Source organism: Pipistrellus kuhlii, unplaced genomic scaffold (genome assembly GCF_014108245.1).
Source record: "Pipistrellus kuhlii isolate mPipKuh1 unplaced genomic scaffold, mPipKuh1.p scaffold_m20_p_9, whole genome shotgun sequence".
NCBI lineage: Eukaryota > Metazoa > Chordata > Mammalia > Chiroptera > Vespertilionidae > Pipistrellus > Pipistrellus kuhlii.
Genome location: NW_023425595.1, coordinates 13,148,003 through 13,219,936, shown reverse-complemented (window position 1 = coordinate 13,219,936; position 71,934 = coordinate 13,148,003). Strand labels below are relative to the sequence as shown.

The following is a 71,934-nucleotide window of genomic DNA, read 5'->3' as shown; positions in this document are numbered from 1 at the left end:
GAAGCTCCGCGGGCCGGGCGTGAAGGATGGGGGCAGGCCTTTCTCAAAAACATCAACAACAGTTAACATCAGCAATGAGTTGATCCTTCTCTTCACTCTGATTTCAGCCTAGTATTGCCACCAAAAGAGATTTCTCTGTGTACACATCTGCGCACACAGGCACGGGGGAAATTTCTCTTAGTGGTTTAATCTTAGTACTTTGCCCCTCAGAGAGGAATTTCCTGGGCAAAGTACTGTTTGGTACAAGGGAACGTTTTATGATGGATGAGGCCCCAGGGGCAATTTATTTCCTTTAAATATTATCATTATGAACACAGCAACTTCGTAAGAGAAAAATGGAATTCAAGGAACATTAACCTCTAAATATTTAGAGCATTTGAATTCCTGTCTGGTCCTTATTGTCAGGATAACTTCGGACGTTGTGACTACAAGGTCAGACAATGCAATGAGAAATGTCCAGAATCCAGATGGGTGTTGTTTTAATATCTGTTGGACTCCAAGACTGAAAAAACACTAAAAAGAATTTTCTGGAGTTTAAAGGTCTTTAAAATTAGACCATAGACATTTAAATATCTTAAGAGTCAAAGAAATGCAAAGTTCAGTCAAGTGAAGTAGCAGATGGGGAGGTGTGCAGACATTGGCGAGTAGAGAGAAGGGTTAGGAGCTGTGGCTAGAATGCAGGGGAACCTGAGATACGGGACCAGTGGGTCCTCAGTGCAGTTTTGAAGTCAGCATCCAGACTCAAACCTGCCAAAGGTAATCCCAAAAATGTTCAGGACAATGAAATTGTTCCCTCAGAGGTCAAAAGCTTCCTTACTTCTATAACCCAGAAATTTTTTATATGTAAATATGAAAATGGCAAGAGGATCAAACAAAGATATTATTTTTGTGTGTTAAGACATCTGTACAGCCAAAACTGGCTTGCCTCGGTAGATAGAGTGTCAGCCTGAGGACTAAAAGGTCCCAGGTTCGATTCGGGTCAAGGGCATGTACCTTGGTTGTGGGCACATCCCCAGTAGGGGAGTTCAGGAGGCAACTGATTGATGTTTCTTTCTCATTGATTTTTCTAACTCTCTATTTCTCTCTTTCCTCTCTGTAAAAAAAAAAATCAATAAAATATATTAAAAAGAAGACATCTGTACATATTTGATATTTTAAGTGTAGAGTTAAGATAATTTGGTTTATTAGAATTGACAGGTCAGTTTTGCAATTGTATTTTATAATGGAATGATTGATGTATATGTGTTGTCAATTTTTTCCCTTGTAGCTGTTCTAGCAAATGTGAAGCAATATCCCATTATTATTTTAAATTGCAAGTGTTTGTGTGAGTGAGTGTGTGTGTGTGTGTGTGAAGAAATTCTTCCAAAAGTTTTTTAGAAATTTGATCAGGAAAATAATTTTCAGTTAAGGTACTTGTATTTATTAAGATTTTCCTCCCTTTATCAAATAGGAAACTATTAATAGTTTCTACATATTATAGCTTCCATTCCCAGAATAAACCTTACATTGTCATAGTGGACAATTCTCTTCATATGTGTTGTTTTATTCTAATTGACACAATTTGATACTCAGTGCTTGCATCTTTTCCCACGTGAGGTTAATTTAAATGATTTGGTGGTGAGGAAGCAGGGTAAAGGTAGTGCTGTGTTTTTGTTAGATTTAAGGATCAAGAACAAAAGGGATTATTTATGGTACGATAGAAAGAGCATTGACTTTATAGGAAAACAGACTGCTCCAAATATCAGTCTACCACTCACCAGCCTAAGACCAGGCAAGTGACTCCTACTCTCTGAACTTTAGCATCTCCCACAGCACCTAGCAATCGATGAATAGATGGCAGACGCCTGCCTGGTCATTCCTGGTGGCAAGACCAATGATTTGGGATAAAATTTGCCTTGAAAGTGACAGTGGGTATATAGTCAGTACAATATCCTCTGGCACATATACTTTCTGGATATTCATCTTTACGCACGGTATTAAGTCTCCTACAACCAGGTGTCTTATAACAACAGAAATTTATTGTCTCCCAGTTCTGGAGGCCAGAAGTCTGAGAAGTCCTCGCTGGGGGCTCTGAGGAAGAATCTGTCCATGCCCTCCCTAGCTTCTGGCAGTTGCCAGAAACCCTTGATGAGCCTTGGTTTGTGACACTCCAGTCTCTGCCTCTGTCTTCACATGGCAATCTCTCCTGTGTCTCTGTCTCGTCTCCTCTTCCTATAAGGACAGCAGTCGTGTGGGATTCAGAACACACCCTGCTCGAGTATGACCTCATCTTAACCAACCACATTTTTAATTACTCTACTCCCAAGTAAAATCGCATTCTTAGGTCCTGCGAAGGACATGACTTTTGGGGAGAAACTATCCAAGACAGTACACACACCTATATTAGCTCATCTTTGGAAACTCAATGTCAGCTTATAAAACATGCATTTCATTCATTGCCTATCCTTTGCAGACAGTCTGAAGTATTCGGAAGACCTGGATTCCAGGTCTAGAGCTGGGTGACAATGAGCAATCTATCCACCTCATCTGAAAAATAAAGTCCAGGCAGCTGGCCTCTCAGGTCCCTTTCAATGTATCTAGTCACAAGATTTGGGGACCCATTTTTCTTTCATGAGAGAAATGAGGGAATGAACCACCAGGGAACAATGCCAGAGGTTGGGAAGCACCCCAGCATCACTGTAAATCTTAGTGGATGGGGGACAAGTCATTATAGTCATATTTCGGAGCAGTCTAGGATGCAGTTACCCAGAAAGCCTCTCTAAAGCTGTCACCTCCTAATTATCACCATGCAAAGACTCTGGCCTGTGGGACTGTTTCTATCTGTGGCTTTTGCAGGATACTCGGGCTGTTCTTCTGAGCCAGTTTCTTGTTAAACAATGGAACTTATTATCACATAAGTTAAAGACCTCAGTACACTTACTGGAAAATGTAAATTAATACTCCCTAGCAGCATCAGAAGAACCAACTCCATCTACTGAAAGTTCCCAGACATTGTGCTGAGAACCCTCCATAGCTTCTTTCACTTAATCCCTCAAACATCTCTTTCAAGTCACGTGCCAGTTAATTTATTGACAATCACCTCCAAATTCATCCTTCAGTACCTGCTTTGCAATGATTGACTGAACTGGAGCATTCTCCTTGACTTTGAGCATTAAGCTTTGTCAGTAGAGGGCGATGGAGAGACACTACAGGAGGAAGAAGTTTTCCTGTTCTGTTGCTGTTTTGCGTTTGCTTGCTCCTGCTGCTCCACACTTCCACCTGTGCATGGTGGGGACATCCAGTGGTTTCTACCCCGCTCAGAATTTCCAGTCCTTCAGCAATCCTGCAGCCTTGCCAGGGGCCCAGCAACCACCTCATTGTGGCCTTCCTGATGCATGCACTCCAGCCCCCCCATCAGGCTCCATCACTTCCCTGTGCACCTGTCCACCAGCCCTGGCTTGCCTGTGCCCCGGAGGATAGTTTTCCAGGGCTCCAACATCAATCCCACGAATACTAAGCCAAGTGTTACCCTGCCAGGGAATGGACTCCCAGCACCCTACCTTTCTTTGCCAGTCCACTTTGGCTCACCTGAACCTGGGAGGATTATTTCCTCACCCTAGCCACTATGGATCAGCTCTGGGACAAACAACCCAGCAACCTTCTCTGCCTCCCAGGGAGCTGCAATCACACCTTCTCCAACCTAATTGGAATCCCAGCCTAAGGGAAGGCCTTCCCATCCCACGTTTGTCCTTCCTTGGGTACTTTCCCTCAGGCCTTAGGTACCTGTTAGAATTCTCTTCACACCTTTATAGTTATTCATCTATCAGAGTTTTGTACTTTACATTAAACCACCCTGTTCAGATCACTGTGTGGTTTTTGTCACCTGATTGGACCCAGACTAACACAGGCAAGTACTATTATTATTTCCTTTTTAGACATGAAGGGATGAGATTTAGAGGGGCTAAATGACGTTAAGTGAGCTCATATTTAACATGAGAAGTGTGGCAGAGCTGGACACAAATCCAGGACTTTGATTTTCACTGCTCTGCTACACTAATTAAAAGTTAAAATAAAGATACCACATCAGACAGAGTAGTGGTATCCCCTCACCCCTCCTTTCCCTTGATTATATGTCGTGGGTGGTTCAGATTAAAACAAGGGCAAAAAAATGCAAAACTAAGGCCAGCTCCTAGAGGAAGATTTTCCAACAGTCAAGAATGCCAATAGTCATCTTGAGCTAATGGCCAAGATAAACATGCGAAAAAAGAAAAATGGGGGGAAATCTACTTAAAAATATTTTTTACACACTTTACATATGGTCAATATTCTGCTCCAAATACACTTATTTGGAGGCTGCTATTTTATTTTTGCCAATTTTCCCAGCGTTGTCTTATCTGCTAAAATGTCTCATTATGCCGAAGAGAGATGAAATCCCAATTTGGGGTCTCGCCTGGATTTGTATTGGCCCAAAGCAGCCAGATTCCTGGATGATGTATGTCCCATCAGCTCTCAGGGACCGTGGTCTCCACTGGGGTTGTGCTTGGAGGCAACATGGAACCGCTTTCCTATTCCTGGAAACCAAGCCCCAGGCTCCTCTTACAGTTTCTCCCTTGAGGACATAGCAATGTGAGTCCTAATTAGTCTCAACATAACAAACTCCAATATGAATGATTTTCTTTGAGGGTGGTTCTGATCATGCAGCTTTAGTGGGAGAAAAAAATAAGTCCAGTACAAAGAGTAACTAACCATGTCCCGCTGGTTAGATCTGGTGAACTCTGGATGCTGAGTTAGGATACCTGGACTAGCTCTGCCACTGATCCTGGGGCCCTTTGTACACAGAGGACTGGAGTCTAAGCTCTCTTCCCGCTCTGTGGTCCTGTGACGTTCAGAATCCACTCCACTATGTTTAGTCATAACAAGTTAAATCACACCTCCCATCACTGAATGCTTACGACGTGCCAGGAAAATTGCTAAGCACTTTTAATGCATGATCTCACTTGATTCTCACTACAAACCTGTGAGGTGAGCACTATTAGTATCCATATTTTATAGGTTCAGAAATATTAGAACATAGTGATGATAGAGCCACAGTTGTGAGTTCTCTCCCCAGACAGGACACTGACATTCCCCTAACCTGACAAATATGCAAATGGGGTCCAGCAGAAGAAAGTAGGTAGGTCCATCATTGATATTTTTTAAGTGAGCAAGATAGCATCACCCTCCACACACTATATGAGGATAAGGCAGGCCAGGGCTGGGAGTAGTCAGGGAGGTGGTTAGAGCCCAACGGGATGGAAAAGGACATTTAATAGCAAAGCCAGGCACTTTATATGCATGGTCTTTTTAAATCCTTACTGCAACCCTATGAGGTGAGCTTGCTATTCCCAGTATAGAGATGAAGAAAACGAGGTTCAGAAAGGTTAAGGCACTTGTATTACACTTATCACCATTGCTCAGCAGCAAAGCTGTAACCTGAATGGCTTCGTTTGCTTCTGCCACACTGCATTGGGACAATTTTTTTTGTGGCCAGAGCAACCATACCCACATTTATCAAAGCCAAGCCTGTGTTAGCTGACAATGAAATAAACTGGTCAATTCAGTAGAAAAAATATTCATTAAAAAAATTAGTCCTTTCTTGATGTTGACTAAACTGAGACCTTCTGGATCTGAGGCCCAGTCCCTGCCCTGCAAGTTTCTTCCCAGACAGTGTTGTCCCACCCATAAGGGAGGAATCAAGGCCAATGGACTGACCTCAGTGCCAACTGACTTGTATGGGTTCCCAAGAGGCTGTAGAATAAGCACGGAAGGTGAGCCAAGAATATGGTTTGATAATGCTTTAAGTCATGCCTAACATGTAGTATTTGCTCAATAAATCTTTTTCAACTGATTAACTAATATATATATATTTTATATTTTGTGATGCAGGAAGAAGGCCTGCACAAACCAAGCCATCTTCAAAGTAGAAGAAAATTTTTTTTATTATTTCTCTTTGGACCCCATATCTGAAAACCAGATGCTTAAGAAGAACCGCATAGCTGGGCCTCCCTGGCAGAGAGAATAACTGACTCTGAGCTCAAGGAGACATGTTGCTCTCTCAGGATATAACTGTGTATTGCCACCCAGAGTATCCCCCAATGGTGTGCTGATGAACTGGCCTATGGAAAACAAGCTAACAAATAGTTCTGCTTTGTAGTGCTTGCCAATTTCCATGTATAAACACTCTCAACTCAAGATACTAATGCTTTATCCACTAGCTTGCAAAATTCCTAAATAGTTAACCATAGGCTCACAAGCCAGCTCTACACACCACTGGATAGGCAGCTCAGAGGGTACCCCTCCTGAGAAAACAAGAGTCTTTTTGGACAATGGCCCAGTGTCCTCCTTCCCCACTGTGGCTCCAGGCATTCCAAGATATTCCCTGTCCTTTTCTTTCTGGTAGTTCCTTAAGACTAGAATGTTCTTCCCTTCCTCTTCCTTCTGAGATGTTCCTATACATCCTTTAAGACCAGGCTAAAAATTCACTGACTATCAAACCTTCTCTAGCCTCTTGAGGCAAAGCTCACTCTTAGTCCTTTGCCCTTCCTGTATTATCTGCTTAAGTTTCTGCTTTTCCTACTAAACTGGGAAGCCCTTGGGGAGGGGCCACACTTGCTGAACGAATGAAGTTACAAACTTATCTCTGATTTCAAGTTCGGCAGTGAATGGCATCACTCCTTAACCTAGTTTAATGTTCATGTCTCCAAGTATCATGCTAAATGAACTAAATCAGACAAAGACAAGTTATCACATGATCTCACTCATATATGGAATCTAACTAATAAAGTAAACTGATGAACAGAGTGGATCCAAGACATGAAAGCATGGAACAGAGTGTGGAATCTAGGAGGCAATCAACCAAAGACCTTGTATACATATATGCATAACCCATGGATCCAGACAGTGTGGTGGTGAGAACCTGAGGCGGAGAGGGGAGAAGGAGGGAATTGGAGGAAGTCAATGGGGGAGGGGAGACATATATAATACTTTCAACAATAAAGATTTTATAATTAAATAAAATGTTCATGTCTCCAGAATGTCCATAAAAGCAGTTCTAATGGTAGTAGTTGAGAAACAGTGACTAGGAATGAATGTCTCATGCCACTGTGGGAAGAAACTGACCACTGACAGGAACAGAGCCCCTGGTGTCAATCTTGGCTCTGAGGAGATGTTCTGGGAGGACCCAGACCACTATAGTTGCCCTTAAACTTTTGGGCGATCACAAAAAGAGGTTGGGTGGGTTTTTAAGACTCAAATTTGATTCTTCTCTTAAGTTCCCCAAAGCTATGAGCCTTCCACAGGGATGGACAGCAGGTAGGAAGAGTGTTCCCCAAGATGTCCCCTCAGGACCTGCCAGGAGAACCCAAGCATCAGGGGGAAGGGCTAGAATGACTCTCTCCGACTGGGAATTTCTAACCTGTAAGAGGTAAAGAGAGGGAGTGAGTGAAACCGTAGAGAGTGAAAGAGGAAGGATGGAGAACAAGAATGACTAGAGAGAGTAGCAATGTTCTCTACTATAAACAGGTGGTATAGGCTAACAATAGCAATGACAAAATTAAGAAAATAAAAACACTGCTCTAAGACAGATCAGCTAGCACAGAGCTCAATCAGCACTAAGTTGGGCTGAAGAGAATCATCCACATAAACACTCCGGCCACTTCAATACTTCCTTCCGTGTATATTATGATGACCCTGATTGGTTGACACGGCACCATCCCCATGACCCCAGGCACCAGGAGGGGTGTCTGACTCACAGCAGGGAGGTTTGCAGGGTTGACGCTGACGAGGAGCTTTTTCAGAAAGACAAGCTATCCTTGACTGGATGCAGATGGCCCAGTGAAAAATGAAATCTGCCAGCAGAGGCTGCCTTTATCAGCTGTAGAGGTTCAGCAGGGACAAGACTTCCCCATCCCTGGCTGCCTGAATGAGCCTCCGGTTTCAGCACCATATCACAGACTGTCCTAATGAATTCTTCTGACGGGTTGGAGCCTCCACATATCTGTTTCTCGGAGAGTGTCCTGGCAGTCTGGGGCATGGTACCGAACTCGCCTGGTGTTTGTGTTCCGCCCCACAGAGTCGGCTAGGAATGCTTGCTTACAGCAGGAAGGGCTGCCAGACTTACCCTGCCACGTGACATCACTCTGGGCCCCTCACTGACTTTCAGTTGGGGGTTGGAGGCCAGGATGGCCAAGAGGCCACCTAGGGCACACCAAGCCATCCATCCAGAGGGTGTCCACAATGTCAAGGACAAAATGATAAGGACAAGGCACTGCTGCTTATTAACTTGAAATTATGGGCCAAGCACCACACCAAGTGCTTTGACTCACTTAACACATAAGATTGTCCTGTAAACTCACCTTATAGATGAGCAAACTAAGGGTTAAGTCAACCTTCCAGAGTTGTGGGGCTGGTAAGTGGCAGATCCTGGGAATGACACCGAGTTTCATGGATCCACAGATCCTGTAATCCCAAAAGGGCAAATGTGGAGGAACAGAAGCAAACGGACATTAAATAACTGGAGATTTGGCAGTAAATGGTCAGATAGATGTATAAACTGTCCAATTTCATCCAAGTGCAGTAGCACCATGGAGATGACCATAATTGGGGAGATTAATTTACCACCGTGGTTTAAAAAAAAACCAACAACAACACAAACACATACTATTCTCAGAACTCTTTTTGGTGACTCGAGTCACCAATCTACTCATGTGCACACCTAACCAAGAAATGAAGCCAGCAACTTAAGAGGCAAGGTATTTTCAAGGTCCTAATTTGGCCTGCAAACTGGGATCCATACACCTCTTGAAAAATTGATATTGTTCCACCTGCCAATCAACTCCGGGTGGAAAAGAGGTGCCTATGGCAAGTCCTCTGAGTGCTTTCTGAGAAGCCACTTGTTTCAACCAGCCCACGCTCTACATTTATCTCAGCCCCATTCCCCGGACCATCCTTCAATCCTCCCCTGCTCCCATTTGGGAAGTTGAAACCAGCAGGAGGCATTTTGATGGCTGCAGAGAGGATCTTTATGGGAAGGATGCCACAGCACATCTGGAGCATTGGCCTGACATCAGGTGGGTCCCAGCCAGTGCCACCCGACAGCAGCCTCCTCTCTGAAAAGGTGGGGAAGTGCCCTGTATGCCCAGTCCCTTCAACCTCTTGATTTGGCAGGTCGGACGAGGAAGACAGACAATTGTGTGACAAGAGAAGTTTGGCGCCTACTGACTGTGGCTCCTTCTGGCTTCACCTGGTGCAGCCCAGTTCTTCTGTAAGGTAGGACCATGGTTTGCTGATGCAGGTGGTCAGGACCAGTGGAAGCCAGGTCCCAGGGACAGTCCTTTTCGAATGGCTCTGAATTTGGGACTCTGGCTGCCATTGGCTGGGTGTGGGGGCTAAGCACCTGCGGCACCCCCTTTGTGTTAGGACAACCCTGAGCCCCTTGGACATGAATAGTGTCGTGCTCTGAGCAGAAGCTCTGAGGCTCAGAAGGTGTTTTATGTCTCTCAGGTATGAATGGCGAAGCCTGTTCTCTTAGCCTCTGTATCACACTGCTGAGATGCCCCTGCCTCTAGGAGGACACATCTAGCCCACAGTCTCTTTCCACAATCCTCATCCTTTGCCCTGGGCCTTCCTAGGCTTCTCCTGTCAAAGGTAAACAGGGAGACAGGCCAGCAGTTGGACCAGCAGACAGAACCACATGTGTCTTGCCTCTAGTTTGAATATTTCTAGAACTTATGGGTGGAGAGGGTCTTTCAAAATTCACTTCTCCTCAGAGGCTTCTCCCGAGACCTAGGAATTCCTGTCTAAAGACCATGGTAACCTGCCTCCATGTTGAAGTATCAGGAATCTTCCCCAAAACATGCTTTGTCTTGCCCACCTGGTGAATTCAAAGGTATTTTTATCAGGAGGAGTCTACCAGCAGAGGTAAACTCTGCCCCACTCAATCTGGTGCTGGGCAAAGGCAAATGCTGACCAGGCAGCCCTCTGGACTTCCTCCCCTAGGGAGACTCCATAGACCTCACTAGGGAGTGCCAAGCCCTCCATCCCTGTAGAGAGGGGCTTGCTTGGGTGGGGCCTGGAAGGAAGGCTGTGCTTGCAATGAGTGATAAAGGCTGCCTACACCTACCTGGGTCGTTATACTTTGAGACTTCAGAAAAATTGTGCCAGGAGATGTCTGTGATAGGTTCTCTGGATTTGTTTTTTTTGGATGGTAAGGATCTAGAAGCATCTTGAAGAAAAAAAAAAGAAGGGATATAGCCACAAGATCCCCCCACCCCACCCGCTACCATCACTGAAAACCAGCAGCTTCCTCCTCAGCCCCCTCTCTCTGACACAGAGCTCCTCGGGAAAGCAGGATGCTGCCTTTAAAAAATACTCATTGACCTTGAACTTTTAAATGTGTTTCTCAATTTTCCCTTTTTATCACTGTCCGGCTAACATTATGCTATGTCATTTCTTAAGTTCCGGTATTTAATATAAAATATTGAATGAAAACATGTTTTACAAACAAGCTACACAACTGGATAATGGGAGGGGGGAACATTTTGCCAACCATGTCTATCCTTTCTCTGGGCACTTGACAAACATCCCTGGCATCCAAACATGCAAGTGGGCAATAAGGCATTCCCTCAGCATTCCTGCTCCTCTGGTTCACAGGGCCAACGTGCCCTGAGACTATGGGCATAAATGCCCTACAATGAGGGCTTTGAGTCAGCATTGGGTTAGAATCTCAACTCTGGCATACATGAGCGGTATGAGCCTCTTCATCTGTAAAATGGGATCTTTCTCAAGAAGAGAATTCATGTAAAATGGCATTGGCCTGCACCTATAGGTCAAATAAATGCACATTCTTTTCATTTTCATGCTAGCACTTGAGCATCTCCTATTCGGGACAGCCCTGCGTGTGTGTTCACAGAGCTGGTGTGGGTTCACATGGGGGTCAGGCCCTATCAGACAGAAGCCCCCTCTTCCTGTCAGACCTCCCTGACATCCGCACTCCATTCCTCATCTGCCTCGTGTTTCTTCCCAAAGTAGTCTCCCTTTTTCCATCCCTCCTTCCTCTCTCTCCTGGAGTCCAACTGCCTCCTCAGTGGCCCTCGGAATCCCTGCCATGTCAGGCAATCCTTCTCGCTCAGTGTCAACATCACCAATGCTCCTGGGATGCTGTGAGGGGGAGAAGCCACTTGTTTCAACCAACGCACCCTCTACATTTATCTCAGCCCCATTCCCTGGTCCATCCTTCAATCCTCCCCTGCTCCATAAAAACATCTCATTATCTCCTAAACTCACATTTGATAATGTGTGCTGCCTTAGCTGCTTCCATCTGAGATCTTCCTGTCTGAGGCTTCCACTAATAGCTGGCTGATCTTCAGATTGTGCTGAAAGGCACTGACTTTGCAGAGTCTCAAACCTCGGGAGTGTGTCCCATCCCCTCACCAGTCTCTGAACTCCGTTTTTTGGAGGGCATGACTGTGGATGGCTGTCTGCTGCCTGATCCAGCCTTCTCAGAGACCACCTTTCCTTGGCTCTTTCTTTCCTTCCCAAGGCCAGTCTTAAAAACTAGCAGGATCAAGATTTTGCTTGAAAAAAATCGAGAAAAGCCCAGAGCTCGCCACTGAAGCAACTACTTTCTCCTTAGTGTAAGGAATCGGACCAGATGCGGTCGTTGTCATCCTGAGCATTTCAATGGACTTATTAGTTCTTGCACAGAGTTTCAATCACTTGATAAATAGACTAGAAGCAAAGACTTGCCTGCAAAGAGTCAAGACCTTCATGTTTTCTTAGGGATTGGTTTCCCTTACTGGGGTTCTTATACATTTACCTGTGAGAAATTCCTACATTTACCTGTGAGAAAAGCCACTTTGCCTGCTGGTAGGCTTGAAGAAAAGTGCCCCTGGTTAATAACCACTCACTGTTCTATATATACACACACCTGTTAGCCCAAGATCAGAGGTGCAAACACCCAGCAGGGAGAACATGGCTCTATAAGTCATTGCCTTTGCCCTTCAGCACCCAAGAGAGCTAAGCAAGATGTGGGAATTCCTGCTGCCAGCTCACAGGGACTAAATAGTCCCCAAAGCCGTAACATTTCAGTGTGCGGGTGTCAGAGAGGTAGAGGCCTATTATTGAGATGTGGACTGAATGAGGCACAAAGACTAAATATGCAGGTGTGACCATGCTCCACACCTTATGGTACCTGGGGAGGTCTCCCTTGCTTGTGACAAGTCACTGACGGAGGATGGGGCAGACTGTGTTTGAAAATAAACCTCATGGGTGGATTCGCCTGGGCTAACTCGTGCAGTTCTGACTGCATTCAGCATGAATGTTTTGACCCACAGCCCCATGAACCATCAAGGCAGGACCCCAGGCTATCTGCGCTGACCATTCTGAAAAGGCTCAGTGCAGCTCAGGAATGTCAAGTACAAATCCCATCAGTCACCTTTCAGCATGTATTTATGAGCCCACCTTTCAGGTCCTTGCTACGTAAAGTATGGGCCATAGGCCAACAGGGTGGGAATCTCCTGGGAGCTGGTTAGAAAAGCACAATCTCAGGCTGGGCCCCGGAAGTTCTGAATCTGAGTCTGCACTTTAACCAATTCCTCAGGGAATGTCTATGACTATTAAGGTTGAGAAGCCCTGATGTTAGTAACTCGGGAAAGGGAAAAGGTCTGCTCCTTCCCTCTGGGAGCTCACACTCTGGTTGGGAAGATATGACTCATAGATATGGAACAATGGAGCACATCAAATCATCAAGCACGCTTCAGAAGGAAACTTGAGGGCAGAACACCAGGACCAAGTCCTGCCTCAGCCTCTTACTATCACTGAACCTCAGCTGTTTCGGCTGTAAAGTGGGAATAATACTTGTTCTATCCAGCTTACAGATTGTCCCAGATGGGAAAACAATACGGCCATGTGTGCAAACCAACATTACATGCTAGAACTCTGAGGGCTACAGAAATTCAGAGATGAGGACTAGGGACAGCTAGAATTGTCTGAAAATATCCTTGAAGGACAGAAAAGGGAGGCTGGAGATAGCCTCTTAAAAATATCCAATCATACCCTGAAACTGCCATTATAGTAAAGATGGGAAAATGTGCATTTTGACAACTGCGCCAAATATATAGTCTCTAGCCCAGGCTAAATATAGAGCTTCTACTGACCAACTTTCATCCTGACAGCCTGCTAATGATCGATCAACAACATGGGTCTCAGAAACACACACTCAATACCACCAGGTGTTTTACTGAAACCAGGAAGCAGGTGGAGGCAGTCTCTCTCTGTGCGGAGGCTGGCAAGAGCCCTATTGCTACATACCTTGATTCTGGCTTGGGGTATATCGAAATGGAGTTGCTTGTTTACCTTGCAGAGCAGACCTGTGAAGATGTCTGGACACTGCAAGGCAATGCCTGGGGGAGTGGGAGGTAAAGAAAATCAGCAGGTGGATAATCGGTTTCCTAGGTAATATTTCTTATGCCTTTGCTGTGTACTAGATGTCTTCATACCTCCCCGCGCCCATTTAATCCTCACTCTGACCCTATGAAGCAGGGGACTCTTTTATCCCTACATTACAGATGAGGAAATGGGGAATTTAGGATTAGAACCCAGGTTGGTCTGCTTTCCAAAGCCCATGACCTTAACTGCAAGCTAAACTGCTAGGGGAGTGTGAGAAATGCTGGTCTTCCTGGTGCTGCTGAAACAGTATGACTCTGCTTTTGTTGTGAAACCTGGCTCCCTTGGACTGGCTGACGTTTGCTTGTCCTGAGCTTCTCCAGAGAAATGCTGTCTTCTGGCAGGAAAAGATAAAAAGGGCTGATACAGATGAGTCACCGTACTCGCTATAATTAACAGTGATGCAAGAGCCAGATGCAAACTAAGAGGGGCCTCAGGACCTGCCTTTTAAGCGGCCATAACTTTGAGCGCACTTCAACGCAGAAAACAAGTCTCCGTGGCTCAGCCAAGGGCTGCTCAATATATATTTAAAAGGGAGAAATGAAACCCCCCCACCCCCCGGAATGCGGAATGCGTGCAAACTCCGAGATAATGGAGCTGAGAAGGCGACACCAAATTAATCTCCTTATTTACAACTGGAAAACCATACACCAGAACCGGAAGGACAGTTTATAGTTTATAGATAATGTAGATCTTGGCTTTCACACTTGGCCGCCCTGGAAAGTCTAAGCGGTTTTCAACCTGCTGAGCTGATTTACGGCAACTGTAGCGGTAAATTCACTTGAACTAGGTGTTCAGCTGATGCCCTCCTGATGGAAGTGTGTGATTGTGAACTTTTAAAAAAGGACTCATAATCGTTAATATCTCTCTATTCTCTTTTGCCGACCTGGAAAAAGCGATGGCCTGATTAAAATGACCCCTAAAGCACAATCCCCACCACGCTGTCCACAAGCCCATTCAGCCAGCTCCCACGCAGTCCCTTTAAGATGCGATCAGAAGAGGGGCCTCTCTGGCTGCCTCTCTGAGGGATAACAGCCTCCCGCGTTTCCACAGGAGGAAATCAATAGTGGTCGGGGACCTGGGTCATCAATGTCGGCAGTTATCTTCTTGCCTATTTAAAAGAGGCTTAAAGATTTGAGCTCCAGAGGGCTGATAGAATCTTGCCACTTTCCTTTTGAAGAGACTTTAATTGAGAGCGAAGTGGGAAAAAAAATGCAGGTTACATGTTTAGTGTTATCCATACGTTGTAAGATCAACACCAAGACAGTGATGCATCTAACGTTTATACATTTCCTAACTTCAGTTGTCAAAGAGCAAATCATGATCAGATAGATATATTTACACGATAATTTCAAGCAACAGTAAATAATAAACTCCCTCCCTTAAAAATCCAGAAGAAAAAAAAAATCACACACACACACCCAATTACCTTTTAAACAATGGATTTCCTCACCCTAGTTAAGTATCATTTTTTGCACATATACTTGTAGACCCAAAGTTACTTAAGTTACTTAAGAACAGTCTTATCAGTGAGATCCCGGATCAACCCCATTTCTTTTGGAGTTGCTTTAATTTTTACAACTTGAAGCCAAATAACCGGTGTGGCCTGTACACTTGAAGGACTCTAAGGGCACCCCACAAGATAAAAATGAATTCCACTTCCTTTGTGGAGGATATATGTACATCTCTGAAGACGTGTATGATTACAATTCAAAAAGTAAAAAATGAACACAAAACCAAAATCTCAGATCTTCAAGCACGGTGTTTTCAGAGCACTGTGTTAATGTTAACAATGAATTAACTGAAAGTTAATATTCTTTCATATTTCTCTACAGAGTTGCTGGTTAGTTTTGATTCTCCAACCCTCCCCCCCCCCCCCCACCCCCACCAAGCTGCTTGAAACACACGGGCTTTAAAAATTGCCTGGCAGTGTGCAACCTGCCTAACCTCTGCACTGTCGGACGGGTCTCACCCCCAGGGCCCTGCTCTCTGATTTATTTCTTGCTATTGCTGTTAGTAAATGGAAACCATGACAAAGTTTACATTAGCAGACACATACGCATGCCCTGGCCTATAAATATTCTATGATGGAAAATGGTACAATGACTCCATTCCCAGTGAAAATGAGCGGAGAAGAAGAGGGCGGGGGAACCTTCTCAACAATGGCTCTTCTTACGCTGGGAAATCCAGACCATAGGGTGATGGACGTCGTCAGCCACCTCTCCGGGGCCTTGTGAGTCAACTATAAGTTGGCAGAGTGGAGGCCACCTTCTCTGGGGAAACCTGGCAGGATCCAGTAGTACACGCATCTTGTCTTGGAAGCTGGATGAAGGCGGCGAACTGCCATTTCCTTCTTAGAGAGGTGAGTAAGGAGGAATTTTAAAGTCAGGTTGGAAAGAAGTTCCCACACTGTCCTGCCTGGGACGCAGCCCTGTCTCCGGGCTGTTGGACCCCTCAAAGTGCCAGCTGGAGCTTGGTCATGTTTCTCTGGTGCATGTTGTGATGGCGGACTAATTCGTCTGACCGGGCGAACTTTTTCTGACAACTGGGCCACCGACAGCTGAAGGGCTTTTCACCTGTTGACACAATTGCCAGTCAGATACTTGCAGCGGAAAACATGGTGTATATTTAACTCTCAAAGGCTTGAGTTAATGCCACAAGGCACCCACTCCGGATTCCCTCTAGTTTTGACCCTAAGCTAACGCGCCAGGCTCACTTCATGGGCAGCTCTGAGCTAAAATACTGTAGCAAATTATAAAATATTAGAGGCCTGGTGTATGAAATTTGTGCACTTGGGGAAGGGTCCCTCAGCCTGGCCTTTGCCCTCTTGCAGTCCAGGAGCTCTCGGGGGATGTCCAGCTGCCTTGGAGGATGGAGAGGTTCCAGCCAGGATCACTGTGCTCACCAGCTGTGAGCCTGGCTTCTGGCTGAGTGGTGCTCCCCCTATGGGAGCACACTGACCACCAGGGAGCAGCTCCTGCATTGAGCATCTGCCCCCTGGTGATCAGTGCACGTCATAGAGACTGGTTGTTCTGCCATTCAGTAGATTTGCATATTAGCCTTTTATTATATAGAATTATTAACTCAGAAGACTTGGGAAATGAGAGACTATGATAGGAAATGCATGGGTAATCATATAAAATGAAGGTGGGAGGAACACTAATTTCAACCTCTTCTGTTAGACTGTTTTACGAACTGTGTAAGCAGGGCCTCAGGATCGGCACTCTGGATGTTACTGATTAATTGCCATCCAGCAGTAGAGCTGTGACTGCAGCTTTCCTATCTCTGTGTAGATAGAGATTCTGGACAGGCTGAGTATTTTTAAATAAGTCACTGATACTAGTGTGCTTCTATTCCCTTAAAGTGTTACTCAGAGCATAATTCTGTTACACAGAAAATTCTAGTTGAGGCATAGTTCTGAGATTGTTAACATGCCTGCCAAAAGATCAAGCCTTCTCCATCTAAGGCACCCTCAGAAGTTCTTTCCAAGCCTCATTCTGTACAGGTAAGATAATTAGCTTTCATCAAGTGCCTAATGTATGCCAAGCTTTGTGCTGGCAATCGCAACAATAAATGACTGTTACAAATGAATGACCAGAATGATTGGTCGACCAAGCACTATGACACACACTGACCACCAGGGGACAGACATTCAATGCAGGATCTGCCCCCTGGTGGTCAGTGTGCTCCCTGCAGCCTTCTCCCCACAGCTGGCCGGCCCAGATCACCCTGATCGGAACTTCTTGCTGCCCAGATCAGGACTGGGAAAGATGCCTCCATTGGCCCCAACTCCCAGCCAACTCAAGGGATCCCACCCTGCACGAATTCGTGCACTGGGCCTCTAGTATATATACTAGTATATATACAACTTGCCTCATGTACTCCTTAGAACAGCTCTGTAAGGGAAATGTTGTTATCCCCACTCTACAGATGACGGTGAACATCTAGGCAAGGCAGACCCTGGCAAAATTCCATTTCAGATCAGTCTAATTTCAAAACCCATGCACTTTGCTGTACCCCACCTCTTGGGCCTAGCCATAATGCAAAGTTTAAAGCTGTGACTTCAAACCAAGTACAAATGCCACAGACGTCAAACCCTTGCACCACCTAGGGGATCTTCTCACAATAACACTGGTCCCACTTGGCCTTCTCTGGGAACTACTGGTCAGGACAAGCAATGAGAAATGTCCCAGGGGAGGTGCTACACAGGGTCAGTGCTGGGGGCCCATCAAGTATAGCATTAAACAGTCTACTAGTAACCTAGGTCACGAGCACATATGCAGATACGCACAGGTTTGGAGGTTGGAGTACAAGGAATAGAAACTCTTTCCCACCGAATTATGAGCTCAGGACTAAGGCAAAGAAGCAACACCAAAGGCATCCGAGTAGGGCCAACGAGATGCCCATCCCACCAACTCTGGGCACAGGTGCCTTGACTCTGTCTGTAAATGCAGCCTGTTTGGGTTGAAAATCCGGGACTGCAGGAGGGGCTCATGACGTCATGCCTTCCTTTACCTCCCGCTCACTGTTCCTGTGCTCTTTTTTAATCTGGCTCCTGCTTCTGCTCCCCACCCCCAGCCATGCAGCCAAAGTCCTGTCCAACCCTTTCTCTTGCTGTCTTCATTCTCCTCAGTATATCAGTGGTATTCAACTTTGCTAACTTTCTATTTGATTCTCTTTCCTCCATGTGTGGTGAGATAAACCCCAATCCCCCAAACTTTTCTCCAACAAAGAAGGCATATGGAGGGCTGGGAGCAGGTAAAACTGGGTTTGCTACTTACTAGCTTTAGGACTTTACACAAGTCATTTATTCACTACGTGCCTCAGTCCCCTCATCTATAAAATGGGGTAAAACACGTTTGCCTTACTCTTCTTACAAGGATGATGTTAAGATAAGGTAGATAACCTAGACATCGGCCCTCCTTCTAAAGTTAACAAACACGGTGCCGTTTTCATTCTGAATCACACCAGTCTTAGGGAGAAGCAAAAGCCTTCAACAATCAGTGAATAAATGCTATAGTCCCCTTCTCTAGACTAGTACAAAGGAAATAATATCCACACGCTGATGTGAGTCTGGCAGAAACCATGGCAGCTCCCGGGGCACTGACTTTTAGCAGAAAAGGAATTCCAATCTCTGAAAATAGTGTCATGAAACATGAACTTTCAGAGAATAAATGTTTAGCTTGCTAGAATTTCTGTTGTTCTTCTGTGAGGTTGATTATCCTATCAAGCTGAGTGATAAGAAAAATACGATGAAACAAATTGGGAACAGAGGGACCTAAGTTATCTCTTCATTTTTTATTCTGGACACTCATGAAAAGTTCTTTTCACATATTTCTTCTATTCTGTATCAATCCCCAGCCCCTTCTTAAACAATGTTACTGTTTAAAGATAGCCATAGAATGTTCTTTCTCTCATCTGAGCCTAAACCTGTTTAGAACCGTTTTTACACTAGTCTTTTCCAATCTCTCTCATCATAAACAACTTCATTCAACAGTAGTTTAAAAAATAATGAAAAATAAATGTGAAGAAAAGTTTACGCACTTGTTTTACCTGTATGAGTCCTGGTGTGGGTCTTCAGGTGGTCGGACCGGGAGAACTTTCGCTGACAAGTTTTACACTGGAATGGTTTCACACCTAGACGGACAGAGAAGGTCTAACCGCAGCACTACCAACGTGGGGGCATGACGAGGCCCACAAGGCCTGCTTCCCAGAGGCCGGAGGAGCCGGGCATATCCAGCCATGCCTACAGCATCTGCCTCACCCTCAGATTTTCCCCAGGCCCAGCATGAACCACCCGATTCTGTGCATAACCCTGGGAGACCTGCTTCTGCTCTTGAGAACAATTATTCCTTAACCACAGATGTCCAGCTTTCTGACCAAGGTCTCAACTCTGTCCAAGACTGAAAAAGAGGATCATACACTACAGATGGGATTCCAGTCTCCACCACCCATGATCTTTACTGGTGCTCGGTAAAAATGAGATTCCATCAGCAAGTAGCTACTGGAATCTCATTGTTCTGTGGTCTCCATGATAAATATGGGGTGCTTCTTTCTTTTTTTCTCTCTTTCTCTCTCTTTCTTTCTTTCTTCCTTCTCTTCTTCTCTCTCTCTCTCTCTCTCTCTCTCTCTCTCTCTCTCTCTCTCTCTCTCTCTCTTTTTTTTTAAGAGAAGGAAAATCCCCAGTAATTAGAAAAATTTGGTAAATGAAACAATTGGCTGACCCTCTCACATCCACATTTAACAACAAAGAATCACAACGTCAACTGTAATGCAAGGGAACACACTGCCGGCAACGAGAAGTGAACCTACAAACCTGTGTGTCTCCTTTGGTGTCTTTTGAGCTGGTCTGAACGAGAAAACCTTCGCTCACAGTCCTTGAAGTCACACTGGTATGGTTTCTCACCTTGGGGGAAGACACAGACTCCATTTGAAAATGATACTGGAAGTGGGGATCTCATTGAAGGCAACCTCTCCGCTTGGGACTGAAGGGATCCCCAAGTGTCTCAGGCACCTTCGGTGGAGCATGTTAGTGTGGCCTTGCCAAACGCAGAGTGTGGTTGAAGGCCCACCTATCCGTGGGCTCACTGTCAGTGACTGCAGACTTGGGGGAAAGGGGAGGTGAATGAGGATGGTCCCTCATCTCCCAGAAAGAAGTGAACAGAATCCCAGGCTCTGGAGTCTGAGACCAGGGTCACATCCCACTCTGACACTTAAAGGGCTGGGTGAGGTGCCGTTTCCTTATTGTGAAATGGGGTCAATAATCTGACATCTTCCGAGGATTTATAAACTGACTAAACCAGACCATCTACATAAAGGGCTTAGCCCAGTACCTAGCAAAGAAGTTTGCTCCAAAATCACTGGCAGAGAATATTCAGACAAATAATAAACAAGAGAAATCTTGACTCCTAGACTGAGTTTGAGACAGAATCCTGGGGTGGCCGTGCCTTGGAGCAGGCTCCGAATTTTATGGCCTGAAAATCTGGTGTTCTCTGCTACTGATTTCTCATTCCTGAGTCAAGAATAAACAGTTCCATGGTTGTGAGACACTCATGTAAAACCAGGAGCTTAGGAAGATTGTGCTATTCCCTTTATCAGAGAGAAGTCAGTCGTGGGGTTACACAACCTCCCGTCTCAGAATGGAGAAGCCCCACCCTGTCCTCGCTCGAGAAAGTTCAGCCAAACCCTGGGAGCTGAGCCCCAAGAGTGCACTCAGCAACCTCGGGTCTTTCCACCTTCGTATGAGAATTCTGAATCACCCACATTCTGGGATGGAGCTCTGGAATGGAGAGCAAGTCGCGCGCCCTCACTCCCCCCCCCCCCTGCCCCCAGGGCTCTGTAGGGTCTTTCCGTTGCAGGGCAGTCCCTAGTTACCTTTCCAGCCCCATAACCTCCTCTCTCTCCCCTGAGTAATCTGTATCCCTGCTATACCAGAGTTCACCATTCCTGAAGTCTGCCTCACACAAATGCCTGTTCTGTGATCCTTCCTGGGAACACCACGTGCAGACTGAAAGCCCTTCCTTCGCTCCTTACAGAATTTATTACAGAACATCGAACGTGGTGGGCTGTGCCCAGGTCTGCCTTCTCCCACCAGCTGGAAATTCCTGCGGGCAGGAGCCTTTCCTTCACTTGCTACTTGTCCCCAGCCCAGTGGCTTAGCTTTACCTCCACAATTGGGGAGGACAATACCACTTTCTGGTCTCATTTCCTTTCCCTGCCTTTCTGCTTCTGCTCCTGTTTTTTCCTTTTTCTGCCCGACCTTAACCTTGATGGTCAGCCCACACCCATCCTCCTCCAAGAAACCTCCTTGACCCTAGCTCAAGTGGATACTCTTTGAACAACCTTTCCCACTCCTCCAGCCTCTGGTTTAGTACATTATCATGTGCTCTCTTAGTTCCTTTTCATCTGTATATGTCCTAGATCCAAACTAGACCTTACACCCTTTGAACTGGGGGCTTGTGACTTGGAATTAAAAGGCATGAGTTTGAGTTCTGCTTCCGCTGTATCCTACTCACCTGATAATTGTCATATGTGTGAGGATTAAATGAAATAATGCATGTAAAGAGCCTGACACACAGAAAGCATTTAAAATAGAATTACTTAATATTATACTCTGCACTGTTATTACAACTCTTTTAAGAAGGGGCCACACAATTGTTCCATATCAGCCTGCCCTAGCAGGTCTGATACTCTTGGCGATCTTGTCTACTGTCTTCCCTTCACACAGACACTGAACCCTCATTGTTTTCTAAGTATTTCTTTTCCGTTAAGAGTTTCTACAACTGTATACTAGTCTTGAATATGTTCCTTTGCACTATTCCAAGCAGAGTTTTACTTCATACCCCTTCTAACCTTAACATTTACTTTCCACATGATCCCATTTAATCCATTTAGGAAACTATGTAAAAACAGAACATGCCGCCGGTTTTCTCATCTTTAGCCTCAAAGCCAGTGGGGTGCACTGAGTGCAAAGTCAGGTTTATGCAGGAACTGCATCCTCCACATGCAATGACGTAGCAGCATCCAATGGTCTAGAGATCCCAAAGCAGATCCTTTTCTTCTCTAGCTTCCCCTAAGCAACCTCGACAGTAATATTAAATAATGATGCTTATCGTCACCACAAAGCTGTCTTTCAAATGTGTTAAGAATGCCCCGGTCAGTGGAGCTCAGATTGTTGGAGCATCATCCCATACACCAAAAGGTTGCAAGTTCGATTCCTGGTCAAGGCACATATCCAGGTTGTGATCCCTGGTCAGGATGCATGTGGGAAGTACCAGTCAATGTTTCTCACTCACATCGATGTTTCTCCTTCTCTCTCTCTCTCTCTCTCTCTCTCTATTTTAAAAAAAATTTTAAATGAAAAAATATGGTACCAGCTGCCCTGTGGAAAAGCCTGCCCTTCCCCCTTTCCTTATAGGGGAGACCCAACCTCACTCCAACTACAGGCCAAGGCAAATGTTTGTAAAACGGCTGTTCACATTTGAGGTGTCCAACAACCACACAAGGACTCTTTCCCAGAGGCGGACCTGTGGGGAAAAATCAAGTTTTCCTAGACACATCATCAAAAATCACCATCTTTTTTTTTTAAGACTGAAAACAAAAATTAAACCTACAATCCATTTTCCCATTCTCATCTGGTTGATTATTAACCCAAGCAGTTAAGTTTGTCTTTGAACCATCTCTTTCTAACCTTGGGATAACCTTGCCCATTAAGCTCTCAAAATTGTCTGATTACCAAACCCCTAGACTAGCTCCTCTCCCTTTAGAGTTGCTAATAGTATTCTAATAGTAACACTATCACTTATTCAGACCTGTTGGCATAGGGTAATGCACTTGGTGTCTCATGCCTGTAATTTCTTTAATCCAATTTAATGTTGAAATTTCATGTTTTTAACAATTATTTAAGGTAGGCATTATGATCTCCATTTTTCACATGAAGCAAATGAGGTTAAGAGAAGTTAAGTAACTTTCACCACTTGGTGATGAAGCCAGAATTCAAACACCAGACTCTTTAATTCTATGTGATTCTCTTTCCACCACTCTGCTCAGCCCTTCCTGAAGACAGCTTACTGACTTCTTCATTAAAGGATGGACAATAGGATGCAAAATGGCACTGCAGCCTTTTTCTGTCATCTGAGCCAGAACTTTCAAAGTAGTGCCTGCTGCCCATCCCAGCAATCACCTGGGTCCTTAGCGGTGTGAGACCCAGGAGCAGGAGCTCCGGAACCAGCCCTCCCCAGAGGTCACCGAACCAACGCTGGTCCGTGACACACTTACCAGTGTGCTTCCGGCTATGCATCTGTAAGTGGGACAGCTTAAAATATCTCTTATTGCAGCCGGGGTAAGCACACATGAAGGGGCGCTTCTCACTGGTCTCAGATGCTGACCGGACAAGAGTCGGGGCTACTCCAGGCACTCGCCGCACATCCTGCAAGCAGAGTGTAAGAGAATGCAGGCTTTAGCCACATGTGAGCATGCGTGCCAGGTCTGCAGGGAAATCGCGCATTGAAATCAAAGAAGAGATGGCAGGGCCGAGGCCTAAAATCGCTTCCCTTCACACACTAGATGCCCACAGTAGACATCACTAATGGATGACGGATCAGTGCTCTACAATGAGGTGCTCTAAGGTCATCAATACTGACCAGCCAGAACCAGTACTTGAAGTCTGTTTGGGGTTGCTGATCCAGAGTATCTGGGAAAGAAATGCTGGTGACTGGAAGAGCTTCTGGTCCAGCCTTTCTATCCGCTTCTCCACTAGATGTGGTGAGGTTTGGAAGCCAAAGTCCCAGATTGTATTCCATTCCCTCCCACATGGACGCCTGGCCACAAGACCAGGGCCCAATTTGCAATGGGTGGGAACGTCCTTATTAGAGAGGCATGCGGGATACAGATGAGTTCCAACTAACCAGACCTCCCATGTGTGAGTAAATGACAAGGAAGAGAGGATCCCCTGAGATCTGTGGGTGCTGTTTGTGAAAGGGAGCTGAAGCCAGTGGCTGCATGTGCAGTGCTTTCATGGCGACCCCAGAAAACACTGGGCCTGCCCTCTGTGCACCATACACATTCTCATAGGGCAGTATGTGGATCCCCTTTATCTTGTGAGTGTACGTGTACGGTCAGTCCCACCTGAGAAAGCCCTAGAAGAAAACAGTGAGGCAAGCTCCCCTTCATTCTCTCTGGAGACACCCTCCTCCCTCACACTGTTCACAGCCTTCTGTCTCCCTCGGAGGCAGTATACGGAGGTGGTTAAAAACAGGGTTTTTGGAGTCAGACAAGTCGTGTTGTAAGTCTCTGCTCAACCTCTTACCAGCTATGTGGTTTTGGACAAGCCATTCATCTCCTCCAGGCTTCAGTTTCCTTACCTATAAAATGTAGCTTATAATAGTACCTACCACATAGAGGTGTGCTGAAGGTTAAATGGAGGGGGAGGGGTCAATGTATAGACATGGAAGAAGCTTAAATGTGTATTACTAAGTGAAAGGAGCCACTCTGCAAAAACTAAGTACTATGTGATTCCAACTACATGACACTCTGGGAAAAGGCAAAACTATAGACAGTGAAAAGATCAGTGGTTATGGGGGCAGGAGAGAGGGGAGAGATGAGCAGGTAGAACATAGGGCATTTTTAGGCAGTGAAACTGCTCTGTGTGATATTACAATGGTGAGTGCACAGCATTATGCATTTAACAAAACCCGCAGAACCACCCAGCACAAAACGTGAACCCTAATGTGAACTATAGACTTTGGTTAACAATAACGTGTCACTATGAGCTCATCCATTGTAACAAATGCACCATACCAAAGCAAGATATTAATAATCATAGATACTATGTCAGGGGAGAAGCAGGGGAGAGGGAAGATATGGGAACTCTCTGTACTTTCTGCACAATTTTCCCTTGAAACTAAAACATGGTTGTAAAAAAATTAAGTCTATTTTTTTAAAAACTTAGCACAATGCCTGGCATATGCAAAGAGTCCAACCACAGGTGGTGCAGTTATTGATGTTGCTGTTATTTATTAGCAACACTTGGCAAGACAGAGTCTACCTTTGGTCACTTTACATTGCAGATCAAATCAAAGGCAGGCCACTCATTTAAGTCCTTTTAGCCCCAAATATAAGAGCTGCGCAGTCCACTGTGGAGAAGGCGAATTAAACCATGAAATGGGAAGCATCTTGGCCTGAGCCAGAGAGGCAACCCCTTTCACGCTGGCCTCTGGAGGGAAGGAAGCTGCCCTATCTGCCCTCTGGAAGAGGAGGGGTCCCTGCTGTCCCAGGAGCATACAATTAGGAAGAGACTTGCTAGGATCAAATGGCCATCAGCTAGGAAGGGAGAGGGTGGATGTTGAGAAGAGAAAAAGGCCATGACGTCCACTTCCACCCGGGGCCCCAAGTACTCACCTGAATGCCCCTGAAGACGCCGTGGGTATGTATTCTGTACTGGGCACCACAGAGGATGGGCGTAGTGTGGTTATCGCTCTCATACCCTGTGCCGTGGCTGCAGACACAAAGAAGAGAGAACAAGGCTCTGGTTGGTCCAGAGGCACCATTGGAAATGTGCATCTGCAGCAGAAGGAATGGTTTTTAAAGCTCACAGGACAGCAGCTGGTTTCTGCCTCCCTCCATCGGGACTACTTTGGAAGTAAGGTTTTGCGAAGGGCGGGGTTGCTCAATCCTGGTGTCACCACCACGCAGCCCTCCCTCACACTCAGATTCTCACAGAGGCTCTGCACCGTCTGGGGCTCTGCCTCTCTCAGACAAGCCGGGAACAGTCACCGTGGCAGGAGTTCATCCCCAGCACGCTGTTTACCCTCTAGATGGCAGGGCTGACAGCTGCAAATATCTCAGGAATGAGCAGATGCCTCAAGTTCACATCAAGTGCAATGGATGTTTGTTGGCACCTCATGACTCAGTTTTCACCAGATAGCGCCAAGAAAGTGATGACACAAGGAGAAGAGATGTCACATCCTCAGAAGTGGGGGTGACACAACTGTGGCCCTGCTCCACTTAACCTAGAAATCAGTTTTCCAGATCAACTTAACTTTTGGCAGCCGACCCATGCCAAAGGCAGACACCACATAATCTTCCTCCAGCAGTAGACTGCCTAGTCCCCTCGTCGGTGCTCAGGTTAACTGAGGGATGCGGAATGTTGAAAAGGAATCACTTGGAAGAGGTGAATGTTCTGCTCTAAATTTATTCTCTCCTCCAGGAAAAAAATGATATCTGTTCTACAGTTATTTTACTTTCCAGTGAGGCAGAGAGAGGGTTCTTATCCCCCTGGCGGCACACTGCGATCACATCTAGAATCATCACGGAGAGCTTTTATGAAATACCTCTGTGAAATGGTGTAGCGGCTTTGGAAAATGCCTGGAAGGTCTCCACTAGGTTAGACATAAAGTTCCCGTAGGGCCAGCAATTCCATGTCCAGGTATGTTCCCAGGAGGAATGAATCATATGTTTACACAAAAACCTCTGCACATTGTTTTTGAGCAGCATTTATTCATCCCGGCTAAAAAGTGTGAATCAACCCAGAAGTCCATCAGCTGACGAGCGAGTAAACAAAATTCAGTACCTTCATAAAATGGAATGCTATTTGGCAATAAAAAGGAAGAAAATACTGATCCCTGGTAATGCAGACAAACCTTGAAAACACTGTACTAAGTGAGAGAGGCCACTCCCAAAGGACCACCTATTGTGTGATTCCATTTATACGAAGTGTCCAGAAATAGGCAGAATTATGGTGACAGAAAGTGGATTTTGGTGGCTGGTTGCCTAGGGCTGGGGAAGCTGGAGAGAAATGGAGACTGACTGCTGAAAATGTCCTAAAACTGTGGTACTGATCCTACAAGTCCAAATTTACTAAAACTAATTGAGTTGTACACTCCAAGTGAGTGAGCTGGGTGATATATGAAACCTGTAAAGCTGCTTTTAAAAAATTACCTCTGCAGAATGGGGTCCATGCACCAGCATTTTTTTAAGCCTCCAAGTGTAATTAACTGGCTGTCAGGGCTGAGAGCCTCCACCCTCTGACTGTTACTCTGGAGATTCCAGGGGCCCTGGGGCAGCAGGAGGCAGGTGGTTTGGCTGATGAGCCCACTCCATCTGAAGGTATGGGGGAAGCCTGAGGCTGGCTCAACTCTCATTCACCCAGGGAAGAGAATTCCTGGAAGGCAAGAGTGTCTGCCAGGACGCCTGTCCACACACCCTGTGGCCACAGCAGCTGTGGGGTGTCACATGTAGTTCTGGCTCCAAACTTTTGAAGAAAAGATGGCCTGTCTCCTTTGCACAGAGCAATGATGGCAGTCTGGGGAGGTGGGTGGCAGGTTGCTCCCCATAACCTACTATATACACCTTGTTTCCACATCTTCCAGGTGATTTCTGAAGAGAAATGTCCCAAAGGGCTAACCTAGGGTCAAGCAAGTAAAAATTGCAAAGACATGCCAAATCCAGATAGTATCTGCCTTTCTGAACCTCAGAACGTGCCTGCCAAGAAAAAGAGACCATGTCTGCGTTCCTTACAATTGCTAGACAGTCGGGAAGTGAGAGTTGATGATGATGGTGATGGGGAAGCAGAAAGCAGACAGGATGAGAATGCTGCTGCCAAAACGTCTTGCCTACTTTCAAAAGCTGTCTTTACCTGCTTTCGCCTTCTGCCTGCAGCCAAAATGTGACTTACACCCTTTCCAGGGCTGAGGAATCTCTAGGGACAAATCAATAGGAATACGAATTATTTTAAGAGTTCTGCCATCAAAGGGGAAGAAGTAGGAATCTCCCGTCTTGGCAGCTGATCTCTGGATGTTTCTGGGATCCTGGAGGGTGGAGGACACGGGGAATAGACGTTACTTAGGATACTTGTCCCAGGAAATGAAGTGCTGTGTCATTTAAAGGGAATGACATGAATCTCACAGCCTGATGCAAGCCAACAAACAAAAGAAGCAACCAGCAACAAGAGTGTATCTGCCAAATATGCCTCTACATTCTTCTACCAGGTACACAAATCAGAAAAAGAGCTGAGCCCTGCCTGCTGGCTCTTATGTTTACAGGAGGCAAATACACAATGCAGTTCAACGCTGTGGAAACCCAGCAACCCAACACTCTTTCCCATGTGGTCTGCCCAGGACACCGAGTACAGCCAGTGGGCTCAATGATGACTCTCTCTAGATAGGTAAAAGAAAGCAAGTCGGTGGTCTTGCTTTCTTTTACCTTCCACTAATAGAGGTAGAAAAGTAATTTACGCCAACCCCCATTCATAGCGCCTCTAGCTCATCCTCAGCAGTTGAAGAGTGAGAAATTTTCAAGACAGCCCATGCTATTTGGAGAACATTTTTATTGTTAGGAAAAGCCTTTCTAAACCAAGCTGAAATTGGTCTCCTCATTTCTGTCTTTTGAAGAACCATAGAATGAGTCTTACTATTTACAGCTATCTCTTTGTATCTCCTCTGCTCTATGGTAAACTTGGCCCTAAGAAGAGACCAACTTGCTTTTCTCTGTATCCTCTCGATCTAGTGACTGACATAAGGCACATAGTTCATATATGTTCCATGAGATGGACTGAATCTAACTCCTCTTCCACATGACAATCCTCCAGGTATTTGAAGGCAACTCTCCAGGCTACAGAACTATGGTTCTCTCAACTATTTCAACATGAACTGGTATCTAATTCCTTTACTATTTGGATCCCCCTCTTCTTGATCCCCTTCAGTTTGTTAGTGCCTTTCAAAGTGTGGGCTTGGGATGGATCCCTATGCTCCAGAAGAGAAGTTCTATAAAGGAGTTAGGACACACACACACACACACACACACACACAGAGCCTTTGGAATCAAGGAAGGAACATCAATGCATAAGACTGGAGAGTACATGCCTCACCCAAAGGGGTTCCATTTCAAATTTTTCAAAATCAATATGCTAGTACAATGCATCAGGCCTACAGGCTTCCAGGGCCTGGGACTTCCTCCTCAATCAGGGCAGAACAGTGCTAATTATACACCTGAGAGCACATTTTCCTAGCACTCAGGTCACAGAGGTCTTCCTCAGCCAAATTATATCTCCAACCACAACACCCATCCTAGTATGAACTGCAAGCATGGCAGGTATCTTCAATCTTAAGCTTGAAGACATGATTTTTTTCAAGCTGCAATTCGGGACTACTCATATATCCTTCAAATTCCATTCTATTTATTTTAGCAAGTCATTCCCAACTGTTTAAATCTTTTTGACTCTTGATTTGGCTTCCAAACATTTGCTTTCATTCCTCTTTCATGTTATCTCTACATTTGAAAAGCAGCTTTCCTGTGTTTTCATTATTGGGAACTATTGTATTTACAATATGTATAGAAGTGATAGAATTTGAGAAGGTTCTAGGGGGCAACTGGAGGGAGGACATCATAGAGAACCTAATCATGTGTATGGGGTCCAGTTGAACAGAGCTTAAGTCATCAGCAGGAGTTAACCTGAGACAGAGAGGCTCAGGAAAGCGGTGGCTGCCATTGCAACAAGGGCCACTGTTAAGAGACAGCTACTGCCGAAACCGGTTTGGCTCAGTGGTAGAGCGTTGGTCTGCGGACTGAAAGGTCCCCGGTTTGATTCCGGTCAAGGGCATGTACCTTGGTTGCGGGCACATCCCCAGTAGGGGGTGTGCAAGAGGCAGCTGGTCGATGTTTCTCTCTCATCGACGTTTCTAGCTCTCTATTTCTCTCCCTTCCTCTCTGTAAAAAATCAATAAAAAATATTAAAAAAAAAAAAAAGAGAGAGAGAGAGAGACAGCTACTATCTTGATGGCCAAGTGAAGCCACACTTTACTCCAAGAGAGACCAGCCTTAAAAACTTCCAGTTACTCTGCTGTGGATGAATAAAATAGAAGTGAGGGTAGGATTTCTAGAAGTTTGAAACCATAAGGCCCTCCAAAAAGGGCAAGAGGCTACTAATCCAATGAAGAGAGTTCTGGAATCAAACATAAAGAAATCAGAGAGCCCCGAACAGTTGTGGGGTAAAAATTCATCATGCCCCAGAGATAAAGGAGTTATCATTCATAGAACTGATATCAGAAAGAAGGTTTCAAAGGGAAGTGTGAATCCACTGATCAAGCCACTGAAAGACCCAAATCTCCCTTAGGGTAGAAATGCATGTAATGGTTTGATCCACCTTCACATGCAGATAATGAGAAGCAAAATAAAGGAAGCCCAGAGCGATGCACAGTAAGGCACGTGACCCAAGCCTGAGTAACGCTGGACTTCCTTAGGCTAAGAATTTGGTGCTTTGAACAATGTTTTCATGGTTTTCTGTTTTATTGCCTAGTAAACTTCGCTCTGACAGGTAAGATACTTTTCCAGATGAATGAGACGGTAAAGGGATTTGATGACGCCTTGGCCAACATCATCAGGGGGATCACAAGGATTTACAGTGAGTTGGAATGAGGGCAGCTGTGGTTCAGAGAAGAGCCGGTGGTTCTGGTGCTGGTGGGTGAAGATGTGGGGAAGGAGGCTACGAGTAATGTGACTACTTCTCCTCTTGCCACAGAGCACTGCACTAGAAATCACTTGCCAGTTTGATAAACATGCTTAAGAAGCCCCTTTGGTTTTGTTGTATAATTAGGTACAAATCATTCATTCAAGCATTTAGCCCATAATTCCCTGTCTTGCCCACACGGACATCAAAAGTGACTATCAAATGTCTTTTGTCAATAAAGACCCATTATACTAGGGGCCTTCCTCTATGAGATGAGTAATTCTACCACAAAAAGAAATAGACCCAAACATGGTTTTGTATGTGGTTAAAATACGTTAGTTCCTAATGATCATTTTCTTTCTACATGCTCCCAAAAGTCTAGCCTAATAACTTTTCCAAGAATTCAAGCTAACTTCACTGTTCCTTGGTTTCCAGAATTCACTGTTGTGTTGTTGTTTTTTTCTACTTAAAAACTAAGACATTTACCTGTCTTAACTCTCTTGTCACCTCTCGTATTCTCCACGAATTTCCAGATTATTGGCCCAAGGGCAAAATTATTTTATGTCTTTGTTAAACTAATCAGGATATGGATTTGGCTCTTTTTTTCTTGAAAGCAGTGCCACAAACTCAATAAATCTACAGGGGCCAAGCAAGTAAGAAAAATAAATGAAGAAGGCCCTGGAGGGCAAGATGGCACTAAAAGGGCAAGAATAGCCATGATGGCCACCCATTTCCTACCTAAAGGAGGTAACCAGGACTCTGCTCTACCAGCCAAGTACTGGCAATAATTATGAACCCAGTATTTCCAGATCTTTCCATTCTCCAAGAAAAGACGGAAATTTGGATTTTCATATGAGATCGCCTGAGTTTTCAATTGTGGCAAATAATTGAAAATTTATAGAATCATTGTCAGGTCATATAAACATCCTCTTGCCTAAGGACCATCAGTTTTAAAACTCTGCTTTAAAGATTGAGCAGTGAAGTTCAAGCTGCAAACTGGAAAATTCCATCTCAATTCTGTTGTTTCCTCCCACAAGGCAACAAAGTGGAGGTGAGGATGTGCCTTCTATATTTCTTAGAAACCTGATGATTGAGATCTACAAAACTTATATAGTTTTTATCCTCAGCACAACCCCGGAAGTCATGAAGGTATAACATCTGAAGCAAATGACTTAACTTCCTCATGTAAAATTAGAAAAATAGTGTCTCCCTTTCCCCAACACTATCACTATTTTACAAGATCAAATGAAATGAGATAAGTAAAACATGATGTTTGGTATGTTAACCATTACTTACTGGTCTAAACCCCATTTCACTGCAAATAATACTGAAGTTTAAGGAGAAACTAAGTTATTTGCCCCAAATCAGAAAAAAATTGCAAGTGGTAGAGATAGGGTTTGAGTGCAGGTCAGCTTAGTTCTTCTTCCTTCAAAAACTAGGGAGACAAGCTCTGGTTTTGTAACCCATGCTGGGTTCACATCTAATGATATTTGAGTGATTCTAAGCTCTTTTCTCCAGGGGTCTGAATTAAATTCAGCAAGTTGAAGTTTTTAAAATGTAGTGGAAATAAAATAAGAGGGGGAGCAATGAGGAGGGGAGGGTTCAAAATATTTACTCTTTAATATACATCATCTTTTGTTCTGAGGCTCAGTATTTATCTGATATAAAGAAAGTGCAAGGCACACTGATGGAAATGGTCCACTTATGTGTGTTAGAGCAATCAAAATTGAGCATAGTCCTGGCCAGGTAGCTCAGTTGATTAGAGCCTCTTCCTGATATACCAATGTTGTGAGTTCAATCCCAGTCAGTGCACATATAAGAAACAATCAATGAATGTACAAATAAATGAAACAAATTGATGTTTTCTCTCTCTCTCTCTTTCTCTCTCTTAAAGCAATACATACATACATACACACACACACACACACACACACATACATACATACATAAAAAACTAAGTGCAATTTTTATTTTTAAAAATCTTCCTACCTAACTGGGAAAATAAGCTAAGCAGAAGTATACTCTTCGTGACTCCCATTTCTGGCAGTGGGCATGGACTGTACGTTTTCCAAAACAGCTTTAAATTGCATAAAAATGTATCCTGAGAAACTGCTTTTCCTAGACAGCTTTAAAATACATAACCACTTGTCCTTAGAAAGTCTGCAAAAAGAGAAAAATGTTCCTCATATAACACAAATTATGAGCCTTCTTCATGCTAAAAATTTGTACATTGAGGTTTAGTCCAGAAAAAAACTTAGCGTTTGAAGAGTAGCTTCTTTAGAAATGATTAATTTTGATATTCCACAGACACAAGAAGATTAATAAAAAGGAATTGAGGTTTAACAGATGAGGAAAACCAGAGCTGTCCTGAAATCCCTTATCAACAGAAGAGGTAAAAAATAAAATAAAAAAAGGAAGGACAAGGAGCATTTTTAATAAAATTAGCATTTGTTATGAATATTCAAAGAGAAAACCTAGGTCTGCCATTTCTCTCTTCACCCCTTATCATTGGCCAGGTGGGCAACCACATCTTCACCTCTTTCTTCTCACCTCTGCAAAGTTTATCAGGTTGAAGGAAAGCACCTGGGAAAAATTCAAACTCTATGTCTCAAAAAAAAAAAAAAGTGTGGGGGGGAGGGGGAATTTACCAATCAACCACTCTTCTCACACTGTTCTTGATACTAGCTGAGGCATCTATATAAGACACTTAAATGTCTGATTCCTTTTGTTGTTGAAAATATCCTTTGATGCAAGCCTGTCTAATGTGCTGCTTTTGAGGGACATGAGCAATGGAAAACCATGTTAAGAAATTGTGCCTCGAGATGAAGCCAAACACACCACCACTTCTCAAAAAAAGGAACCCAGCCCTAGCTGGTTTGGCTCAGTGGATAGGGCATCAGCCTGTGGACTAAACAGTCCCCAGTTCATTCCTGGTCAAGGGTATATGCCTGGGTTGGGGGCTCAGGTCCCCAGTAGGGGGTGTGGAGGAGGCAGCAGATCAATAATTCTCTCTCATCACTGATGTTTCTATCTCTCTCTCCCTCTCTCTTCATCTCTGAAATCAATAAAAAATATGTATTTTAAAAAGGAACTCAAATCTAATCAAGCCTCTAGATCTAACTACCTGTATATAGGAAACACAAGAGATAAGTAGAAGACCAAAGTTAAAAAATTTGAAGAGGAAGAAATCTGCCAAATCCAGAATCTGGGTTATTCTCCTGGCCTACTGGCCTGCTGATTCCAACAAATCAAGAGATGAGAACACAAGAGGGGTAGAAGGTGGGAAGAGAAGTTACAGTTTAAAGAGAATTGAAAGAGGACAACCAATAAAATAAAACAAAACAGTAAGCCTCTGCACAAATGCTCACCATACACAAGGATGAGCCAGAGAGTGTTGTACTTGAACTAACCAGTCCTAGAGGATTTGGGTCCCCAAAAACCAGCACTTCCTCTCGGAAGCCTCGTTGACCACACCACAATGCTTAGTTTAAAGCTTAATGAATGAAAATATAATTTCCCTGTAGCCAGAGTAATTTTTAAACTCACTTTCATATCCATTTATAAGATCCAACTTGGAGAAATGAATAGGTAATGTATTATCCTTTTGCACATATGCAGAACTGGTGGCAACCTAGCACAGCTACCTCAAGCTCAACATGAATGTTATTTTACCCTTTGTCTGAATGTGATAAGTGAAGGACAATAATTCAAATGAAATTCACAATTCTGCACAAATATTATCAGCAATGCCATCTAGTCATTCTCTGTAATTTAATTTTTATAGTGGGAATATAACAAATCAATGGTACATTTAAAAATCAATAGATTATTCTGCTCCTGAGACTATTAAAGGAAAAGGGCAAAAATGACATTTCTTTGCCTAATCCAGCATAGAATGTAAACCTAAAAATAAAACAACCATCTTACATTTGATTGGGTTAATAGAAACCACGTAATGCCTATCATCTGTTTATTCATGGATATAAAAGTTCCCCAGAAGTTCTGTCTATAGAAAAAAATCATCTACTTTTTTACTTTAAATTTTTTTTTACCTTTCTCCTTCCCTCGGGTGTTTCATTTCAGTTCAGGGCTCAAGAAAACAATGCATTTTACTTTAACAAAAACAATATATTTTGTCAATTTTAATTTAAAATTGCATGATGGTATTTATTCTAACTATTGCTCTTTGTTTTGATTTGTTTTGTTAATCCTCACCTGTAGGTATTTCTCCATTGGTTTTTAGATAGAGTGGAAAGGAGAAAGGGAGGGGAGTGACAGAGAGAGAAACATCCATTGGTTGCCTCCCGCAAGCACACTTGACCATTCCGAGGATCAAGCCTGCACGCGAAGATGTGCCTTGATCATATAATAATAGAACCTGGGACCCTTCAGTATGCAGGCTGACACTCTATCCACTGAATTAAACTGGCTTGGGCTAACTATTATACTAAAATTTTTGATGAACACTTTCCCTGTGAGCTTTAGAAAGAAGACTTCCCCAACCCCTGCTCCATCCTTCATTTATTTCCTATCCAGGTCTGCACAAATGCTCACCATACACAAGGATGAGCCAGAGACTGTTGTACTTGAACTATGTGTGTGTGTGTGTGTGTGTGTGTGTGTGTGTGTGTGTGTGTGAATATCAAAATATTTACTCTTTAATATGCATCATCTTTTGTTCTGAGGCTCAGTATTTATCTGATATAAATCTGATGTGTGTGTGTGTGTGTGTGTGTGTGTGTGTGTGTGTGTGTAAATCTTCACAGGAGGATATTAGAAAGGAGAGAGAGGAGGGCTAGGGAGAGACACATTGATTAGTTGTCTCCCCATGTGCCCCATTTAGCATGGGGATGAATCTGCAACCCAGATACTGACCCTTGACCAGGAATCAAACCTGAGACCCTTTGGTGCTCAGGCTGACGCTCTAACCCACATGTGTCAAACACAAGGCCCTCGGGCCAAATCCGTCCCGCCAGGCCTTGCAATGTGGCCCGCACCGCGCTGTCATCACTGCACTCCACTGCGTTTCCATCACAATGACAGTTTATGACTGTTCAGTAAACCATTCGGCCTGCAATTTAGGCTGGATTTTAGATTTTGGCCCCTTCTCTGATTGAGTTCGACACCCCTACTCTAACCACTGGACCATGTCAGCCAGGGCTGGAGATGGAGTTTTTAAACACAATACACTAAACTGCTAAATTCCTCATTTGACCTAAGCCAGTTACAATGGGGGGTTCTGGTATCTTCAATAGAAAAAGTCCTGATTAATATGTAATCTAGCAATTGTCTAAAGGTAACTGGATTTATATTTTCAGCAAATACATCAAAGCATGTATGAATACTGGTTCTTTCAATGTATTACCTTTTGGAAGATGCCCTCTTGTTCCAACCATGCTATTATTACTAAAACCTGGTTTTTATTCCTCTTCTGAAAGTTTTTTTATAGTCACAGCTCATATGTCTCCACTTCCCATGCAGCCTAGTCATTGGCAATTATTTAATAGGACACCGGCTGAATGGTTAATGGCCTGTCAAAAATGCTTGTATAAATCACCCCTTATGAACCATCAAGATTCCCTCACCATTGAAACAGTACATAAACCTCCTTCAACTGACCTTTTTCCTCTTATTTCACACTCAGAGGAGAGCCAAGAGATATTTTCAATCTAATTTCTCACAAAGTTTGGGGAAAACACAATTGAAAAAAATCCACAATGCTTACTGGCCCCTACTATTGAAAAAGGCATTTTTAGGCAAGACTTTCCTTCCTACTTCAACACATACACCCATAGGAACTCATGTTCTCACAGACCACCTCATCAGACCACGTATGAAACATCTGGATCTCCCCTGACGACACGGTCTGACATTGAGGTGCTAATTTATTAAAATCCCAATTTTATCTAACTCAAAGCTTTGTGCTATGGCCAGAGACAGCTATTAGCTCCACCCCAAGAATGGGTGTCCCAAATCCACATAGTAGATGAGCCCTGCATTTCACACAGCAAAGATGGAACAGGATTGTTCATCCTGGCTTCCCAAAGGCTCCCACCCAGCTCACACATTCTTGAATCAGAAAAATTTATTCAACCATTTTCAATTACATTTAAAAATGTCCTCACTAAAACCCCAGCATCTGGGGAGAGTGTGTGTGTGTGGTGGTGGTGAGGGGGGGGGGGAGATAAGAAATCAACCAAAGGACTTGTATGCATGCATATAAGCACAAATGGACACAAGACACTGGGGGACGGAGGGGGGAGATAAGGGCATGTGCCAGGGGATAGGGGAGCCCGGGGGAAGGTCAGTGGGAGGGAAAAGGAGACATATATACTACTATTTGTAATACTTTAAACAATAAAAATAAAACAAACAAACAAAAAAGCATCAAGCAGAGCTCTTAAGACTGAGATCTCGCCTGCTTCTCAGTTGAAATGGAGGCTTGTAGGTATGAAGGCTGTGTGCAGGCCCAAATCCTCCAAACTGATGTTAGTAACATAACGTAGTAATTTAAGGTGGAGAAACAAAGAAATATCTAAAGGAATCACACTCTGAAAGAGATTTTGCAGCTAGAGGCAAAAATGGAGGAAATTCTAAATAGGGACATCTAACATAGAACAAAACCTGAAAACATTTTGAGATATAACATGTTCCTGAAGAAAGAATTAAAAATTTTTTCAAAAGTTCCCCCAAATTAATTTTTAAATTGCTGCAATCTATTCAAAGTTATAATTAAGACGTTTAAAATAAATTTGTTATTCAGAATGATTTTAAATGTAAAGAAAAATTTCTAATATAATACCTCACATTAGTATAGTGCATTTGTCACAATTAATAAGCCAATATTGACAAAGACTCTTTGAAATTAACAAAATGAATCTAAATTTCATCTTAGAATAAACAAAACGCAGTAGTCAGAAATAGTTTCGGGGGGGGAGGGGGAGTATAATGCTAGGAAACTATCAGATATTTAAACAGATTATAAAATTATAGCAAAAAAAAAAACAGCCTGATATCTGACAACAAGATCCAGACTGAGCAAAAGAAAAGATAAATTAAATATAGGATTAATTATTCAAATATAAAAATTAAATTAAAAATATATAAATAAAGAAGTAAGTTATTTAAAAATACTGGAATGGGGGGAAATATTTCTAGTCATGATATAAAAGCCAAAAACTTAAAACTACAAAACATAAACTCTACTCTGCCACTATTGCTCAAAAGTAGCCATAGAAAATACATAATACAATTATCTTTTTTTGTGTGCGTGTGGTAAGAATATTTAAGATTTATTCTCTTAGCAACTTTCAGGTATAATACATGTTGTTAACTACAGTCACCATTCTGTGCATTAGATAAAATGACAGAGGTATTAACTAACCATTATTGTGTTCATCATTATACAAGCCACTATTGTTGTAATCTTTTTGCAATATATGCATGTTTCAAATAACCATACTACATCTTAAACTTACTTAGTGTTATATGTCAACTGTATCTCAATAAAGGTGAAAATACACATAACAAAAGATACATGAATGATAATATTTACTATATAAATAAAATTTTCTGACAGAAAAAACCATTAACAGAGTTAAAATACAAACCAGAAAAAAGATGTGCAGTAAATACGAGAAGCAAAAAACTCTTTTGTAAATCAATATTGTTACTAGATTAACTATCCCAGTTCCTACCTAACTAGGAACCTGCACTTGCTTACAGAGCCTCTTCCTCTCTCAAGCACATTATTCCAGCAATTCTATCCCTTCTAACATCATCAGTGGTATTGTGTTTTGGGGTTTTTTTGGTGTTTTTTTTTTTTTTACCTCTTCTTGATCATTTTCATAAAAAAACAAACAAACAAACAAAAAAAACCCCTCAAAAACATGAGGGTACTTTTTTATAAATATAAATAGCCAAAAGAGTGTGGCTCAGGGTATTGAGCACTGACCCATGAACCAGGAAGTCACAGTTTAGTTCGTGGTCAGGGCTTGATCCCCAGTAAGGGACATGCAGGAAGCAGTTAATCAATTATTCTCTCTCTCCATTAATGTTTCTATCTCTCACTTCCTCTTCTTTCCTCTTTCTGAAATCAGTAAAAACATAAAAAAGTTTAAATATAAATAAATAAAAAAGCATGACCCTCTATATCCATTGAGCCAGAACCCCACTTCTTTCCTCCCTTTTGCAGCAAAACTGTATGAAAGTGCTGCCCAATTTATCTGCTGCTAAGATCTCTGTTATCCATCTCTATCAGGCTTTTTCTCTCTAATCTTCCCAAAGGCAACTACAGTTAGTAGATGGGTAAATGTTTCCAGAATTTTATTCTCTACAGTTAAAAACATACTCCAATTTGTTTTAAAATGTTATCTCTGGGTGGTGAGATAACAGATTCTTTTCTCCTTTATAATGTTTTGGTACTGTCTGAATTTTTAAAAAAATAATAAGCCTGAGTTACTTTTATAATCAAAGAGAAAAAGTTGTTTTCATTTTTGATAAAGTTACCCTCTTAGCCTTAAGAACACCACATCTGTGGCTTTAGCTTTATTTGTTTTTTTAATTTATCTTTATTGTTGAAAGTATTACAGATGTCCCCCTTTTCTCTTTCCACCCCACTCCCATCTCCTCCCCAGGCCTTCCCTGCACTACTGTTTGTCCACAGGCTATGCATATAAAATGAAGAGTTATAAATAAAGCCAGAATAAATGAATGTGTTTGCTTTTAACAGGGAAAAAAAACCTACTAAAATATACAGTAGCCTTATTTCAGAGAAGCATTTATTTGGATGACTTTTTGAATCTTGCTTCTATATTTATGTTTTTCCAGCTAGAAGTGATGGTTTTTTTTCTTGGATAGACAGTAGAGAGAAGGGTAAATGGTGAGTAGAAGGTCTCAGAGAGACCAAGTGAGATCACAGACATGAAAAGTCCAAAACTCCTTTAGTTCATGTAAGGCAGGGGTGGGCAACCTGCGGCTCCGTACACTAGCAGGGCAGATAGCAGGGTGGGGCGGGGAGCTGTATCACTTATGTCGCAATGGTTTTGCGGCTCCGAGGTTTTTTTTTTCCTTCGAAAACGGGTCCAAGTGGCTCTTTATGTCTTAAAGGTTGCCGACCCCTGATGTAAGGTATCTTGCACTCATTTGCTATGCCCTCTCCCCATCCAACACACACGTACACACCCCTTTATCAACAGACTGGAGTTCTTCTTAACTCCACCTAATCTTCCTGAGCTGAATCCACCATGATCCTCATTTCCAAGTTCATCACCACCTTCTCTTTCTCTCTTTCCTGCTTAGCTCCTTTCTCCTCTTGATCTGAACAAACCTGTCACTTCTCCTCACCTTTATAAGAACAAAATAATTCCTTGCTTTAAAATGAAATAGTGTGGAGATGGTATGTCTATAAAGCCCAAAATATTTTTAAGTAAAGTATTTTTTTAAGACATTGCCAACAGTTTCAAAAAGTCAATAAAGGTTGAAACACAGTATGTTGCAATGGCTTGTAGATTATGCATTTGCTGAATTAGGTCCAAGCAGATCATCGTTTGTTATAAAAAAGGAAATGACACAAAATGTGTATGTATGCATAGAAAAAGATTAAAGTCATATGCAACACAATATTGATAGTAGTTTCACTGGAGGGAGTGCTCATTTCTTTCCCTATATATTTATATTTTCTAACTGTTCTATAATCTACACATATTTCATACACAATTAAAAATTAAGTACATCAATTGAATATATGCCAAAGGAGAAAAGGGTGGGAAAGGTGAACAATGAGGGAAGAGAACAGAGCAGCAGGGAAGAGAGAAGTGAAGGAAAAGAAGCAATAGAAGTGGTCCTCTCTGAGAGGAACAGGGGACACAGCTCTAAATCAGTCTCCATCTCCATCCTGCAAGCCCAGGAGTTCCAAGCTCTGTTCTATACGGTGGCTAACAGACCCTAGCCAAGGCCACTGGCAAAGCAAAGAACTGCCTGCATACAGGCATCAGTGTAACCACTGATTCAAACGGAGAACTTAACTTCTTGCTGGGGGTGGAGGTGAGGAAGTACACTCAAGAACACTGAAATTGCCCAGACAGGTGTGGCTCAGTTGGGAGTTACACCGAAAGCTTACCAGTTCAAGAACACACAGAAAGTCTTTTTCAAGGAATAAAATGCACCCAGGTTGTGGACTCAGTCTCCGGTGGGGAGTAGGCAAGAGGAAGCCAAATAATGTTATGCTCTCTCTTGCATTGTCATTTCTCTCTTCTCCCTTCCTCTCTCTCAAAAATCAATAAATTATTCTTTTTAAAAAGGAAAAAAAAAAAAAGAATGCTGATATTCACAAAGCTGCTTCTCTCCACCTTTGCTTTTGCATCTCAAGCTCCAGGAGTCACTTAAAAAGCAGGCTATGTATTTTCAAGAAGTAAATCTCTTGGATGAGTACCTTATGTTCAGGAGCAGGAGAGGGAAGGTGCCGGGCTGTGTACCGGAACTCCCAGCCAGAGGAGACGGCTATCTATCTTGGCACAGGTTCTTGGGGATGAGACCACGTCTAGCGGGGATTTTCTCCAGATTCAACAGCCTTGGCCCTATCAAACCACGCAGCTTTGTTTGCACCATACATCACTCGTCACGAGTCTTTAGTTTTTCCTTTCAAGCATCCACAGGTCAAAGACTGCATGTTCCCAACCGTCTGGGAGCTTCTTGGGCCAGCCACAGGACATTCATTCTGCTCAGCACTCCTTTAACATTTCTATTGTGTTCGATTTCCCACTCCCCCTGCCCATGTCCCCGGAGAATAACTTCTTCCTTGTTTTAAAAAACTTGGACCCCAGTCAAGGTTGATGTGTTTCTCCGCTTGCAGGATATTTTCTTCAGGAGAGACAAAACAGAGGCTAACAGAGTAGCCAAGGCTTGTGAGCAGCCTTTAAAAAAAATCAGCAGCCTTATTAAGAAAACACAGAAAGTCTTTTTCCAGGAATACAATGCAGATGGCACAAGGCACCATATAAACAGAATTATTCATAAAGGTGGACTGATCCTCAGAAAGGGTGCCCAGCAATGTTTTCTCTGAGTGACCCACTTTAAAAATCTAATTTCATGTGTCTTATGGGTGAGGGAAAGGGTCAGAGTTAAGCAAGTGGTTTCATAAAGTATCTTCTCTTTGACTCAAAATGGAAATACAATAGCCTCCTGTTTGAGGTCATAAAACTAATACTGATCCCAATGGGCATGGGGAGATTAGAAAATGAGTAAAGGGGAAAGGAGACAAGAGTAAATCAATGGCAAGAGTATCCTCCCTTCCCCATTCTATCATGTTTTCATCTCATCTTCCCCGTGCTCTCCCTCAAACCCCAGCCCCGCCCATGAGAACATCACTGCTGATCCCTGATGTCTAGCGAAAGCCTCCTCCGTGGACTTGTTAGGGCATGAGGAAACAAGCCTATTCTTTTCTGGGTAAACGTAACATTTGCAAGGAAAGAAGACATGAACAAATATTTAGTGGGGGTTAGCCTGAAGTACATGATCTTTTAATAAAGAATTGATAATGCCTCATTTTTATGAGCCATGTGGGAATTCTATCTTTCTTCTCCAAAACATGAGTCAAACCTCCAGTCTTCCTGTCGTATATCTACCGCCTCACCATGGTTTTTCTTACCACTCATTTCAAATAATGTCAAGACACTAGCTATGAATTAAAGCAAAAGACGGTTATTTCTCTTTGTTTTTCTTTGGGAAATATCTCTTCTCAAATGTATCCTCTATATTTTCAGTGTTTGCATACCATGACCAAAGAAAGTAAATTTGATATCACAGAAAATAATGACCCCTACCCAGATTACCCACCCGGAGAAAAGCCAAACTTTCTACTGGAATAACAGATTCATTTGAGTCCAGTTCCAGGCTGTTCATGGGCTTGGAGAAAAGAGCTAAAGAGTCAGTCTCTCTTTAAGAACTAAAAGAGGGGCAACCTAAGCACCAGGAATGAATATGACTCAGGCCTACTCAAAAATGCACATAATCTCCTTTGTCTTGACCTTTAGTAAAACGTCCTGGTTTTTGCTGTATAAAATAAACATACTGTATTGGCTCTGGGTCCATGTCTCTCAACAGAGGACAGAGGTCCCACCTGGCCCTAGCTTTTTCCTTCTTTAAAAAAAAAAAAAAAGAAGAGGGGCAACCTGTGGGTCATGACACATCAGTGGTTTCAAAATCAATACACACATCACCACCAGCATTTTAAAAAATGATATGGAATAAAGTAGAAGATATCAGCATGCACAGCATGGTGTAAGAGTTAAGTACTGATTTTTGAAAACCTGTGTGGTGTGTGTGTGTGTGTGTGTGTGTGCACTTACACTCACATGTGTATACTGGATCTCAGTAAAAGGTATTTCTACTGTGGTCACAATATAAAAAGCTTAAAAAGAAAAGAAAAAAAAGCTCAAGAAATTCTAGTCTAGGGCCCAGAATCTGGAGTCAGACAGAGATGGGTTCCAACATGGCTCTGTCACTTAGTCCCTCTGTGGACTTGGTTTGGTGGCTTACTCTCCCCAGCCTCTTCACCTGAAAGTTGGGCATAACAGTAAACCTAGGATTGGCATGAGAACAAAAGAGGAAACTTATGTAAAGCCATTGACACAAGGCCCCACAATGTTAATAGTCATTCTTAGATAAATGCTCGGTTCACACATGCAAGCAGACATCAGTTAATTTACACTGTGTTCGGAAAGGACAAATCCAGTGTGAGAGATGTTAGTCAATTGGACACTTGTACACCTTTTTTATTCTCCAGAGAATTGCTCTTCTGTAAGACTTATCTATTGGGGCTATTTGATCCTTGTGAGACAGCTCTCTGAAGTTAGTATTCTAGAAATACATTTGGATTTCAGAAATCCTTTTTCAGAATGTAAGCACCAAACCAATGAAAAAGTCTTCTAGTGTTTTCTTTTTCTTATGCAGAATTGAAAAAAAACAAATTACCCACAGTTTGTGCTTCATCGTTACAATATAGCTTCTGACTGTCCAGCAAGTAACTAATATCACATGTCTAAAGACCTTCAAAGATATCAGACTTATCTCAACTATGGAAAGACCCAGATTCAAATAGATGCCAAGATCCCTTATTTGTAAATTTTGTAACTAAGCAAAAAACAAACAAACAAACAAACAAAACCAAGCAAACTGTGTACTCAACATACAGATATTTTTAAAACAGTAACATACACACTTCACACTCAAGTTATTTTTATTCTTGGCATTTAGTTTGTGGAGTTACTGAATTCTGAGTGAAGAAAAGGAAGAGATCCAGAAAGAGTGAGACCAAGAGTCCAAGTAATATAAGACAGGTTAAGAATAGGTAGAGAAGAATGAAATGATGAAATTGTCAGCAGCCCCTTGAATGCAGGTAGGGGAAAGAAAAAATGTCAAGTCAACAAAAATGTCAAGTCTTATTTTGAGGTCCAGAAAAAGGAAATGGAGATTTGAATTAAAAAGAAAAATTGGGGGTAAAGGTAGAGAGAAGCATCTAGTAGTCGATGAAAAACAACTATGCAGGTTATTGAAGGGTTATCCAAAAAAACAACTGAACCAACAAAAGGATGAGGAGAGGGAAGTCGGTTCTGGTGTTCAAGCAGAGAAAATGAAATCAAAAGAAATAGTTACAGAAATATCCCAGTGTGCAGACTACAAGACTAGGGAAGGCACAGATGTTTAAAAAGAAAAATTCTTTGCAGAAAGTCTGGTCATAGACTTGGGGTAAAAATTAAGTTCTCCCTTAGAGATTTAAAGGTAAGTGGAGAAAATGCAAGTGAAGTATGACTGAAAGATTTGATTGATCTAACAGGAATATATGTAATGTCACCAATCTAGTATTTTATGAAACATTCACGAGAGGAAATGAGCAGGGTTCCTACATAAAGGCCATTAAGATGTTTTAATCAAAAGGATACGTATCATGTGGTTTATGAGGGCCTAAAAATTGTTTTCCAGGAGTATGTTGATGAGAAATGTCACCGCCTCCATTTTCATCCACTGCATGTTCTTGATGAATAAGAGGAAGCAGAAAGCAAGAGACAGATTTTTCCCATCCCAGGAGAAATACCCTGATTACCCATTGTCAGTCCTAACTCCTGCATTGCCCCCAGGCGCCATCATCAAGACCTAGGCATTTGCCATCATCACATTTTCCACTCACTTGCTCTGCCCTTCTGTCCATTTCACTGAGCTGGAGCTCCCAGCAGCAACTCTAGAAGAGAAGAAGAGGTGGGGGGTGGGGAATGGAGCATGCATGGCTCTAATAGCCTCCCAGAACCCAGAATCCAACGGGAAGCCACTAAATACACAGAGATGTGAAGCTAGCTATCTTGTCCAGAGTGTGAACTAAGTCACCAATACCACTGGAGCTGAGGGTGGGTGAAAGGCCCCATGGGGAGGCTGGGAAGAACCTGGGCTTTTGGAATCAGATCTGGGCTTGGAATCTCAGCTCTACCACTTCATACAACGTGAACTTGGAAACTTACTAAGTCCCTGAGCTTGATTTACTTCTTTAGAAAACAGAGTAACAATACTAGGCCTCATACTGTTGTTATAAAGATTAGATGAGGTGACCTAAAAGACCACCTGATATGTCGTAGGGACTTGATGAGTGTCATATCCAACTGCCTATCAACTCAGACTTGCTAGAAAACTGAAAGCAACCAGGTTTGAGAACTTTGAATCTGGATTGTCCAAATCATCATCTCTCAAATATAAATTTAGATACTGAACTTTGCAAACACAAAGTATTTTTTGTTAAGCTAGAGTAATAGTTAGCATCTGTGATATCTCTAACGAAACATAAACATTCAATGAGATTGAATGGACACAACTTTGAAGAACTCTAAAAATATTCAAAAGTAAAGGCCATATTGTTTTCCAAATAGTCTCAGCTCCCTCGTTCCAAGACAAAAATATCCCCTAAGTATATGCCTGAAAATTTAATACTTGAACACAACCCACCAACTGGGGGTGGGAAGAAAACAACTTGATTGTACAAAGAGCCTTGCCTATTCTTCTAAAACTATATTCTTTTCATAAATTATAAATACTGTATTTTCCGGCGTATAAGATGACCCCTAATTTTACAGTTAAAACATAGGTTTAGGCCTATATTCGCTGTATAAGACTACCCCCCACTTCCAAGGCAACACCAGTTCTTTTTTTAAATAGACCGCCTCTCTAACTCAGCCAATCCAAGCAGGCTTTTTATGCATGCAAATTATACATGTTCTGTTCCCGAAGCTACACTGTGTTCTAGTAAAAAGCCTGCTCATATTGGCCAGAGTCAGAGAGACGATCTATTAAAAAAAGAACTGGTGTTGCCTCGGAAGTGGGGGGGGGAGGGTAGTCTTATACAGCAAATATAGTCCTAAACCTATGTTTTAACTGTAAAATTAGGGGTCATCTTATACGCCGGAAAATACGGTACCTTTAAAAAATGGTTCGAATAGTATAAGTGTCTGTTTAAGGAATAGAGAAGAACTTACCCCTTTAGTGTGGCTCCCAAGTTCATCTGATTCCAGGTCATGCATTCAAGCTGGGAGGTCATCTGGTATAAATTGTCACTGTTAGAAAGACATCCAGAGTTAGAAACGCATAACTACAAAATAAATAAACAAACAAATAAATAAGCCATTGTCTCTTCAAACAGCAATGGAGCTTTAACTTTCCTTCACAGTGGAAGCCTCCATGTTTTCCAGAATGACAGATCACAAGTCTGAAATAATTTTCATTTCACCCCACTGATCTTAGCACAGTTATTCACGTCACACAGCAGAAAGGATGTAAGGGTAATTTGGAAGCCTTTAAAAAGCCTTTAAAAAACCAACGTATAGAGTAAACGTTGAAGTTTCTAAAGAGGTATTAAACCTTGGAAGGAAAGAGGCTAAAGGGAGTGAAACTTTGAAAGGCAACACAGGCTGGATAGCTCAACATTAAAGTTAAAAGCCTGGAGCTGAATGTAAAAAGACAGCAGATTAATTATTCGTGAAAAGGCCATTAAGTTGTTTTAATCAAAAGGATAAGTATCATGTGGATTATGAGGGCCTAAAAAGTCAGAGTGATGGGCGATGGATAGTCTCAAACTCAAGGATGTGACAGGAAGAGAAAGAGGATGAACTATGCACTAAGGGAATAATTTTCTATAAATTTTATAATCCTGGTACAAGTCAAACGGAGCTTTTTTTTTCTAAAAGCCTCCAACCCAGTTCTATAAAGCTGGATGAGGGAAAACAATGGCTGATCATTTACATTAAGAAGCCAAAGGAGAAATACATTATCATGTAAACCAATCAAAAATTGTTCTCTCCCTTTTACTTTGTACATACAACTGTTATAAACATCTTTATTACATGTGTTTTTAAGCATTACTCTAAATGCACAAAGAAGAGCTATCACATCCATGCCCTGAAATAACACCCCAAAGTATCCTGCCTGTTCAACTCTTTAAAGCATATTTTTTACAGGTTTTAAAATTTTTATTAATTCATTCATTTTCTATTTCCTCATCCCTAGAAAACTAGCACATAAGTCAATCATCAGGCATCTCCTAAAATTTCCAAGCTCTATGAAGAATGAGTTTGGTCCTGAAGTGAAATGGTTAATTATGAAATGAGAAACCCAAGAGATGAATGGTTTGTTTGGGAGCCCTTGTTCTAAACACATTACAGACATTACAGAACATTTTCGCTCCACCTTCACAGCAGACGTGAACAAAGGGTAAGAAGCTTTCAATATCTAACGTGCGATATCAGATTGCAAATTCTGGACAATCTCTGTCTTGTCAAGGCATTCCTTTGGGGTGCCTTCATCCATCCGGCCGGGGCAACACCAGTTTAATTATGAGACGGTTTAGTCAGGCCAACCAAACTGGGAAATTACAGCAACTCGGAAGAAATGAATACTGTGCTCTCTCTAGGCACAGCTTGATAAATCAAGGTAGAGTGCATCTGCCTCTCATAGAAGCACTCTGAAAATTATTTTGAAGATAACACAGGATAAGGAGGAAGTCAGAGTCCAGAAGTGAGTTTTACATATGAAATGAGAAGTGACTTCAATCTCCAAGTATGTGTAGTTTCATTAGTCAGTGTATGTCTGGACCCCATCATTCATCCCCATGTCTGACTGGCTATTATGCTACTACAATATCCTACATATCAATGAGGAAAAAAATTATTATTTTCTCCTGCAGCTTCCCGGTTTGCAGAGGCGGCCGGTGCTGGTCTGTGCCACTGCGTTTCTCAATTCCATGAATTCTTGCTGTAAGGCCAGTGTAATTAATTCCTGAAGGACCACAATTTTTATTAGAAGTGCCAGCCTGCTGCATTTAACACAGGAGAGTTTCTTGCACTTTCTTTGGGTTGACAGTCCATTAATAAGCAGCCTCCTCCACAATCTCTACTGGTTTTTGTTCTCCTGCGCCTTTTCATCAAGCAATCCATTTATTAATCTTGCCATTAATCTCGGCCAACAGGCATTGTATTCCCCAGGCAGCTCTATATATTTGTCACTGATTTTTTAAAAATTGTTCACCAGTTGAATCACTCAGCTCCAGCTGACAATTTTCCTAGGCCCTATAGGGAGGTGGGATCTTTCTGAAATGATTTCATCCCTGCATAAAACTAAGAAAATCCTAATTTCTAAGAGGGCCGAGAAACAAGATGAATGACAGAAGTTTATTTGGGTTAATGAGTCCCAAATATTTAGGAATTTTCTCACAGATTTAAAGGAAAGTCCAATAGATTCCTAAGGGTGTCGGTAAGGAAGTACCCCAACTAGAAAATATTTTAAGGACATTTTCTTGGCCCCCAATACCTCAAATACAAGGTATGTCTCACATATGGGTATCTTCCTAGTAGGTGCTTAATAAATATATTGCCCTGTCCAATATGGTAGTCACTAGTCACATGTGACTATTGAGCACTTGAAATATGACTAGTGCCACATGTTGAAATAAGATTTTGCTATATTGAATTATATAGAATATTTCAAAATTAATTTCACTTTTTTTTATTTGACTACTAGCACATTTCAAATTATGTATTGGCTTGCATTACGTTTCTGCTGGACAGTGTTACTCTGTAAGTTTTTGGATACTGAACAAATCAATTCAGCTCTTTGCACCTCAGTTTTCTTACCTGTCAAATGAGAATATTAATCTCAATCAACCTAGCTTTACAGAGATGTTGTAAAGCTCTAATAATGGCTCTTGGAGGACTATATAGATAAAACATTTTAATTTTATGATCATACAGGTTTCAGGGATGGGTTTCTATATGATCATATTAACCAATGTCACCCCAATAAATTTAATAAAAAATTAAAACAAAAATATTTTAACTTTTCTAATCTATCAAATTTTGCACAGCACTTCCACACCATCTCGAATATTCTTCACAACAATTTTATGATTGTTACAATTATGATTCCCATTTATCAGAGGAGGACCTGGGCTCAGAGAAGTGCCTAGTGCTGACTTTCCTGATGCCTCTATCCCCATCCTGCCTATCCCCTTTGAAAGATTCAGACATCATTTGGCCTCTGAGCCTGTCCTCTCATTGCCATTTACATAACAGTAATAATAATGCAGACAAGAGGCTGGAAGTGAAAGAAAACATACATAAGAAAGCATCGCAACTATTTTATCTCCAGAAAGTGACAAGATGCAAGATGCCCAACACATCCTCTTGAGCTAACCAAGGACAGTGTGCCAGTAGAAGCCCCATTTGTTGATTTTCGTGGTCCTGCTAGCCCAGCTTATAATTCCTCAGAAGGGGAGAGAAGGTGGGATGGGAAGAAGAACTTCCAGAAAATCCTCAAGCTACTCATAATTTTCCTGAGGCCAGCGACAGGATCACAGCACGATTTTAACCACATCCTGCCTTCTCTTGGCTGGGAGTCCTCAGCAGCTCCAGTCAGTAGGCTTGGCTGGCACAATCTTTCCACTGGAAGTCAATGACAGCAATGACAATAACTGCTGCTGGGGAAAGGACAAAATGTGTGCTGCAGCTAAAAATACTGGGCCCAAACATGCTCAGGCTCCGATCTCTTTGGGCAATCAGTCAACACCAGGCTCTCATTATGAAAACCCATAGAAAGAGGCAGCACTGGTCAAAGAATATATGGCCTCTGACAAAGAGTGCATCTAATTATTAAATAACCACTGTAGGTGTCAACCGCCTCATTCCCAGGGGAGATCAGATAAGCAGGTGGCTTGGCTCAGATCAACCACAGTGGTCACGTAGGCATTTCAGCTCCCGGTCTAACTCTGTCTGTTCGGAAGTGAACTCTGAAATTGCAGGCTGCCAAAATATATTCCGAAAGTCATGCTGTCCTTTATATTTTTGTAAGTAGGTCTTTTTTTTTTTTTTTTTTTTTAAGTCACTTGTTTCCTATGAAAGAAATGTTTGAAGTTGGAGGCAAAAGAGAGAGAAAAGCAACTTCTATAACTGGGATTAATGCAAGCTGGAGTAAAATAAAAGGAAGTCCGTCTTAGCAAAAAGGGGAACTTAAAAGGAAATCAGTAGTAGATCATATAGAGTTTATTTTGGCCTGGACTGCGGTATTACTGAGTTCCCGACCTCTGCACAAAAGGAAAGGAAGAAGAAAACCCTCAGCTATTATCTGGACTGGACCTCCTCCACTCTTCAAATGCATGTGTAATTCAAGTACATTTTCATCTTTAAGTGTGTTTACTATACTCAACAGAACAAGGTAGAAAAGTGCATATAACCACTGAAATGGGACCATTGAACCTGGTTGAAATTGGAGTTACCTCGGCCAGATGTTTGCTAGTTGGCAAAGTAGCATCTTTTTTCTCCATTACGGTTTACAGTCGATATTATTCTGTATTAGTTTCAGGTGTACAGCATAGTGATTAGACAATCGTATAGTTTACAAAGTGGTTCCTGTGATATTTCTTTCCAGTATCCACCTCGCTCCAGACATAGTTATTACAATATTATTGACTATATTCCCTATGCTGTAATTTACATACCTGTGACTATTCTGTAACTACCAATTTGTCAATTTGTACTTCTTCATCTCTTCACTTTTTTTTATTCCCATCCTCTCTGAAAAGTAACATCTTGGTAGAAGAATTTCCCCATGATATTTTTTAAAGTCAAATAAGAAAATGGGGAATATTACTGGCATTCATGATCAGAATTCCCAATGTTCCTAGCATTTGCTGTCATAACTCTGCCCCACACTAACAGACAGGCCTCTGTGGTTTTTCCTGGAACGATAACCAAGGCTCAAGAACTCGACTTCCACGCTGCCCTTCTCCTGAGTCCTTCCTTCCCTCTGAGGCGCCTTGGAGGCTGCCAGTTGAGAAATTTCTGCCCAGCAGGCCATGGTGAATAATTATTTTACAGTCAATCTCTTGGTATTGTAGTTTCTCTCAAGCTCGCCAGTTAACCAAAGAAAAACCCACTGGGGATTCAACTTCTATTAATAAACACTTGGTCAGCACAAAAGTTGAAGGAATATTTGAAACTAGATTTTCCTCCCTCCCTGGAGACAAGTCCAATGCAAGTCCCTTGGCTTTGATAGTGCTGCCAACCGACCACCCACCCTGGAAACCATTCCAGACTTTCTGCCCTCGTGCCTACCTGTGTGGGAAACATATGCCAGTGTTGTCTTAAGTGAAATTTACACACCATGTAAAGTGTACTTGGATACGCCAGTGAAAAGATGCAGCACTGATTGGGCACAAACTGATACATGTCTAAGTATAAAACTAACCTAATGGTGGGTTGTGACCTTCTCACTGACCTGGTTTCTCCAGAAAACTCTATGGCTGCTAAGGAAGTTTTTCTCCTATGAAAAGGAGAAAAACCTCTACTGGTAAAGGCTCCACTGTCACATTCACCATTTGTGAATCATCAACAGTCAATTAAAAATTGTCAAATCATCAATGATTGCTTCCCAAATAGCTAAGGGGCAAAAGGAAACATTCTCATTTATCTTAGTAGCATAACTGCTAGAGAAGGATATGCAAATGACACATGAAAGGATAAAATGAAAGCGAAACAACCAAAATGTCAAAAAAAAAAAAAAAATAGTAGGCATGGGAATGTTTTTTCAAATACAGTGCACAGAACTTCAAATACAGTGCACAGAAGTATCGATAGCTGTGAGAATCAAGCTGAGCAATGGGCACAGTAAGGGACTGAGGCTCCAACAAGGTCAGCAACCAGACCAGATGGGGCTTATGGAAGAGGACTCAAGAGGAATGGGCAAGGAAGGTCTAGCTAGCAGTATGCTCTAGAACACATGTGTCAAACACAAGGCCCGCGGGCCAAATCCGTCCCGCCAGGCCTTGCAATGTGGCCCACACCACGCTGTCATCACTGCACTCCGCTGCGTTTCCATCACAATGACAGTTTATGACTGTTCAGTAAACCATTCGGCCCGAGATTTAGGCTGGATTTTAGATTTTGGCCCCTTCTCTGATTGAGTTCGACACCCCTACTCTAGAATCTAGATAGAAATCACAGGGAACATTATATTATATTATACTCAATGAGGGTAGACTTTACTCTTCTGTCCCCTCAGGGAAACACAGGGTCCAACATTCCCTGGGGCCTTGCCTCTGAGCAAGCAGAAAGCTGGGTGGCTCTGGAAGCAGACATTCCTCCTGAGTCAATGGACAGGGAGAAAGGTCTCTGGCCTGATTTCTTAGGTGTTTGAAACTGAATTTCACCAATAGTTTATGTGCAGTGGTAAAGGCAAAGTTAGAGGAGTCTGCAGTTTGAAAGACCGAGCTGCTTTGTGAGGACTTAAGGAGAGAGTTCAAGTTGGCTCCCATAATGCTCACCAGGGGAGAGTACTGTCAGTCCACTAAGTGCTTACTATTGAAAGCTACGGGTACAACTAATGGATCATGGTTTCTTTCACACCTGTGGGAAATAAAGACCTTCCTCTAGCGAGATCCAGGGCAGATGCCACTTTGGAGCAGGAGTGGCATTTGTGTACCAGGAGAGGCAGCAGGTGGGTGCAGTGGGTAGAAGAATGGATTCAGAAGCCTCACTACCTGAATCTGAACACCAGCTCTGTCTCTTACTGTGTCCCACCGGGGAAATTCATCGCCCAGGGCCTGTTTCTTCTCTGTGAAGTGGGGGTGATCATTTCAAAGGGATGATAACTCAAAGAGTTCTCATGTGATTAGGCAAGTTAATAGTTGTAAAGTGCTTAGAATGGTGCCTGAAGTAAGTGTATGTAAGCATTTGCTGTTACTGTTTATTAGCACCAAAGCCTGGACTTTATAAGGAGAATATTCCAGGTGGAGTGGCCTGGTATCCCTCGGTGCTGCAGAGCTCAAATGGGCTTTGAAGTCAGAGACACTGAGGATCAAATCCTGGTTCCTGATTTTCACTCACTGTGTGACCCTTGGCCAGTTACTTCTAGTCTCTAAGCCTATTTCCCCCCTAGTAGAGTGGAGTTTAGAGTACCTACCTCATGGAATAATCAGAAGAATTAAATGAGTGAACTGCGTGAAGCACTTAGCACAATGCCCAGCGGTACCCAGTCAGCATGCAGTAATAAATCCTAATTACTATGTTCCAGGGACTCACACTTTCACCCAGCTATGATCATTGGCTTCCCTAAGGGCTGATATCTCGTTTCATAAGCCTTAGTGACAAAACTCTACCCATCTTCAACTTGGCAGGAGGGGCGGGGGGCAAAGAGGAAGGGGAAACCATTTCCTATCACTTTCCATAAGTTGATTGAGGGCATTTTCTATTCACTACCGTTTATACCTACACACAAATGTGTATAGCTGTAACTCAGATACCGTATTTTTCGGACCATAAGACGCTCCGGACCATAAGACGCACCAGTTTTTAGAGAAGGGAAATGAAGAAAAAAAGATTCTGAAACAAATAGTGTCCTAAAATATTTTATGTGCATTAAAACCCAACATCACAGTCATAAACACATGTAATCAACCCTGTAAAGTAAACAGCAGCATTTAGAACCATTTTAGAGCCGGGCAAGCACACAGAGACCACACAGAGCTGGGCAAGTAAAAAAACTTTTTTTTTAAAGTATATGTGTAGGCTATATTTGGACCATAAGACGCAGGGACTTTTTCCCCCCACTTCTGGGGGGAAAAAAGTGTGTCTTATGGTCCGAAAAATACGGTATGTTACCTGGGAAAGAGAAGAGAACTTACCACGTTTCTCTTGTTGTAAAGTTCTCTCTGAACAAGTAGAGAATTCTGAGAATTTCCTCAAAGAAATTCACATTGTGTGCTGCTTATTTAATGCCCATATATGTGCCACTACCTTTACTTCATGCTGGAAGGGAGACTAAATCCAATAGTGGAGAGACAGAGCTTTGGGAAGAGGAGTGTGGGAGAAGCTGGGCAGGCTGCCTCAGAGGGTCAAGTGCAATGAAGCAAACAAAATAGGACAAGCCTTTCCCAGGAGGTCTCAAATTTAGACAGAAAAGCGCCACTGAATATGAAAAATCCAAAAGTTAAGTTATTAAGTGATTCAAGTTTAGTCCTGTTTTCTATGCTTTTTCAAACACCGTGTTCCCAAAGGCATTTAAATACCCCTTCAAACTTGTTTTAGGTGTAGGGGAAAAAAAAATGACATAACTGCAGTGATGTCTATGCCCAGACCCAATTTTAAAATAACCCTACGCCTGTCCATTCATCATTACTGCCGGGGAAGCACCTGATCTTTTTTTTTTTTTTTTTCAATTAGGCAAAACAAATCCAGTTTATTTTGTCTGATTAAGTTTATGAAACACTGATAGAAATTTCTCCATAGTTAGTCTTGACATATCAGATACTATTACTCCAGATAGTGGTTGTTTTTTTTTAAGCAATTTGTTTAAGTGACATGCAGGATTTCTATACAGCTCTCTCTTCCCAAGCCATCCATCCAGAGAATTGAGGAAAAAGAAGCATAAGCTACATGAGGCACAGCCAGGGCATTTCTGTGAAAAGGGCACACGAAGGAAGCACAGTGCTCCCCAGCTGGTGATAGCCCCTGGAGAAAGACCTCACCTCTTTCAAGAAGAAGAGCCAAAAGAAAACCTCAGTTGCAGGAACAAAAACACTACCAATAACTATTTAACATTTAGTTAAGTGCTTACTGTATATTGATTAGGCTTCGAAGGCTTCTAAACCTCGAAGGCTTCTTTTCACAATGCCCAATGATCATCTGATTTATTACTTCAGTACCTGGAGCACATGTGTCAAACACAAGGCCCGCGGGCCAAATCCGTCCCGCCAGGCCTTGCAATGTGGCCCACACCGCGCTGTCATCACTGCACTCCGCTGCGTTTCCATCACAATGACAGTTTATGACTGTTCAGTAAACCATTCGGCCCGCGATTTAGGCTGGATTTTAGATTTTGGCCCCTTCTCTGATTGAGTTCGACACCCCTAACCTGGAGAGTCCCTTCATCAACACAGGTGGGTGGAGATGAGGTACTGAGGACACCGTGAAACACCTGTTTACACAGCTGCTTTAACAGGGTATATGATTACATGTACTTCAGCCTGAAGTACCTGATCTTTGAAAGTGATTCGAAAAGTAGTGACTTTAGGGTGGATGATGCCTCGAAGACTCAGATAGTACAAACTTCAAGGGAGCAAGCTCTTTTCCTACTGGGGTCACAAATTCTTTTTTTAGGAGAGGTTACTTCTTAGAAATTTTTCTGTAATGGGAGAAAATGGTATTTTTGTGACATTCACATAAAAATGAGAAGCAGCCAAAACTGGTTTGGCTTAATGGATAGACCATCGGCTTGGGGACTGAAAGGTCCCCGGTTTGATTCCGGTCAAGGGCATGTACATTGGTTGCGGGCACATCCCCAGTAGGGGGTGTGCAGGAGGCAGCTGGTCGATGAATCTCTCTCATTGATGTTTCTAGCTCTCTATCCCTCTCCCTTCCTCTCTGTAGAAATCAATAAAATATATTTTAAAAAAATAAAAATAAATAAATAAATAAAATAGCAAACCATGCTATTTAAAAAGAAAAAAAATGAGAACCAAAACATTGTAATGTAGGAAGAAAACAAGGGATACGCAGATACTTCCCAAAGATGAGCCTGACAAAATTGCTTTATACAGTGGCCAATGACAAACTGGATCTTAAAAATGTGAAAATTTTATGTATAAAATGCAATTCAAGTGACTTTTCCTATGTCTATAGTAACCACAAATTTAGCCCTAAGTCAAAACCCAGGGGCTCAGTTTGGAGACCTACTATTCAAGTGAGTGTATCTGTAAAAAAATCACTTTAATCTGGACTCCTTTTCTTTCTGGGTAGCTCAGTCCCTTTGATGGGCCTCTTCCTACCTTAAGAGAATAAGAAATGTGAGTAAGGCCCTGGCCAGGTAGCTCAGTTAGTTGGAGAATTGTCCCAAAGCACCAAGGTTGTGGGTTGGATCACTGGTCAGGGCACATACAAAAATCAAGCAGTGAATGCATAAATGAGTGCAACAACAAATTGATGTTTTTGTCTGTCTGTCTGTCTGTCTGTCTCTAAAATCAAATGTGTGTGAGCTGTGTCACCACTGAACCAAACTCCAATGGCCTCTCAACCCCCAACTCCCAGGTGCTATCCTGGCCCATCTCACCAGCACCCACTCAGCATCAAAGTCTTCCTCTCCACCTTTGGTGAAGCACAAAGCACGGATCAAGGAGAGAAGAGCAAGCCAATGGGGAGCCATTCCAACTGCTCCCCCAAAGGCTAGGAACAATAGCAATGTCTGGCAGTGGGAGGAGCAGCTCCTCAAGAAGGAGGGGGAGGGCACCTCCAGGCCCCTTGTGCTAAGGGAGGAGGATCACAATAGAGAATGGGTGGGGATTCTGCATCCAGCCCAGTGACCAGACCCAGGGAGGGGAGGCTGTGATGCTGCCTTTGGAGCAGAACCCTGGGCCTGCAGGGCTGAAGAACAGAGCTGGGTTCCAGCTAGGAAGGGAGAAAAGGAGGGTGATGCATTGTGACCGTTCTACCTCTGTCTGTGAAGAGGGGGAGGGGAGAGGAAGAAAAACAAAGTGATCTCAAATCCAAGATTCTATTAGATATGCTGGATTTTCCAATCAAAAGTAAAGGTTTCCAAAGCGGGAGCAGCTCCAGCATACAGAAGTGGGGAGGGCTGGGGCTCTACCTCCACGGGGCAGTGGAATCAGACAGTACCAGGCTCAAATTCATAAGCACGCCAGGACTCTCCGAGGCGCCGCTGCGGGGTGGGAGCCAAGACTCCTTCCCCTCCTCCACCTGTGGGACTGAAGGTTCCCCAGGCGCAGCCATTCCCCCCACCCAATCTCCCAGGGCAGATGCTTTTCCTTCCTTCATTACCTCACTGCCTCCTTCCCTTGACGTCAGCCCCGGGTCCAGGAGCGGAGGGGAGGGAGGATGGAGATGAGTTTAGGGGCCAGTCGGTATCAGGATCCCCGGAGCACCAGGGTGAGGGGTAGGGGTGGTATGTGAGGTAATGCGCGGCCAATCCCCGGGCTCCCAGGGCCGGGAGCCGCCAGTTCACTCCCCCCACCCCACCTCCCCGCCTGGTGCAGGCTGGTGTGTGTGCACCAGTTACTAAGCAACCCTATCGGAGACGCGGGATGCTGGCCAAGTTCACCCAAAGTTGAAGAATAAATTTGGGGGAGAGTAGGTGGAGGGTGGAGCGAGAACAGAAAGAAGGCACAGGAGACAGGAAAAAAGCTTCCAAGGGAAAGAAGCTGTCTTCCGCCTCCTGGGAACAGGAAGTAGGGCGGGCTCAGGACTCCGCTGCTACCGACTACAGTCCCCAACACAGGCTGGAAGGACCATCCCGCCCCAGCGTAGCCCCTAGCTATGAACAACACCCACTAAGTGCAGCCGGCTCCAGGACCAGGGTGGGAAAAGCTGTAGCCCAGGGTATGCCCAGGGTATGTGCCGGCAAAGTTGTCCCAGAGAAATCTGGCGGGTGGGTGGCCGGAAGGGGATCTGAGGAGGGAGAAGAACCACTTGGCAATTGACTTCGGGTTTACTCTTTGGTCCTGAGGATGCTAAAGTCTTCCCGAGCAACGAGCCCCTAACAAAACAGCTTTTCGAAGTGCCTCTCTTTCTTTTCCAGTTCTAAACAGCAGCCACGCTCATTTCTATTCAGAATAAGAGCAGGGAAATGAGGAAACCTACTTCTATCCGAGCCTGGAGACCTGCTTTCATTTGCTTTAAGTAACTGGGTAACTGAAGGAGTCATTGCCTCCCGAAGTCCTACCACCCCGCATCTGACAGTTCAGTGCCCTCGGGCTCCTGAGAAGCCAGACGGCGCCCAGCGCCTTCCTACCTGCTGTAGGGCGTCCTCAGCAGCAGGGCCTGGCTGCCGGTGCAGCTGTCGGTGGGCGTGTGGCAGCCGTAGACTGGGGGCGGCACTGAGTACTGCTGCTCGCCTGCAGAGAGCGGGAAAGCAGGGTGAGCGCCCAAAGGTCTCCAGGGTGCGGGGTGGCGGGCAGGGGCTGGGGAAGAGAGCATCCTGAGCAGGGGCTCCCCAGCTAGATGGGCAGAGATGGAGTGTACAGGCGCAATGAGTCAAGCTTCCCACTTTACACTCTCTTCATTAAAAGCCGCTGCCTGGTACACAGCAAAGACTCTGGGGACATTTAAGAATGGTTGATGGCAACGAAACCGGTTTGGCTCAGTGGATAGAGCATCGGCCTGGGGACTGAAAGGTCCCAGGTTCTATTCCAGTCAAGGACATGTACCTTGGTAGCGGGCACATCCGTGGTGTGGGGATGTGCAAGAGACAGCTGATCAATGTCTCTCTCGTTGATGTTTCTAACTCTCTCTCTCTCTTCCTCTCTGTAAAAAAAATCAATAAAAAAATGGTTGACTTAGTTGAGTGGGGTCCCTAACATACTTGGGTGGGTCGTAATCGGTCTTTTAAATTGAGTGAGATCAGGCTAATTATTTCTCAAAATCCCTTCAGATGTCCTCTTCTCCCTTCCTAACGTGCTGTGGGTTGGGTACTCATTGTGGAGGGGAGGGAGAAGGACCTGGTAGGTCCGATGGGGTCTCCTGGAAGAAGGGGAGAAGGACCCCACGCCATCCCCGCCTGCTTACCCAGAGAGCCCTGCTGGCCCATGGGGTCCTCGTGCTTGAAGGAGTGGTTGGGGAACTGCGCGGCGTGGTGGGAGGGCGTGTGACCGTAGTTGGGCGTCCCATCGAAGGTGACTGTGCTATATCCTGCGGGAGCAACAGAGAGAAGCACAGCATGAAAAGGGAGCAGATGCGGCCGATGGGTCCTAACCAGAACCACTGTGTAGGAGCGCCTGCCATGCCTTGGAAACCCACCCGTCCCTAGGACTTTGGGTGGGAAGATGGGCCCAGTGCCCCAGGGGACTTCGGACCTCTCTCTGCCCTATCCCAAGTAGAATTCGGATTTCCCCACCGTTTCCCAATTTATGTATGCCCCTGCCTTCCACCATGACTGCTGCTTCTGGACCCAACCTCCCGCAAGGAAGTGTGAAAGAAAGTTGCTCTCTCCCCAAAACCTGACATCGCTCTCTCTCCTGGGGGCAGCTCGGGCTGAGAGAAATGAATCTGCTCGGCTGACCCCACGCTGACTCCCAGCCGTAAATCAGGGGCCTCACCAACTTTCATTAATTACTCAGAGCACGTTAACGGCATGGGCTCTAAATGGGGAGAGTAATTACCGAGTAATGGTATCTGTCTGAGGCAGAGCGACCTGACACCGTGACACCTAAGGCCCTGGGGAAAGCTGGAGAGGAGAAAAAGAAGGGGCCCTTCCCGTTAGGCCCGAAGGCCTTGACCCTGCCTTGTCCTCCCTCCCTTCTGCACGGACCCTCCTCTACTCTGGTGGGTCCAAATCTGACCACCACTGTGGGGACCAACGTCCCCATGCCCCGGGCCAGAGACCCTGTTTCCTTTAGTGTCCCTGACACACCGTGCACGCGTACTCTGCCTCAGTTTCCCTGCAGAGAAATTGAAGGTAACATCGCCCTTATTCTTTCCCAGCTCTCCAAAGGTAAGAATTAAAATAACTGTGGTGTTTCAGTTGAAAAATATAGCCGCCCTTTATGATTGTTATTTAACTGCTTTAAACATATGTCCCAATGGCTTCTGGAAAAAAACGGTGGCCACCTCTAGGGGAAAAGTATCTATGGCTTGCCGAAACCGGTTTGGCTCAATGGATAGAGTGTCGGCTTGGGCACTGAAGGGGGTTCGATTCTGGTCAAGGGCATGTACCTTGGTTGAGTGCATATCCCCAGTAGGGGGTGTGCAAGAGGCAGCTGATCAATGACTCTTTCTCATCGATGTTTCTAGCTCTCTATCTCTCTCCCTTCCTCTCTGTACAAAATCAATAAAATATATATATTTTTTACAAAATATCTATGGCTAAGAAAAGGATGAGTCCATAGGACCCTTAGGACCTTGAACCCAAAGGTATTCCTATGTCAGGAATCTCTGGCCTGAGGTCAAGACCAAGTGAAGAATGAGATCGGCCCAGACACTCATATCTGCTCCCTGTGGGACCACCACTGGTTCAGTCCCTCCAACCCCACCCACTGCACTGGGTCAGATGGTCCCCATTGCCCCACTCTTGTCCCAGGCATGATCCCTCTGCAATGTGTCCCAGAAGGCAAGCCGTTACCTGGGACATAACAGCATTACGAAAGGAGGCCTTTACCCCCATTTTTGAAACACACACCAGCCCCGCACAGGGAAACCGAGCTTCCAGGGGCCCACTCGGGGAATGTGGTGTGTCAGAGTGGGAAAAAGGATTGGGCCAGGTCTTAATTACCGGACTGTACAGATCAGACCAAGTCTCATGCACAGTTGGCGCCAAGGGTCTACAATTTAGGAAGTCACGGTATTCTGTCATTTGCATGACCCCAGAGGCCTTCATTTCTCACCTGCTAAGTGGACAAAGATAGCCCCCGTCCCCTTAGGCATGGGTGAGCTCGCTAGGGCTTGGAGGGTACTTCCTTTTGGGAGCGGAGGCCAGGCTCCGTTAGAGGCCTACCAATCAGCTTGCAAACGAAATTTGGCTCTGGGCAGCGAAGTTTGCAGAGGAAGGTCCGAATTTTGAACGAAAAAAAAATTTTTTTAATAAAGGAGGAACCGAAGCGACAAAGAAATTGCCCTTCTCCATTCCTGAGCCTGAGTAAGCGGTGGATTCAGGCACCGTGCTGTCCTCCGCAGCGGGCTCCTCGATGTGGATTAGCCGAAAGGGCCACGGGTTGCGGGCCCACCGCGTCGCCTCCACACCGGGCGAGGCTTCTCGGGGCCTCTCCAACACAAGACACGCACAGGCTGGTGGGCAGGAGCCGGCCTTCAACCCCCTTCCTTTAATCCTCCCCCTCCCCCCCCTCCACAAGGGCAGCGGTGAAAGCAGGAGCCGAAGGGAGGGAGGGCTCTTTTAATTAGAAGCTTATCAGACGGGGACTGATTAGAGCGCTCTGTCCCGAAGCCTCACGCCGGATCTGGCGCGGGGAGCGCGGGGGCGGGGGCGGGGGCCAGGGGAGGGACCGCTGCCTGCAGAAAGGGGCAGCGTGTTCAAAGGCTCCTTGTTCTATTTTTAAGGCCCTTAGAGGAAGACACTCCAGATTCCAAGGTAGCCCCTTTCCCACGATTAGTCTTCGCCCCGAAGAGAGTGCAACCTTGACCTCGCCAAAAGGCAAGACTGCTCTGCGCCCTTCTTCTCCGCCCCAGGCTGCGAAGGAGTAGGGTGATTACCTGGTCCGGCCAGCGCCCCTCCTCCCCATCCTCGGAGCTGAGGGGCGAAGTGGGCAGCAGGCAGTCAGAAGGCCGATATTGATGAAGCTGCTGCAGGATGCGGGGAAATCTGTCCCACAACAGATACCCTTTTTCCAATGCTACCCAAGGAGGGTGCCCTTGTCCCTTGGGCCAAACTGGTCTCCCCAGTGACCCCTAGAATGGCTGGCAATGCCAAGGCTTCCTCTTGTGCTGTAGTTTGGCTTGGGGAATAAGCCCAACTGACAAAAAAAAAGTTCTCCTCCCCTCCCCAAACCCCACTTAATCTGGGGATACCCAAGTCCTTACCCCACTTCTGCCCTGGCAAAACCCTCAAAACCTCATGCACGGACTACAGTGGGTTCCATGCCCATCCAGCAGGACAGAGGAAATCCATGTCAACAGTGGGCCAAGATCCCTGGGAAAGTAGGTAGAAACAGCCCAGAATGGTCTGGATTTGAGTCCCGGCTCTGCCACAAACTGAGACCTCTTGCACAACTCATTCCTTAGTGTCTGCCATGACAAAGTAAAGGCTTGGGCTAAAATCGACCCACAACTAATCTCTTACAACCCAAATTTCCTTATCCAGAAATAAGGCCTCCGCCAATGTCAGGCTGTCAGGTTCTGGCAAAAGTTGAGGCGAACAATCTTAATATTCAATTTCCAGTGCCTGGCCTTGGCATGGAGTAGGTGCTCAGTAAATGTTAGCTGAACTAATTCATGTTCAGAAGTAAGGTTAGGACATCAGGTATAAATGTTTTTAAAGAAATAGGAAAAGTATATTTTAAAAAAATAGATAAAAAAAAAACGGTTGGAGAGGAGGTGAGAGGGTGCCAGCAATTGCCCTCTCTTGAGGACCATGGTTAGGCTGCCCTATTTGGGGACAGGGATCCAGGTCTTTAAGCTTTTCCGCTGGAGTTTGGCCTGGGCCTGCTCATGGCCATTCCTACACTTTGGGGAAGGAGTTGATGCCCTTGCTTCCCTCAGCCCAAACCTCCCACTAGACCCTATATATTTCTGGAAGAGACACAGAAACCCCGGAAGTCAAGAGAATAAATCGGAATCCCCAGGTCTCAGAACCCATCCAGGGCCAACATCAGGGCTGAAGCTGGAACAGCTTCTGACATCTCACCCCAGCTCCCAGCTCCCAAATGAGTCCCAAGAGGTCAGCCAGTGACCCATTTATGTGTTCACTGTAAGAGAAAAACCTAAGCCTAAGGACAAAACTGAGCTTACAGGCTGTGGTCCCGGTCTGGGGCCAACTCTCCATGGGGCTTTTCCTCAGGGTGGGGAGGGGGGACCTCCTTCACCTTCTAGTCAGTGGTTTGTTCCCAAACCTTTTTCTTTTAGCAGCCGACCTATGTACTAGGTTTGTGCCCACTGGTTAGGAAGCCCACTGTTGGCCTCTCCATCCCATGCTGAGTTGATGGGGTCCTGGGCAACAGAACCGCCCTGCAGAAGGCTGGACACGGGCCCAAACAAATCAACAGAGCTCAGATCCCAAAAACCCTCACAGTACCTAGATGGTCTCAATGATAATGGTGCAACAGTATTTTGCTCTTGGGAGTCTTAAATCAGTGGATTCTCAGGCCACTCCACATAGCACACATCTACACAGGAACTCAACTCACATCACACACCTGCCTGCCAGTCTTGCCAAGAACGGACCCGTCAGGTTTTTGGTGGGCTGCTGCTCTACCTTCTGTGTTTAGAACCCCTAGCAGAGGTGAAGTCAGGCTTCTGCACAGATCACCAGGCCAGACCCAATTTCCCAGGTTGTCCATCTCAATTCCTCTCTTACAGATGGGGAAACAGAGACCTGTGGCTTTGCCACAGGTAACACCAGCGTGCTAATTGGGGTGGCATGGTCAGAGAATAGGAGTCTCTAAGAGGGACACTGAGCTAGTCCAACACCCTTTTAATCCAAAACACTAATTTCATTTCTGAAATAGCTGGAATGGAGGACCCTCCCCAAGGATCAAAGATCACAGACTCCCCTGACTCAGAGAGGACAGTTTCACTTTCGCCAGGGCTCCTTGTCATCAGGTGCTCCCCGCTGGGCTACTGAAGAGACCATCTAGAGATAAGGACAGAGCCTTCCTCCCGCCTTAGCAGCCCAGAACCTCCTGCAAACAGCACACACTCTGCTTCTATCGCCCCAGGCACTCCAGAAACATCTCAGCCTCTCAATTCAGCGAGAAATTTTGCTCCAGGAAAAGCGTTAACCATTGCATTCGTAAAGTATGTCCTAAGATATCGAATCCACCCGAATTGGTTTAGGTTCTCAAACAGTGCAAAAATAACAAACAATTAAAATAAATTTAGAAACCAAACTACAAGGGCCCAAGCCCTGTTGATTCAGGGCTGGTCAGGGAGAAAGACGTGTGCGCGGGAGCCTGTGCGGGGCTAGAAAACTACCGTCTGTGCCCCTCAATGTACAATGACTGAAAACATCGAAAAAACCTGTCCTTGTTATAACCCTCACGTCTTGCAAAAATCTTCCCTGGGTAAGACCCGCGTTCATTGAGGAGGAGGCTTAGCCAGGGAAGCTCGGGCTTCATTTCACTGCCTCTGGTCGGACCTGGTTCCGCACAGCTCAAAATCAGACAAGCGGGGTTCTTCTCTTCTAGCCCTGGAGCCCGCAGGGCTGCCACCTGAGCTGGAACCAAGGAGAGATCCGCTTCCATACTAGCTAGCATACTTGGGAGCCATAGGCAGACAGTGACAAAGTTCCAGGAAAGCCACTTACTAGTTGCTAATCCTTTCAGTTACTCATTCTCGCTCCAGGATACCTATGGTGCCTCTAAAGTGCCAACTCCGAGTTAAGGACCAAAGCAATTCCTGGACATTTTGGTGCGAAGGAGGCAAGCACCGGATGCTCATCCTGTGCTGGTCCCACTCTGAATCCAGTCTAAATATCTGAAAAGCCCAATGCCGGGTGACAGTCTGGTGGTGCCTGGAGCGACAAAACCTCCTCCAAGGCACAGCCAGAGGCTGCAGCCCCTCCAAACTCCCAAAGGGACTCGCAGCCTCGGAATCTTCGGCGGTCGGAGGGGCCCCAGATGACCTCCCGGCTCATGCAAACAGCCAGCTTCCCAAGGATGTCAGGAGCCCAAACCGGCGCGAACTCCCTCCCTCTCCCGGACCTCTGCTCCCCTAGCTGCTGCTTCGCTACCCTCAGAGTCTTTGGGGAGACTGCTGGTAAGAGCTGGGGTCAGGGAAGGGGCTGGACAGAGGACTACCCACGCTCGACGACAGCCCCCTCGCCGCCGCCCCAAGAGCAGGGGGCGCTCCCCGGGCTGCTCACCCTGGTTGCGAATAGCGGGCTGGCTCTCCAGGCAGCTGGGCAGGTAGGGCGCGTTGGGGAACATCCTGGCCTGGCCGGAGGACGCCTGGCTGGGCGGCGGAGGACCGAAGGGCCCGTAGCGACAGGCGCCGGCGGTGCCGGTGAACTGGCCGGAGAAGTGGACGGTGAAGGCGCTCAGGCACTGCTCCTCGTGCGGCTCCGCACCGCCCCAGCTCGGCTCCTGTTTGATGAAGGAGTGCGGCGGCGGCGGCGGGGGCGGCGGCGGAGCCGGCGGCGGGGCCGGGCCGCCCAGCGAACCGTACGCCGAGGCGCCCGGGGGCGCGAAGTCCAGCACCGGCGCCCACTGCGCGGCGCCGCTCACGGGCAGGGCGCAGCCGCCGCCGCCCCCGAGCGAAGGCACCGCGGGCAGCAGCGCGTTCAGGTCCCGCAGGTCGGAGCCCATTGGCGGCAGCTCTGGCCCGGGCGCGCCGCGGCTCCTCCGGTCCTGCAGGCGTTCGGAGCCGGGCTCGGCCACGCCTAACTTGGCCCAGATGCTACCGGGGCCCCGGATCCCCAATGGCTCAGGCTGCTGAAGACACCCGGGTCCCGAGCGGAGCGCGTGCGAGGACGCCGGCTCCGGGACGCACGTGGAAGCCGGCTCCGGAGGCAGGAGAAAGTCCAGGATCGCGGTGAGGAGGCGGCGGGGCCCCGGCTCCTGGGCTGCAGTCTCGGCTCTGGGTGGGTGGGTGGAGAGTGAGTGAATGAGTGGGAGGGCGGGCGGAAATGGGGGAGCAGGAGACAGGCGGTCGGTCGGGTTTCGGAGAACCCCCGGGTGTGGGCGCTGCCTTGAACTCCTGATCCAAGCTGCCTGGCTGCCCCCAGCTTCCCAAAGCTCAAATAAGCGGGGCCGGCGGCTCGGGAGGAGGAGGAGGAGCCAGGAGTCTCGGCCGCTCCATTCACTCGGCAGTCCAAGCCCGTCCAGGCGTCACCCGCGCGCGCGCGTGGCTCCTCGGGGGGCACCCTCGCGATGAGGGTAGGGGCGGGCTTGTGGGAGACACCTTCCTCTCCTATCTGCCCCGTCTCTCAGAAGGCCCGTGGGACCCCCCACCCACCCTCCCCTTCTCAGCCTTGGCGAGTGTGGACGTCTCGGGGCACAGGCGAGCCCCTCCAGGTGAGCAGCGAATGTCCCCTCCGCAAATACGCGCGATGGGGGTAGGGATGGGGTTGTTCATCTAAGAGGGCGGGTTGGAGGGAGGGGCTGGGGGCTCCTCGAGGGCGGGAACTTCTGGAAAGCGGTGAGAGCTTTCCGGGACTCCAAAGAGGCGGATTCTCGGGCTCCTCTTACCAGGAGCCCGTCTCTCTCTGGGAGCCGTCGGGCTGGGGTGGTGGCCATAATCTCGGGGTCACTGGGGAGGCGAGGGGCCCCATGTGGGTTCCGGAGGTCAAGACTCAAGGGAAACGTGGATGACCTGGAGGAGGTTGCTGCAGTTGTGATAAACGGGGGTCGTAATTTCAACGTCTGGTAAATGGTGATTGGGTGAGGTTGCCGCCTACCTAAAACCGGTGTCAGCGGCATTTTAACCTCCTTTTACAGCCCGGAGCATCTAACTCTCCTATGATGAATCCGGGTAAACAATGGCTAGTTTGGGAAGGAAGAAAACTCTTTTAAGGAAACAAACGTCCGTAGTGTGCATATATTCCTGCCGGAGATTCCCAGCGCCCAGTTCGGGGGCTGGGGTGGGGAATGAGCAGGGTTGGGGTGGTTGGTTTCCGAAGCCGCTCCCGCAGAGCTCTGCTTTCCACATTTGCAATCAGGATGCGCGAATCGGTTAGGAGCCACCAGAGACCCGCGGGCCAAGGCAGTGTTCGCACATGGGGGGTCCCGAGAGTCTGGCATCGCCAAATCAGACTCCTCCCTCCACCCGGTCAATTCTTTGGGAGACCCTAACCTCAGAGCAGGTGTTTGAGGGTTTTGTTTCCAAACTGAGTCAGCTTCCACGGGGAACTGAAGCGAGGAGGCAGGGAGAAGCGCCTGGGAACCCTGGTTCGGGTGCGTTTCAGGGGCGCCCGGGAGAGCCGGGAGGCAGCGGGGAGGGCGCAGCCAGGGACAGACAGCGGCTCCGGGCAGGAAGCCGCGGGTTGCTGCCAGGCTGGTCGCTGGTCGGCGATGGGGCCCGCAGCTTGCCCCATCGAGAGGCAACAATCGAGGCAGTAGGAGTTGGAGTTTTGACGAAGAAACCGAACTTTTTAAAAGCCTGCACTTACTCTCCATTTCTGACGCTTAGGCTTCAGTTAATTTGCACGGAGTAAACGAGGTAGCCACGGGGTTCTGGCTGCGGACTCCAAGCGTGTGTGCGGGCTCAGGACTGACACGCGGGACACAGTTCCCTCCTCTTAGGGTCGCTGGTCCTCTTGGGGTCGCTGGTCCTAGAGGCGCTGAGACCTTGAGGGCAGAAGTCGGGAACACGCACCGCCGGCTTGCTCCCCATCACTATGGTGGTGGACCCCTCTCAGCCCTGCCTTAGAGTCTGACTTTGACTCTAGAGGCCAGCTTCTTCTCCCCTCGCCCCTACACACACTCTGAAGGCCCCCACTCGCCTTGCAAAAGCCCCATCTCTTGATTTTAGCCTGCCGGCCAGAAGGGACGTGTATTTGGTCTTTTTGGTGAAGAAAGACCCAGCGACACAAAAGTTCTGAGACCTAGATGCCCCTAGAAAGCCCCAGACCTCGTTTATTTCTACTTCGAAATGGTTTTTCTTAACTAGGACTCATTCAAGCGCTACCAGGGAAGGCGGACCCCGTAAGAAAAGCCAGGAATTTCGATTTCCAAACGAAAAGGTCAAACATTGTTTCTCTTTTATTCTCCTTTGCAACTTTGAGGGGATATTTTGAAGAGGATAGATTTTGTGTTTTCGAATCACAGGGTAAAAGCGCTTAACTCTGTGCCTTTATATAAAAAAAAAGGGGGGGGGGTTGCCCAAGAATGAGGTGGATTTGGGTGAGAGGAAAGGGGAGTTGAACCAATTGTGGTGCGATCTCATCCCAACCTTAGGGTGCCACCTCACCCACCTGACCAACAGTGAGGGCAAAAAGTGCTGTGTGCATCCAGGAGTCCGAATGCCTTTCCCCATCCCCATGCCCAGGAGCCCAAGCGCCTCAGGGCCAAAGCCTGGGAACCTGCAAACTACTGCGTTTGCAGAGTGCCCATGCTCTCCACTTCTCCCCGCCCCTGGGTAAGGTTCTCTGCGGGAGCTGTGGCTATGCTGTGTCCGTGCCCGCCACGCTGCCCTTGACGCCATGAGCAGGAAAGGATAAACAGTCTGGCCAGATGGACGGTCCACCTTGCGCCAGCCCAGCAGGTAGGCACTCTGAAGCTTGTTGGAGATCTGGGGAAATAAGGGCTGCGGAGACTTGGTCGTTCCCTTCTCTCACCAACCTTCCCACCCCTGTCAGCGAGGAGATCCGTGCGCAGAGGATCTTGTTTGCACCACCCATTGGCACAGATGTAAATTCAACTCCTTCCGCAGAGAAGGAAACTGAGGCCCAGACAGGAGGAGGAAAGGCAGCTGTAGAGAGCAATGGTTAAGAGCAAGGGATAGGTAGCCAGACAATAGAATATCAGCTCTTTCAGGTAACCTACAGCTGTGTAACCCTAGACGATTTTCGTAGCCTCTCTGAGCCTCAGTTTCCTAATTGGTCAAAGGAGATAATGCTATGCTAGCGCCTAACCTCATGGGTCACGAGGAGTAGACAGGAAGATAGTGTTGGCCTTGTACACATGAACATTACAATTTTTGTAACTGTTGTTCAAGGACAAGTAGCAAGTTAGAGGCTAAGCAGAGCTGAAACCCAGGTCTCCCGGATGTCCGCAGAGGGAGCTTTAACCCCCACCATCCCCTCTGTCTCTCCTGAGTTAATGGTATGGAGTGTGTATATATTGATATATATATTTTAAAGAAGGCATTTTTTTTTGGGGGGGGTGCCTGAAAGGTGCTTAATTATTGCAAGATCAAAAAAATTGTTTCTGAATGGGAGGGGGCGGTGAGGACCCATAAGCCCTCCACTTTGACCCTGTCGCTGTCAACTGCGGCAGACCCAGCCCTGAGCCAGCCCAGCAACCGCGGTCCCAGGGACCAGGGAGCACTCTAGGGCTGCGCTCTGGGCGTCGCCCCGCTCGCCCCGCTCTAGGCTGCGGACAACTGAATAAACACCACTAAGCGCTGCGATCTGTCAAGGGCTCCGATCGCCTGCTTTATTGGCGCAGGGGCCAGCGCCCAGAGTTCCAGGCTCAGCATCAGCAGCCTGACCGCAAGTCCTCTCTGCCCCCGCCGCCAACTTCAGTTCAGGAATCTGCCTACCCGGCCCGATGGGCAGGCATTTAGGCTGTTTTCCAACCCCAAGCTGGCGGTAGAAATCACACTAATTTAAAGTGAAAACAATAATAAGTAAGGGAGGGTTTTTTTCCATTATAGTCCACCCGCAGCTCCCCACCCTGCTCCTTGTTCATTTGAAAAGTAACTCTTATTTCCTTTTTTAAAATCAGTTTCCCCACCAACATTTAAAATTCAATTCTCTGACCCAGTTGGTTTGAGAGCTCTGGGCTTGCACGCACTGCTGGGTGTGCAGTGCAAAATCCCCCCTCACCCCACCTCGCAATGTACCCGTCTGTTCCGAGAGATGGTCCCCGAGAGTCCCCAGTGAAAAGAGTCAGCAGCGCTGCCTCTATTCTTATACCGTAAATCTTTTTAAATTCTGGAACTAATTATATAGAGGATATGTCTCAATTTGTTCTGCATTAATGCCACAGTGGGGATGGAGGCCGGGCCGTGGCCAGAGCAGATACTTAGGCCCATGAAATTGATGAACTGAGAGTTGCTTCCAGTCCTGAGCGCACCATCTGGAATTCCAGTCTGAGGTTACAATTAGAACTCCTGACCCCAGATTCAACTTTGCAAACAACAGGGGGAAAAATAGGAAAAAGAAAAGAAAAGAAAAAAACGAGAGAGAAAAAAAATACAAATTGCCCAGCTTATTCTGCACCTGTAAAAAAAAAAAACACAAAAAAACCCATACAATCTTAAAATCTTTCCATCTTAGAAAACTCTGTCCAACTACTTTTGTGTGTGTGTTTTTAACCTATAAAAGATAATGGAACATATTTTATAGGCTGGATTTTATCTTATCCCCTTTCCCTCTCCCAACTGCACTCTAATAGTTGTCAGTTTCTCCTCGGTGTTGGATTTAATTGCATAGGGCTGAAATATTCCTCAGGAAATTAGTTTGCTGAATATTGTCACTTTTGCTATTCTGCCTTTGAGAAACAACTCAGTTATAGAACTCTATGTGGATCTAGGACCTTCTTTGACTGTTGCTTCATAATCTGAGATTTTATTTGTGTTGCAATTTTATTTGTGTTTTAAATTGGTTGGACCAATTTTTTTCTTCTTTCTTTAGTAACACATTGCTTTTATTTTCCTCTCACTTTGACCCCCTGAAGAAAACGAAGGACCCAGCAGTACCAGGGAATCTGTTAAATTTATTAGCATAAATGCTTAGACAAAACGAGATATAAATCATTTGGATGTATTAAGCCATAAAGTATCCCAATGAAGTCAGTCCCTCTGCAGGTCCTAGTATATAAAGGTTCATATAAAACGAGATATCAGTATTATCTTTCAAACCGAATATATGTTGTGAAAATATCCAAATGTTGAGTTAGGAATACGGGGGCAGTAGTGGGGCAGGAAGATGAGAGTCTTTAAAGCAGCCTGTTAGAATTGTCTTGCTTAAAAAAGATGATAGAAAGGGAAAACTCGGCAGTCTGCATTTTTAACCTAGTATTCAGTAGACAACTTAAAAAAAAAAAAAGACATACAGGATATATTTGATGGGAAGCAAAGGAATAAGGAAAAAAAGAGATGAATTGAGAGCAAATGGCACTGCTTTCTGTAGAATGCATTTTTTTTTCCAAAGGTCAATTTAGCTTTAAAAAAATCTACTCGGAAAAGGCACTGACTCTCCACGCAGATAACGGATGAGCCATTAGTGAAGAGCCACCTGGGCCTGCGTCTGCAAACCCGGATATGCAGCTGGCCTGCAGAAGGATGTGTATTCACTAGGGGTGGGTGGGGGAGAAGAGGGGTGGGGGAGAGAGGAAGGAGAGTTGCCAGAATTCCTAGCAGAGGTTTACCGAGACAAAAAGTTTAAGGAGCAAGGACTCAGAAAGATCATAATCACATCTCTCCTTAAATCTTGGCAGGTCAGGCATTCGTTGCCTTTTAGAAATGGTTGTTCTGAAGCTTTAAAAAAAAAAAATCATCAAGGTGTCTTTTAGGTGCTGTCTATTCATTCAGTGTGCTCCACCTACTCACACTTCCTATGTGCCATGCATTGTGGCAGGGACTGGGAATGTAGCAATAACAGGACAGGATCTGCCCTGCCCTCAGAGCTTACATTTGAGTAGGAATGACAAATTACAAGCCAAAAAAGTCCGATACTTTCACATAGCGATAATTGTTATAAAGGAAAAGGAAATCTGCTAGACCAGAGAATCGATGACTTAAGGTAAGATGGAAATGGAAGCAACACATTGCCCTCACTTTTTATTGTCCTCTCTCTACACTGCCACATTTTAATGTGTTTATTACTAAGTATCCCACCCTCCCATTCAGACACTGGAAGGGTTTGAAGGATTTGGGATGCCAGGACTGGGTATAAATATCTGCCTACAAGGTGGCTGAAGTTTATGGAATCAGGAGGGCAGCTGTGTATATAGAGTTGGGTTAAAAATCACCACCACTAGCTGAGTGACTGTGGAAATTACTTAACCTCTAAAAAACTGAATTTTCTCCTCAAGATAGAGATAACAACAGCACCTATTCAAGCTGTGAGAACCAGATGAGTTAAGGCATGTAATCACTTAGCCTGTTGGAGGAAGCATTCAAAAATAGGGCTGTTATTTACACTGACACAGATTCTGTTTTTCTTCGCTTCTAATTAATTGATGAGTTCTAAACTTAGCATCGATACTGGTGTGAGTTAAGAAAAGGTAGCAATCTTTGTTCTGGATAAGGAAGAAGGGTAGAAAGAGAAGTCCTTTACCAAGGAGTTTGACCTTAAGCAAGATTGTTGCCACCTTGAAGTAAATGAAAATCATTTTGTCCTGAAACAGGAAACGTGACTTTGCTTAAAAAATCAAGTTTGGATTCTTTCCTCTTCGTGCAGACTATACAGGTTAACTTCATCTTTAAAATTTAGAATTGCATTGTTTCTCATAGGCGCATTTTGGGTGTGCAGCCTGGTCCAGAATCATGGAGACAACTGATCAATGTTTCTTTCTCTCTCTCTCTCTCTCTCTCTCTCTCTCTCTCTCTCTCTCTCTCTCTCTCTCTCTCTCTCTCTCTCTTTCTCTCTCTCTCTCTCTCATAAATAAAAACATATCCTCAGGTGAAGATTGAAAAATGGCACTTGGGCTCATTTAAATCCTGTCTCAG

At 44.9% G+C, this 71,934-nt stretch overlaps 1 protein-coding gene across 3 annotated transcripts; it reads right to left on the bottom strand.

The window, feature by feature from the left end:
• Positions 1-15,348: 15,348 nt before the first annotated feature.
• On the bottom strand, positions 15,349-65,615 carry WT1 (WT1 transcription factor). 3 transcript variants are annotated; one of them, XM_036427800.2, is made up of 10 exons: positions 64,463-65,615; positions 58,501-58,623; positions 57,728-57,830; positions 45,919-45,996; positions 44,589-44,639; positions 25,360-25,456; positions 23,239-23,389; positions 19,778-19,867; positions 19,015-19,098; positions 15,349-16,037 (listed from the first exon to the last, which is right to left on the bottom strand). In XM_036427800.2, exons 1-10 carry the CDS (start codon positions 64,902-64,904, stop codon positions 15,916-15,918), a joined length of 1,341 nt encoding a protein of 446 aa, XP_036283693.1. In that variant the 5' UTR covers positions 64,905-65,615; the 3' UTR covers positions 15,349-15,915. The 3 variants fall into 3 exon arrangements, with proteins under 3 accessions (XP_036283693.1, XP_036283695.1, XP_036283694.1); XM_036427802.2 differs by lacking the exon at positions 19,015-19,098 and having other exon boundaries at positions 64,463-65,046; XM_036427801.2 differs by lacking the exon at positions 44,589-44,639 and having other exon boundaries at positions 19,006-19,098; positions 64,463-65,046.
• Positions 65,616-71,934: the final 6,319 nt, after the last annotated feature.

Coding starts and splice junctions, on each gene's coding strand:
- WT1 (XM_036427800.2), bottom strand. CDS start 64,904: ATGGGCTCCGACCTGCGGGACCTGAACGCGCTGCTGCCCGCGGTGCCT. Junction 45,997..57,727: donor CTGAGGACGCCCTACAGCAG/GTAGGAAGGCGC, acceptor TCTTTCTAACAG/TGACAATTTATACCAGATGA. Junction 19,099..19,777: donor ACACCAAAGGAGACACACAG/GTTTGTAGGTTC, acceptor CTGTCCGTCTAG/GTGTGAAACCATTCCAGTGT.